At 37.8% G+C, this 72,089-nt stretch overlaps 1 protein-coding gene across 1 annotated transcript; it reads left to right on the top strand.

The window, feature by feature from the left end:
• Nucleotides 1-34,524: 34,524 nt before the first annotated feature.
• MACC1 (MET transcriptional regulator MACC1) lies at nt 34,525-68,193 on the top strand. Its single transcript, XM_063152832.1, has 5 exons — nt 34,525-34,660; nt 54,285-54,399; nt 56,479-58,517; nt 61,011-61,199; nt 67,443-68,193. Exons 1-5 carry the CDS (start codon nt 34,658-34,660, stop codon nt 67,653-67,655), a joined length of 2,559 nt encoding a protein of 852 aa, XP_063008902.1. The 5' UTR covers nt 34,525-34,657; the 3' UTR covers nt 67,656-68,193.
• The last annotated feature ends 3,896 nt before the right edge of the window (nt 68,194-72,089 follow it).

Raw genomic sequence — 72,089 nt, 5'->3', positions numbered from 1 at the left:
GTATGTTGGCACATTTTAATCTTTCTTCTTATATATCTGTCAAGTAAAATCTACGTGTCTATATATAAGGGTGCACATAAAGGATTTTATGTTAATGAGTATATCTGTGTTTAGTGTGAAATGTCAATGTTATTACTAATGTTCATCACTTTGAACCATGCTGTCAACTTAATGTGGAATAAGAACATTTCCTGGAAGAAATCTGTGATAAAGCCAACCAAGAAGTGTTGGAGTGTTAAGGAGCCTAAAGGCTCCTTTTGGCTAATTGACACAAATTTACATTTGTCTGATTCATATTCTAGCATCTCAGTTGTTTTCAATTCCTTATGGATACTCCACAGGAAGATTTTTCTGATTGTTAATATTATCCCCAGTTAGCTGGGTCCTATCCTAGCAGCCAGTAACATGCTCTTAATTCCATAGAGCCATCAAGGTTATCTGTAATTTTTTTCCTCTTTTGAAACCAGAATATTTTCTGGTAGTACACGGGTTTGGATAGTTCATTCTGGGTAAAAGTTCTCCAACCCAAGGTGGAAAAGCTAATGTAGTAATTAAGGTGTATTGTGGATTAACAATTGCAAATTCTGGAACATTGCCCTAACTTCTAGCTTATGACTTTGGTAAGTAGGAATGTCAACCTGTCTCTTACACAAATGGTATAGTATGTTGTGCCCTTATTCTGGCTTCATAAAATTCTTTTTACTCTTGTAAGGTAAAATTTATGTATGCAAAAGATAAGTGAAATTGACTTCTACAGTTTTTAAAACACTTTGGTTATTTTCCCATTATCTTCCAAATGCAAAGCACACTTCTCTAGCCTTTCTTTAACACTTATATAGGAACATGTTTCTGGAAAGGACCTGTTCTAATATGACCTTTCACTGTGTCCTTCACGAGGACAGCGTAGTGTTTAGAGTGAGATGAGACTATACAAAATATATGCAGTCCCAAAGACATAAATAGTAATCTGGTTTATTTTGCTCAATTCTCCAGCTGTTTAGCTCTTATCCTATGTAGCCTCATACATCCTCAAGTATGACACAGATGCCAGCATAATACACTTATAAGCCACACTGCTATTATGTGATCAAAAGCATGTACAGTATTCCCAGGGGCTTCCTATGATAGCTCCACACATTTAGAAACAGGTTGTGGATTTGGAGAGAAGAACTTATTTATCCATGACTCTTTGCTATTAGGTGGGGAGTCTCCAAATATTACTTTGTTGGGAAAAGGCCTTTAGCCTTTTAATAACATCTCATTGAAGTATCTATCCTCCAGCTTTTACTATAATTTATTGAAATGAATCTGATGTTTTTTTCTCACATTTCACTGTTTTATTCCTTGCTTAATTCTCCTATCTTCATGTGACATAAGAACATCTTTCAGTACTTCACTGTCTTGTTTTTAAATTTATATTTCACTGAGGGGAGGAATGCCCATGGCTTTCACTGTGGCATGGTACACAGATGTTACACCACAGGATATACTTATCGGCTTGGATTTAGGACAAAAAAGCACTAATACTGCCCAAACCCAATTAATGATTTGTTCTCAGTACCTTCAATTCTGGTGAATATGCTCCTATTTCTTTCTGCAAGTGTTCATATAATTTTCCAACAGATGTACTGAATTGCAAATATGAGCGGACTGTGATATACTGAACCAAGATTTTCAAATATGGCCAGGATTCAAAGCATCCTGGAACTGACCAGCATAATTTTGGATATCCAGCTTACAGGGGAGCTAATTTTTTTTTCTAGTTCTTACTGAAACCAAGTGGATTGCCATCTGAAATCTGAAGATGGTTGGACACACCATTTTTCTTACAGAAAGCCAGACCTAGTTCCAAACAAAGCTGCCACCCTTTTCTGTGTTCCTTTCTTTACCCAGCTGAACTAGGAAAAGTAGGCTCGTGTTATTAACAACCAATTGTTACAGATACTGCAACTTTTTTTTTCCCCGCTGTGGAATAAGAATTTATTTCTTTCAACATTTTTATTAAAAATTATTGATACCATCTTTCTTTGCTATGTAGCTATTTCTCAGTTATTTTTGTATGATTCAAGCCAATTGTTCTGAATGATATTCAGGAACCACTTCCATGATTGCATGTCCTGTTCACTTAGGCCACATAGGTTTTTAGAGCTGTCTTCATTGGCTGATGGCAGGGCACCTATCCTGTAAATGAACATGGTTTTTTCCAGCTGAGAAGAGATGATGCTGTCTCTACAGAGCTTCTATCTATTACTCCCAATTCAATCACTGACACTTCATTTCTCTTTTATTGTCTGTAGCCTGTGACTAAAATGCAGCAGTGACTCACTATTATATAAAACAGGTCCATATTTTTCTTTTTAACTTTATGCTTCTTTTCAAAGTATGGGCGTGCCAGCTCTAATGTGCCCGTGGCATCATTGGGAAAGAATTTGGAGGCAGGATAAATGTATTCCTTCCTTTCACGAGAAATTCCACCTATTTAAAGATTTTAAAGCAGGCAGATGGGAAATGCCTAAAAAAAGCACAAACCCAGGGGAAGCAGAAAAAGAGCAGGTTGGAATGCACCATCTGTGAAAACTTTCTGACTATCACATGTAAGGCTTGAATTGCTGGCATAGAGAATGAAAGCATCATTATCTCCAGATGATGCAGATGTTGGGTCTGCCTCAAAATATTGCAAAATTGTTCAATCTGTGCAGCAGTAATTTTCCAAGCTGTATGAATGGCATAATCTAAGCTGGATTCAATAGGCTGACACCACCTGCCCAATCAAGCCAAATCAAGCAAAACAGGGGTCCTTTCTTTTATGCCAGTTTACACACAGCATTTTCTGTCTTGTTATTTTGTGCGTTGCAGGAAAGGTAACTTTGGTCAGACAAATTTGGCAATTCCAAGAGAATTCCTAAAGTTATTTGACTGAAAACCAAGCTGGATCATTTTACAACTAGACTTAAGAGACCTACTGCTCTATGAAAAGTCATGATACCCACAATATGTAATTAGGGATATTTCTTTTTAGTTTTCTTTCCTTTGATTTTTTAAAATTAATTTCATTTTCCAGCAGGTTCTGATGAAAATATCCTCTTAAAAAAACAAAACAAACCAAAACCCAAACTCTTCAAGAGTGCATGCATTTGAATAAATGAAGAAATATTGCTAAAGAAAATTAACTATTTTTAAAAAACTTATTTTAGCACTATTATCTTGCAGCAATAAGTGGTTTTCAGCTATAACATCTTTCCTGAGTTGAAAGAGTGGACAGTGACAAGTATGAACAGGAAGTGGTACTGGCTAGAGTTTAAAGAGATCCTCTAAAATGAACTTTATTATTTTGAAAGTAATTTTAAAGTCATCTTGCCCTGTTCTTTTCCCCTGTCTCCTCATGGGATTTTTCTTTATTAGGGGTTTCTGTAAGTGCAGATCCCAGCTTCTGAGTAAAAATTTGGAATGTGTGTGTGTGTATATAACAACATAATTAGTGAATACAGTGAGCCATTGAAATTGGAACAAAAAATTCCCTACCAGATTTTATAACAGCTGCTGAAGTCATGTGGATAAGCCTGCTCCCAGTCTGGACATCATGGGAAAGAGATCAAAGGATTGTTCAGAGCTAATCATGCCTAGAGTATGGTAAAAGAAACAATGGCAAAATTATGTTTAATTTTTAGGTTTTTTAAATTACTTGTGTTCATAATTATTTTGTAGACAACTGTAACCTTGTTTCAAAACTTTCAGGCTCAATTTGAAAGTATTCACCCAGATTCTCCATAGGAACAAACATGTTGCTATGGAAATGGACCAGAGCAAAGACAAAATATAGATGCACAAAGATTCCCCAGAGGAATGTAATTTGAGGCATTAGTACAATGCATTAACAGTATAAACAGTGTCCTGGTATGCCTTGTTTTCTTCATCAAAAGTACAATAAAATATTCCTAATCCTAAATGATCTGTTGTTTTCGGACAACTTTTAAATCTTTTAACTTTTAAAAGATTAGCCATATTTCTAAAAATTTGTTCACTTATTTTTTTAATAAAAGACAATAATTGATATTGCTTAAGTACTCTTAAAAGAAAAGTGTAAATCAGCAATAAATTGGACACAACTTCACAGAAAAAACAGTGGTGAAAGCTTTGCTGATGCAGAGAGGTCTTGCTTGCTGTGAGTTTAGTATTCTAATAAATGTGTAAAAATGGCTTCCTTTTTCTTCATTGGTGCAAAATATGCTGAGCCCATCTGGAACTTCTGAGGGAAAAGATGAGTGCTTCTGCTCTGAAACCCATGCATCTCCCACTTGGCATAAGCAAAAATCTTTGTTAAATGTTTGGATCAAAGGACCTCTTCACAGTAATTCACTGAATGGAAATTTCCTTGCCAGGTCAGTACTGCATTTATAAAAGTGCAACAGCTCCTGTAATTTTTTCTTATAAGCATCAGTTTCATAGGTCTCTCATTCTGAGAAAGTAGCTTGTGGAATTCAGGATACATGGCCTTTTACAGCACTGCACTGCTGTGTAGTACCACCACAAGAGACCACTGAGAAGGGACCTCTACAAGCATCCAGAGGGAGGGTGCCAAGAGGATGGAGCCAGGCTGTTCTCAGGGGTGCCCAGCAATTGGACAGGAGGTCCTGGGCAGAAACTGCTGCACAAGAAATTCCACCTGAACATGAGGAAGACCTTCTTTACTGTGCAGGTGATCAAGCACTGGATCAGATAAACCAGAGACGTTGTGGAGTTTCCCTCACTCGAGATATTCAAGAACCACCTGGACTCAATCCTGCACCATGTGCTCCAGGAAGTCCCTGCTTGCTCAGGGAGGTTGGACCAGATGACTCACTGTGGTCTCTTCCAACCTCATCCATTCTGTGACCTGTGAACACAAAGAAGAAAATATTCCAAATATAAATTACATAGATCAGCTTCATGGATACCCCGTTCTTAATATTACATCTGGAAGCTATTAAGGAAAATGGATTTCTCTTCAGGGATGTTTTATTGACATTAATTTGCACAGATTTAAAAATATTTCCCTACAGCTGTTAGCACCAGACAAGCTTTTGTGTGAAAATAACTGGGTTTTTAAAATATAGATGTGTATTTGTGCGAAGGATTAATCTTGTTGGAGAACAAAAATACTCAGAAACGCTTCCAAATAAGTGCTCAATCAAATGGGAAGTAGGTACCAGATTACCTCCTTCAGAGTGCTTCTATATATGGATGAATGCCTCTTCTTTAATGAGTTTAAGTTCCTTGAAAACTTCATGCTTGAATCTGAGTTCTCTGTTTCTCTTATGTTTTCATTTCTAAAAAATATTTTTGGAGCACATTTGTAGGGGGATAGAATATAAGAAAATAAAGGTGGTATAGAAAGTAATCTTACCCCTAAGGAGTTGCAGCTGAGCCAATTATTAGAGATTAGGCCTGACTTTAACAGGCTGCAGCTGTAGCCAATGAGGAGAAGAGTGCTATAAAAGAGTGGATTGGTTGGTTGAGAGGGGGATTGGAGTTAGCTGGCTGCAGTGAGGAGCAGGAAGAGTTAGTGCTTAGAGGAGATGCCCATGGGAAACCTCAAGGAGGTATGAAACGCTTGCAATAAGGAGACAGCAGTATGGAATCTTTGTGATATAATGACAATATACTCCCCCTCTGCCCCCAAAAAGCTGGTCAGTAATATTTGGTTAAGAGATACTGTCACCTCCTCATTTAGTTCTGGAAGTAGATTGTTAAAGTAATGTCCTTAGAAGTTCAGAAGTATTGTTTGAACCTATTCTTTACTTAACCCTAGCTGGGCTCTTGGGGGCTTATTCTGAATAATTCTCTCACTAGTAATGTCAAATTTAAAAGGAATTTATGTATGCCCATGAAAGTTCTTTAGAGGGAAGCCTAATTTCCAAGATACACAAATGTTCCCAGTGCTGTCTGAACCAGGCTAATTTATGTGTGGGACAGAAATGGTTTGGATCTTGAAAATGGAGGAAGAATTGTCAGAAGTCTTGGTGAAATTTCAGGGCTATCCAAGTATCTGTAACTAAGGTGAAACTAAAAGTTTAAACAGGAAGGCAAAATGCTAATGAGTTGAGCTTATAATGAAAAGACTGAAAAAGGTAAGTGATACGACTTTTCTTTAAGACTGAGCTTTTGTTGCAGTGAAGTGATAAAAATAACATAGGATCCTTCAATTAAATAAAAAAGGGTTAGTTTGAAAGTTTTGGTTTTTATTGAAGAAGACGTGTATCTGCCACCAACAGGCAGGAAAAACAAGGATCAAAAAGCTATATGGTGAAATGTAACCTTTGGGAACTAATACGAGTCACAGCTATATTAAAACCCCATCAAGTGAGGAAAGCGTGCTCCACACCACACAGACAACAAATCAGAGGCTGGTGGCAAGGCAGCAGCAATGCATTCTTCAGGCAGAGGCAGTGCATTAAAATGATTACACTTGGATAAACTGAGCATCTGCATTCAGGGCAAATGCACTTCCAGTGTCAGCAAGCAAGACACAAACCCAGATGATTGTTTCTAAATAAGCTGTGGCACCACTGTGTATGCTGGCACATGCCAGTTTTTTTGTTGGGGTTGAGCATGGCATGAAAGTGAGTTATTTGGGTATTGACAACAAAGAACAAGATACCTGCCCGTTGCTGATTCCTGGAATTCCAGTTAAGAGGCAATGCTGTTCAACTGGTGAAAAGCAGGACATGAGAACTGTAGGCATGGCTGCCCTTCTGCTCTTGCAAATTCATTTGCTGCTTCCTCTAAAAAGCTTCAGCAGAATATGTAGTTTGGTACACATGAAACATAAAACAAGTTTCCCAGAAATCTAGATGTGAATAGTCTCTTTACATATTCTCAACAGGGAGAAAATTTTTAGTATTTTAGTTTTAAAAAGTACATTAAGGTAGCACGAATGAAAGTTTTGGTGTTACTTGGAGTATGTGAAAACCGAGCACTTTATAAAAACAAACCCACAAGAAGGCTTTACCTGCCCCCACACAGAGTTATGCACAATGACCAGAAAAGCTCCCCAAAACTGAAACGTAGAGCACAAAGGTTTACACACGACATAGGTGACAAGCAAATCTGTGACAGGAGACAAAGTCGTATCTGGAGATGAAAGCTAAACTACTGAAATATGAATGTCTTACCAAATGGAAAACAATTATGTAGAATCTTTGCAAAGGAAATGATGGTTTAGTGACATCTAGTGATGTTAATGCTTGTCTAGATATTTCCATCAAAATAGGACATCAAATATTGGTTTGAGGTAATCCATATTGTACTCTAAAGGAAAATATGGTTTGTGCAGATGTTCAGATTTTTGCTGGGGAAATCCAAATGATGTATATAATTTTGGGGTTTAATAGTTTAAAAGTCACTTAAAAGTGAACTACAAGCAAATTTGGTTCATCTTGGAATAATGGAATTGTATAAAAATCAGCAAAGAAAAAGTAAGCAAATAAAAAGATGAAAAATGTAACTGGACCATGATTTTACCATGAAAATAAATCCCACAGGGGACCTTCTACTCTTCATGTTGTTGAAATTTGATTAGTTTAGATGTTCAAATATTATATAAAGGCAAATACACATGCTCTGTATTGTCTAGACGTAAGCACTGAAGCTCTGAAGTGACTATGGCACATTTTTATGTTATCTGAAGAATCATGAAATCAATGTATTTTTATTCTCTGTCAGCAGAGCCCCAAGGAGTTGAGCTTATAATGAAAACACTGAATAAGTTAAGTAATATGAATTTTCTTTAAGACTAAACTTTTGCTGGAGTGATAAAAACAACACAGGATCCTTTAATCAAATAAAAAAATATTACAGATTATTTTCTGCACTTTTTACTTGCATGAGAACATTAATTTAAAAAAAAAGCGCCCCACTGTAAAATATTTGAGGCCATACAATTAAGTATTATTTTAAGGCAGGGGCCCGGTGTTAGAATTCTTATATTTCCCCAGAAGTCTCTCCCATTTTTGCACTCAGCTTTTCTGTTCTGTATCTACCTCATTTATAATCCTTCCATCTTGTATCTCTTAGATTTTAAGTTTGATATGTTATGGTTTCTTTATCAACCAGGTTCAATACCATCCCAGAACTTTGACATCTTTTTTTTTTTTTTTTTTTTTTTTTTTTTTTGCTAAATTAAGCAGAAAACCACAGTTCTTTAATATGAGACCATAACTTCTCTGTTCCAAGAACAAGGTCATTACTGTTAAGGAACAAACGTACTGTAACCACACAAGAAAATCGAACATCTCTTTTCTAGTTCTTAAGCTGCTGTTTTATTTGGCAGAGGGGAGGAGGGTATTGTTGGCCTTTATTTGTCTTTCATTTCATACCCTGCAAAGCTGCCCTCAAGCACCACTGGGTATGACATCCGTTGCTGTGATATACAGCATGAACTGTTGATGTCCTGCCCTAAGAATGTCTTGGGAAGAGCAAGATGTCAGTGTGGTTACTGAATGCCTGCTTCCCAACATCATGACAAGGAAAAATTTGTATTAGCACAAAACCCAGAGCGTCTCCTGCAGAATTCAGAAGGGTTCATGTATGCTACAATAAAATAGGCTTCCAGACTGCCTAGGTAAATGCAGATTTGGCATTGAGCAGAGGCTGATGTACGACCTGTGAAGCTGGAAGCAGAAGACAGGATAAAATTATGTGTTTTGTGTGTACAGGCCCACTGTGCAGAAATGATAATAAGGTGAGAATGACAGCTGGATATTTTCTGGTGTGCAGTTTTTCTGTCAAAGAAAACTAACCTGCTGAAAATAGAAATATCCTGGGGAATGTTGATCTCTGTAGACACTTGTTTGGCTTTTTCACAAAGCGGGTTTTAGACTTTGGCTGCTGATCTAGCCATGAGGATCCCAGAGTTTTCATCAACTGGCCCTTCAGATGCTTGCTGCTTCCTGACTACCAAGATTTCTGTCCTTCCAGGACAGTGCAATTCAGCATGTGAAAGCTTAGAGTCCCTGGGAACTCACTGCCAGACAACATAGCTGTCTTTGAAACCATGAGCTAAGCTCTTGAAATGTTTTGCTTTTTAAGAAATTATAGCACCTAGATTCCCATTTTAAGCAGAAATCAACTTTCAAAATTTCATTTTGATTTGTGATGTTTAAAACATTATAAATGATATCTTAAAAATTACTAGAAAATAATGATGGAAAAACAAGCTGAAAGAAAAAAGGGGAAAGTTCAGTGGAGATGGATGAGCTGAAAATAATACTAATAATACTACTACTACTATTAATAATAATAATAATAATTCATGAGCGGGAGGTTAAATGCAAGAAAATGTGTCAATGTACTGTGTCAATGGGACCCTTCTAGAATATTCATATTCTCAGGTAAAACGAGAATCTTCATATTTGTGTTTTCTTTGGTCTTTTTCCTTTGCATTATCATCTGTTGTATTCAGACTGGAGCTACATATCCCCATAGCATTTATTAGCACAACAGCAAGAGCAAGAATACTCAAAAAAAAAAATTGATGTCCTAGACTGCATCTCAAGATTATCAACATTTTGGAACAAAACCCAGGGGTGAAATTCTGGCTTGATTTATATCCCTGACTATTATTTTTAATGAGACTTTTATTGCATACGATTTTCTTTTCTCAGGTGCTATACAGGTACATTAACTTAAGTATATTATTCTAGTGTTGGAGCCAGCAGATCTCATTCGTCACTTTCAAGTTGACTATAATTTCTTTCAGTACTTTCCTGTGATTTCTTTAACCTTTTTTAATTTGGGGTTTTTTTGGCCATTATGCAAACTTTCATTTCACATAGCTGTTCTGTGAAAGGAGTTCCCTAGACCGTGATTAGAATTTCTCTGCATATCTGCCCTTTTATGCTGAAGTCTCCCAAGAAATCTCATTTTCATTCTGTGCAATACTTGTTCTTTTGCCCTCCTTGCTAGCCACCAATCTGACATGTACTGTGACTTGCTTAATCATCATCTAGTTCAATGATTAACTTGACATTGCAGATTATTTAGCATATTCCTGTTGTGGCAATTTTGCAATTTATTGTTCTATTCATATTGACCACTAACACTTAAACTAATATTGCAATTCACAATCATTGCTTGTCAGCTGAAGTATTTCAATTCTTGTGTGATCTTGCTACATGAGCAGAGGTATTTGAATGCTTGTATAATCCTTACATAATGAAATTTTACTGTGTTCTTTTTGCTTTTCTCATCATAACATCTAATTCTTCTTCTGCCAATAAATTTTTAAAGCATTTGTCTTCTCATGCAGATTACTTAGAGTATAAATATTTTTTCACATATTTGCTTTCACAGTACAATATAATCTTAGACTCACACAAAATTCTGATGGAAAGAAACCCTTGGAATCATCTAGTTCAACTTCCTGCTCACATTAGCTATAATGGCAGACCAGGCTTTTCTGGGCATTACTGTGAAAACAAAGGATGGATGCAGCACACTTTCCTCGTAACCAGGCAATCTGTTTCAGCTGATAAAAGCTTTTCCTTCTATCTAGTCTGGAATTTTCCTTTTTCGTTTTATGACCATTGTCTCTCATCCCAACACCACCATATTGTTATGAACAGCCTGGCTCACCCAATTACACTCTATCATTTTGTAGGTAGTTCCTTTGAAATCCTCTCAGCAGGATAGTCTCCTTGTTTTTATTTGGCCACAGAACCAAAATCTTTTTGATGTTTGATCATTGACCATCATCTTAAACACCTAAACTAATGCTAGCATGTGTGATTTTGCTCTTGCTTTACCCTATGCTGCAGACACATTTGCTGCTGTGTCCTGTGCTTCAGACAGAAGTTGATTAATTAACTCCGCTCAGCTCTCCAAGGAGTACTTTGCCACATTTTAGACCATTTTCTCTTGTCAGGAGGCAGTCAAATTGTGAAATGGTGGCACTGTTAATTTAATTAAGTGATAACCTCCCCATTTCCAACGTGGATTTTTTGGCAAGTCAGTCCCTGACTGACTTTTTCTGGGCAGTCTGCTTTCTGATTCTGAAGTCAGGGCACTCACTGCAGACCTTGCTGGGCTTCACTGGCCTATTGAGATCTATCATCAGGTATGGACCGTCTGGGATTTTACCACACTTTTAATTCAGTTCCATCTGCAGTTTTCCATTTTTTTTTTTCAGTATTAGTGTTTTTTGGCATTTTGGTTTGGCTTTTACCCCCAAATATCAGCAGATAACAGTTGAGGTTTCATGTGTAATGTGAGCTTCATTAACTAATCAAGCAAAATATTGTTTGGAAATCTTAGTTATTCTTAGGTAGAGGTTGTGCTGTACCTGATGTCTCATAGCTGCCCATATCTGGTTATAGACTGCCACATTTTGTACCTTAACCTTAGTTCAGAGTGCCTCCCATAAAAGGGAAAATAACAGAAATTCATCTTCCGTACACCACTTGCAACACTTTCTAGGCATCAAATTATTTCTTAAACTTCCTTAGGCCAGCTTTCTGAGGTATATTTAAGAGACTAAATAGAAAGAAAAACTTAAAGCAATTTATAAAATTAGTCTTTTATACTGTGCCCGGACAAGGCAGAATTCTGCCTTTTTTAGTCTGTGCTGTAAGTCTCCCCACTTTTAAGAATCTTGGAGTCAGGATGAGCAAGTGGTTTGTGTACACAAAACACACTGCTCAGAAGATTTTGATCCATCTCATTCATTGATTGTTCACTGTTATACTGAGTGAACTGTGGAAAATTCCTTCAAGATCTCTAGGAGGACGCAGAATATTTTGTTATTGACTTTGATATACATAGCTATAACACCTCATCAAGAGCCGATGAACATTTCTTTTTCCTTTATTTAAAAAGACAATGGTATCACACCTTGGAGCCAAACCCTAAAATTTATGACAGAGTAAGCAGGCAGGTAGGGTCTGTACGCTGCCTTTTTGAAAAGCTTGATTACACCTAAAGGAGGGCAAGCCCTACAGATTTTTGACCAGCATGCAAGAAGAGGATTACTAAAAGCAACAGCAAGCTGGCCATGAAACTGTAGGGGAGCTGCTTAAGACCAGTTTGTCCTTCTCACTGACTCTGGTTAGTCAATTCTTTAATTTTAGGCCCTTGCTGAGTTTTTGCTCATATAAATTCCTGTTACAATTACCTTGATCTTAAACCCATGACTCAGTTTCAGAAGGTCACCCAGCAGGTGGCACTCCCCATCTGATTTAAAACTGATCCAGAAGAGAAAGGTCTTGGCACTTACACGGCAGGGCAGACCTGCCAAGCCACATCCTGGGTGGTAGACAAGTGCCTTCATCTCCATCCCTACTTTCCCACATGGGGGCATCTTTTCTGCTGACCCACTGGCAGAGGAACACATCTTCTCCAGCATCTTTATGTTGTGGTTCCTTCCTTATTTCATAGCCTAGAAAGAGGCTGAAAAGTCCAGCTGGTGCAAAGGAAGCTGCAAGTAGCAATGACCAGAAAATAGCTGTAGAACTGAGGTGAAGGGTGACGTGGAAGTCTGTAAAGTGCATGCCTGAAGGAGGCTAAAATAAGCTTGGCATTGGAGTGAATGCAAAAAGATTGACATGCGTATGCATTTGTCTCAAGACATATAATTTACATCTCCCTCTTCTATAGGTTTTTTGACCTTTTCAATATTTCAAGTTTCTCATAATTAACATATTTCTTCTGGTTAGAGAGGCTGAAAGGTTAGAAAGGTTGAAATCAGAAATAAATGGATGTCTCCTTTGAGTCAACAGATGAAAAAGGCACAGTCTGACACAAACTAAAATTTTAATTAATGGAAAATATGAGACAGTAAGAAAGAATCAAATACGAAACAAGATGTCAAGGATCTAGACAAGTTGAGTATGAGGGAGCTTCTCCCTAGCCCCTAAATTTCTCTGTATTTTGATAGCTTTCATCCTCCCTCTTATTTTTCTCATTGAGAAACACCTGAAATATCTTTTACGTTCTTCCTCTCACTACAGGTTCTGTTTTCTCTGCATCTTCTATAGCTTTAGTATTCCTGTGTTCCCAAAGAAATCATCATAATGTCTTTTTTTGATTAATTTTGCTGCCCTACATCCTTCTGCTTTGTACCTTTCCATAGTAGTTTGCATCCCTGGAAAAATCTTTCAGGAGTGCTAAATTAAATAAAGATTTTTTGATATCTATTTTCTATATCCAAACACATTAGAGAAAGTTCATTTGTTACATTGGAAGAAATACTCCTTACAGTCCAAATATAAATACTGTTTTGTTTTCCTAATTGGAGCTATCATAAATAAGTATATATTTTATTTCTAATGATTAATCATGAAGCTGATATAATCTAAATTTTCATATCTTAATAGGTCATTTTACTACTGGTTTTATTCAGTTGATTGTTCTGGATGTTCTTATTTCTCACCTGTGTCGGTTCAAAAAATTCGTGCCTGTCATTACAGGTTGCAGTTTATGAAACCAGACTTATGAAATGTATAAATCCTGTTTGTTAAAAAATCAGAGTTTGCTGTATCAGAGACTTAAAACCACTACCCACAATTAAAGGGCTGACAATCTGAGAGGTACAGCAGAATTTTATTTTCTTGTATGATGCTGGTGAGATGCTGAAATGCTTTGTTAATATGTAAGAGAATGCATGTTGTTCTAGAATCAGAAATCCTGATTTTTACCTTTCAGGGATTCCTTATTTTATCATTCGGCGTGGGGTTTTAGGGCAGTAAATAATCTGCATTATGGATTGCATCTGTGAAATTTGGGATCAATTGCAGCCCATCTTCCACTTGCTAAATATTAACATACGTATGTCATATGTTTGTGCATGTTATGGCCCTGTTCTTTCCCTATGTAGGCTCTAAACGCATTCTAAATGTTTTGCTATATAAAAATAAGAAAAGGCTGCCACAAACTGTGAATTCCATAATTATTTTGTCCTAGGCAATATTCCAAGACACAGAGAACTACTGATGTTATTTCTATTACAGAGTCATTAGAGTCAAATGCAAACCCTCAAAATAATAAGCCATACCTCATTTTCCCAGAACTGTGAAATTACATCATTTTAATTCTCCTGTCACTTTTAAATCTTGTTTTTAGGAGTTTTTTCCTTAGCTATTCTCAATCTGTATCAAGTGGATACACATACCTACGTGTACTTTTCTATCTTCACGTGTAAGTATGTGAAAGTCTGTGCATAGTTTTTACTTTTCCATATATGTAGTAATTCCAGAGGAAAATCAGTTCCAGTTGCATACATGTGAAATGTCTGTTTTTCATAGCCTGTCTGGCAGAAAATACTTTGTTCTATTGGGATGATGATAACAGGGAGCTGTATGAACTCTTTTCTGTCTGCATGCATAGTCTCAAATCGTCCATTTACAATGACCTGTATTGCATTTAAAATATCTCAAAATTTTCTGATTAAAGAGGCTTGTCATGACAATTGAAAGTAGTTTTTTTAGTGATTATCATATATTAAATTATAAGTATTTTAATTTACTGGCAGTGTCTTGCTTTCAAAGACAGAGACTGTCAAGTCTGTAATTACAGTTTGTATAATTTCACCATTTTCCCCAGCAAGAACAAATATGCAGACATCTATAATGCTTCATTAACACCCTTATTTAAAAAGCTCTTCAATATCTGACTAAATTAATTTTAAAATTTTTTTTGTTATGATCTGTAATGTGGAACAGCCTTTTTCAGCTCTACTTTATGTGCCAAAAAACAGTACTGAAGATAGAGAAGAAAGAATAAGGTTTGGCATTCAAAAAGTTTTAGTTTCTTAAAAGAGAAAAAAATTAAAAAGAATCTGACTTCAAGGTCATATTGGAAATCTAGGGCAAAAGAAGGTTTCAGGTTCCAGGCTAGTGCCCTCCACACAGTGAATAATGTGCTAGGCAATATACTGCTAGAAGAAATTGCTGAAATACTTTTAGGGAAAAGAAAAAAAAAAAAAAGAAAAGGATTGATATCCTTTTGAAAGAAAGATATTAGATGTATAAAGGCTTTAACCTTCATTCATTTTCCACTACTTCTGTTGAGAATTGAAAGTACATAGTATGTTGCAGGACTGTTCACCTACATACGGTCCTTAGAAATGTATGAGTGCTTTTTGTTCTGCCAAATAAATGCATGCTGTAGGGTACAATCACTGTTCAAGCATTCTTTATTGCAGGTTGTCACTCATGTATTTGAATTGTACATTTTTCTCCATATGAACTGAGAAATCTTTACCCAGTTTTTTCCTGCCCCTTAATGAGATTTGGACATGTCACTTGATAAAAATCAATTTTTCAAAACATCCCCATCCCAAAGCTTCCTTGGGTCTATATACACTGTTTTTCATTGTATGGGTTTGACTCTGTTCTGACAAAAAAACCTGAATGCATGTTTTCTTTCTTAAATTCAAATTAAACATAGGAAACGGTAAACACAAATGCTAAATTCAAGGTTTTGCAAATGCAAAAGCCTAGACATGAAACTAGGAGAATTTTTACAGTAATCTTATGAACTCTTCAGAAAGTCAGTCAATTTTTTGTATGAAGTGCTGATATACTGATCATATGTCAAAGCAAGAAGCTTACTATGCAGAGAATCTGCAGCCTCTTGGTTTTTACTGTTTCTAGGGTTAAAAATTACACAAGAAACGATGTGCACTGCGGTGTAAGAATGACTGAGACCACTTTCACTTTCATTTTTATCTGGTCTCTGTTCTGGAGGGACAGACTGTGAATTGTACACTGCATTGACAGACACCATGACTGCAAAGTAGCACTAATATGTATTCTCTTGACTGTAATGCATTTTCTTCTTGCCCAGTGTTGCAGACGGAGCAGCCAGACACGTGACTGGGAACAGCTGCTCATCTCAGGCTGGTGAGCCTGAGAAGCAAAAACTTCTCTCCGAGGTGAAGCCACTCTGCATTGTTTTGCAATCCAATGGCAAAAGTAACCTGGAATTTAATTTGTTTTTGAAAACCCCTTTTGTATTTTACTTCATTAGATGAGGACTAGAAAAAAAGTACGAGTCTTAGTCAAAGTGGGTTTAAGGCAACATTACTTTTATCCATGGTCTGATTCTAAACAATAAAGAGAGCAATGCAGAAGCAAAACAGTAATATACTTCAGTGAGAGATCTGACTTCAAAACCTTTAGCAGATCCAGCTAGCAACTGAAACTATTTTGGCACTGAGACCTCTGGAAAAAAGGAGATAGCAGGATGAAAAATTGCAGAAGACTAGAAGTGGAAAAATTTTTCTGTAAGTGGATAAATTTCCAAGGGTTATTCGTACTAAAACCAGAACATTTTAATTCTATATCTAACTTGCTGCCATCAGCTCCCAAGACCAATAATTCCTGTTTCGGATTTAAAAATTGACCCCACAAACCACAATGGAACATTTATTTTTAAATTTAAAAAACTTTCTTTTTTTGTTTAAATGCAATTAATGATAAAAGACACTTCAAAGCATTGCTGTTCTCTATAATTTCACAAATATTTAAACACACAGATCCCAAAAAAGTGGCTGTGGCCACCAGTGACCAACATCCATCCCTAGTGATGGCTGAAATACATGTCAAAATTAACCTCAGAGATGCTATGAAAGCCGGGGAAAAAATCAAGGAGGAGGACACAACTTTGATGGGAAGATATGAGAGATAGGCTATGGATACTGGAAAAAACAAACAACCAAAAAAAAACTTGACCAAAAAGGCCATCAAAAAGCGTGGCATGCCATCAAGTGCAGGGACTTACATCAAAGCTTACCGAAGTGATCCCCATACAGATGCCAACAAATTTCCTTTAGGACAGGGAAATGAAATCTTGTGATTTCAATGGGGATCAATTTGGGTAAGCTTTAGTGCATGTCCCTGCACTTGATGGCATGCCACGCCTTTTGATGGCTTTCATATCACCTAAGATTTTTTCTTTCCTTTTTTTTTTTTTTTTTTTTAAGTATCCATACCATGTCCCTCATATCTTCCCCTCCAAGTTTTGTCTTCCGCCTTGATGCACCTGATGTAATCCCGGTCCATTTTCTTGTAGTCACTAAATTTCCCCAAAATTTTTTTTTTTCCTGCAATTGCTTTTCCTTTGATGGTATCTCCATTCCTGAGTATTTTTATGTCCTTCTTTTCTGTTTCGCTAGATCCTACATTGTTGTTGCCAAAGCAGTGGGAAACATCAAGGCGGAAACCAGAACTTTGGGGTGAAGTGACATGGCATGGGTACTGAAAAAATCTTCACCAACATGAAAGCCATCAAAGGGAATGGGATACCATGAAGTGTAGGAGCATGGACCAAAACTTATCTAAATTGCCCCATTGAAATTTTGGAAACAGAAAAGGAGGACTTTCAAACACTCTGGTATGGGGATATAATGAGATGATATGTAGTTGAAGAGAAAATAAAGAAAATTGAGAATTTTAGTGACTCTAGGAAAATGGACCCGTACTGAGTTTCCATGTGTGCCTTGAGAAATGATAGCAGTCACTTGTCCTGCACTACTCTAGAAAGCTCTATTCAACCCAGATTGATCAAGATAGACAAAATATCCGTGAACTAAACATGCATAAAAGCCACCTTAACTATTTTCCTGAGCATTTACTTGTACTCTGAAATTGATAATTTCTTCTCAAGGGTCCTTAGTACAAGGAAATGGTGCTACAATTCACATCGCACTTGTGGGATGGCACATAACATAGTAAAATTCTCTTTCATCTCCCTAATTATGACCATGGAGAGGTGGTTCTTGTGCTCTCTGCTGTGCCATTCTCTGCTTCATTCGAAATTTGTGTTCCAAAATCAAGGGCTCAGAATTTAGGAGACATGTGGCTAAGTTGGGTTTGGTTTACAGTTACATGATTCCAAAGAATTTCTGCCTCTGTTCCAGGAGGCACTTTCTTTTCCAGTCTTAATGACCCTTGGGATTAATAGGTCTCAAATTCCCTTAGGATCTGTTACACGTCCTCCAGTGAGGAACATTTCAGGAAACCCCAAAAGTGTCCTCATTCTCTTCCTCTTCTCTGTGGTTTCTTCTGTAGTATAATTATTATTACACAAGACAGCAGATGCAGAACTGAAACAGGTAACCAACCCCCAAGTATTTGTAGGCTTTCTGAAACAACACTTGCAGCTTTTTGTAGTGTACCTGGCAGTGATCAAGTGTGAACCCTTGAGTTTTATCTTCAGTCAGTATTATGAAAAGAAAATGCAGAAAAGCTGCCCTGGAACAAGAAGAAAGGTGTTCTTTTTCCATTAAGACAACATGTGTAGTCTGAACATCAAAGACAATGAGTGGAAAAGAAGCAAAAGGATGCATAAACTCTGCTAACTTAAAGGCATCCTACAACATCTCACTTGGATAATTGGGTGACATCATTAACAAAACCCACGCATCATCTTCATTTCTTGGGAAGAGGGTATCAAGGCAATGGAGCCTCAGCCCTTGTCATCCTTGGCTCCTGAAGCTGGTGAGGTTACTTCAGCCACAAGCCTCTGGACCACACTTCTTTGTCCATGGCAATATCATGACTTGCATGAAAAACCTTCCTATGTGCCTGCTATGTGTTCACCCTGTTTGGTAAGGAATGATATGTATGGGATGTAGTGATAAATTATGTTCAGCACAGTACTGGTGCAAAAAAATCAGCCCCAATGGGATTTAAAATGGGTTCTCAGGTCTTTTTTAAATAGGACAAAAAAATATTAAAGGCTGCATTATTATTAATCATTGCATGAAAAATTAAATTGTGTTATCAAGAGGAGTCTCTGTAACATGTCTTTTCTTGATGCATCTCACTCAGTTATCACATGCCCCTAAGAAGCCTTTTTACATCTTTCTTTCCTTTAAAAATTCTTTCACCCCATTCTCTCAAACAGCTGTGTTAGCACAGCGCTACAAACCATCCCTGGCCTGCTCTCTGTTGCTGTAGTATATTAAACTGGTCTTGGCTCTATAAATTTTCTTCATAGACTTGGGCATATTTTTGTCTCAAATACTTTTCTGAAGTTTATGGGATCCTTAATTTTTCATGGATCGTAAAGTCAGAATGAACTGTTGAGGTATCTGTTTTGCCCTCCCAGATAAACCATTCCACGTAATTTCTCTGAAACAGGTTACACTTGGATGGACCTGCCCCAGGCCTATCTTACAGCCCTGTGGAGGCTCCTGCAGAAATGCCGGGCAAATATTTTGATACAATACTTTCCTCACTTCTCTGGACTTTTTCTTGCCCGTTGGTGCTATTTCTGATAGAATCTCAGTAGTACAGACCTGTGTAGCAAATTTTAGGGTTTATCAGAGGTGGCAGGGTGCTAGGACTGCTGGGTGCTCTGGAGGTCATCATCTGCAAGCAATTGTAGCATGCAGCATCTCTCTGCTGCACTCTAAAAAGATCCTGGAGCAAACTCTGGAAGGCACAAACATGCCTGATTTACATCTGCTTGTTTAATCTTGTGTCTACAAATACCTTGGAATATGTCAGCCAGAGATAGATTGATTAGGTTTTTACTTTACAAAAAAACCAAAATAAAACAAAATCAAAGCTTTATAAGGTTTTGAAAATTCCAAGTTTGTTAGAATATTCTTTATAAACTTCCTTTTTGCTTCTGTTTTCTTCTTTAGGAGTATGTATTTTACATATAATGACAAGCATAAAATTTTTATTTAAAATATGAACTCACTGACTGAAATATCAATAAAAGAAAAATGTACTTTTATTTCTAATTGCATTATCATGTTACAAGGAGGCTCTGTGAAAATGTACATGCTTTTCTGGTGATTGAGTACACGGTGTTTCCAGCCTTGTATTTCGTGGGGAAAGCTCTGTTGTTTCCATAGGAAAAAAAAAAGAGGGAAGTTGGCAAAAGAACATGTTCTGGAATAGAATTATTCCACTATCAAACTAATGTGAGTTTCCAAGCATTTCTGTGTGTGCGTGTGGAATGGAGCCATGCTACAGCAGCTTTTTTTTTTGCAAAGCTTTAAAAGTATGACTCATGGGTGTTTTGTCAGTGGAATTGTTTGCAAAAGATGTTAGAGTACTATTTGTTTTCAAATTCTCTGTTCACTCTGGTTTCAAATGTTTTTATACATATCACATTCAGAAATCTCTTGATTCAAATCATCTGAACATGATATGGTGTAGATAAAAACCACTTCATCACATTTTTTCTTCACCTTTCCATGTGATATCTGTTATAGAAGAGAGTCCATTTTTCAAAATACTGTATGTTACTGTACAAGTTGAATTTAAAACATTTTTTTTCTTAAATGTGACATCAGAAAAGCATGTATGCGCACACATCAATAAATGAAAACTTTACAAGTTATATATATAACTTCAAATCTTTATCCTTAAAGGGTAAATTAATAATAAGACTCTCAGTACCACTGATGATTAATTGGAATAAAGTCTTAATAAAAAAAGTAACAACAAAAAATTCTTAATATTATGAATGCTATAATGTATACTTAAAGTCATTATGAATGTTGAAGTGAGAATTTTATCTATTACTGAACATGACAGTAACATCCAAATATTCAAAATCTAAATTTCTATTAACTTCAGAACTCATAGAACAGAGCAAAGACTATTTTTTATAGGTGGGCTACTGCTGGTCTTTGTGATAATGACTGAAGGAAGGACACAAAAAAATCAGAAGGGGAAGGAAAGGGACATGGAGAAAAATACACCTTTCATACTTTATGGATGTAACCAGATTTTCTACTTCAATCTGGCTTTTTTACTTTACAGAACCACTGGGTTCCTGGTGATGGAATGAAGAAAGGATAGTTAATTTCTGTTTATTTAATGGAAATATTTTTCTTATTTCTCTAGTAAATTAACTAGTGTTTATGTCTAACAAAGTTCTAAACAAAGAAAAAATCTTTGGAAATTATGATTTGACAGCATATTTTTATGTCATTTCTATCTCTCTGATTTATTAATGTTTCACCGATGTTTAGAGCTACAAAGATATTTCACTTATGGTAATATTGCTGCTTGTCATGAAAATGAAGCTGAAACATATGGCAGGATATGTCCAAAAGGAAATAAACAGTAAGGGGCTTTGTTTTGGTGGGGTTTTTTTCCCGTGGGGTTTTTTTTGTTTGTTTTTAAATAAGACATAACTTTTTTCATGTTTTTCTACTTTTCAAAAATCCACCATAAAGTAAAGTGGCATTTACAGCCAGGCTGGTACTTATTGAAAGTTTGGCTGATGTCATTTGGAAACTTTGTATGAGGCATTCCTTAAGAGTGGATCTTGTGGTGAGGTTAGGCTATGAAAAACCTGCATCACTTTCCCAAAGTGTTGTGATTTTAGTATGATTCTTAATTAGAAGAAGAGATCAAAATTTTTAGTCAAAATATCTGCTTAATTACTTTATTTGTCTTGGAAATATTTTTAAATAGAAGAATTTTCTTATGAAGTTCAGAGAATTTTTTTTTAAGAAAAAAGGTTTACTGTAAATGTATTTAACTGTTTTAGTATTTTTTTCCCTCAAGTACAAGCCTAACATTCTGACTTTCCCTTCAATATTCTGCTGAATTTCAGATTACTCTGTAAACAACAGTCAACAAACAAATCCAAGTTCAGCTAGACAGTTTCATTTATCAGGAGGTCTATATATTTTTAGAAGTGTAATAAATAGAAATGAACAAAATAATGAGAAAATATAATGTTTTCCTGAAGATAAAATGAAATATATTTAAAATTGAATGTATTTTAAATAGTTTAATTAAAAAAAGGAATTCTATTTCTAACCAAATGTAAACCTTTTTTTCTTGGTGCAGTAATTGCCTGTACTTATCAGCACCTGAAAAAAATAAAAATAGTACTTGATCCCAGGAAGAGAGTTGAAACATTTAATCAGAGATCACTAAAGCCTTTCCTTCCATGCAGCTCAGGGAAATGAAATCCTTGCTCTGCTCACTGTAATTTCAGTATCTTCAAGGTTTTTATTTCAAAGTCTGTGACAATGTGTGCCATCTCTGTGGTCATGTAGCTTTTAGTTGAGAATAGCTTCTGATGAAATACATTTACTTGACAAGGGTTCCATAACCAGAAAAAAAGTTTGAGGCACCAAAGCTCTTAATTTTTGAACAATACCAGAGACTTGATAAGTTTTCAGTATTCAGTGGAGAAAGAATGAAAAAGGAAAATTGTTGCAAAATTCTAAGTGGTGGTAATCTTGTAAGACAAAGATTTTCAAAACAAGGTGACTGTATTGAATAATCTGAAGACATGCCCATCTCTCAGAGGCTGAGTACAACTTGTTTCAACTGCTTTTTGCAAGCAGATGTGATCTTGGTACTTTACAACAAATGGGAGAGGGTAAAATCAAATGCACAGTTCCCGTTACTCAAAATTAGACAACAGAAATCATGGATCTTAAGATCTTGCAATGGTTTCTTGTAAATGATATCCAGTTATGGTTGATGACAGAGCAAACTTTCCCAAGGAAAGCAGCTGACTTCATTGGAGCACAAATGGATAGTGACAAGTTCATATGGAGTCTTCACGATTACTCAGTGTAGAGAAGTTGTAGCGATAAAGTTCCAGTACTAGTGATAAAGTTTCAGCCCCGAGACTCAACATTTTTCATGGAAACCTCTGTAAGGAGTCCAATACTACTGAGGCCTTGGTCACATGGGAAGCAAAATGGAGATGGCAAAGACTCTGTTTGCTCCTTTTAATGTCCATGCTTGGAATTTGGCATAGCTTCAGACAGTAATGACACTATTATTTTATGTGACACCCCTGTGGAGGTTTAGAAAACGATAAAGTTTAATTCAAATTACACAAAGAAGATGTTATTTTGCAGGCCAAAAAAAAAAAAAAGTCATGTTGATGATATAAGGAATTTGACCAAAAGGATAGCATATGTGTGAAGAAGAAATGGTTTTAATTTCTGAGCTGACTAGAACGAGTTGCAATAGGAAAACTTGAACACATGCAAAGAAAGAATTTAAAGTGATTGTTTGAACTGATTGCAAAGTGTTGTGAGCTTTAAAAATCACCTTCTTTCATACTTAGTTATATGGAAAAATTCCTAAGACTAAGATGGTAGATCTTTCCAATGCAGGTGGCAGCAAAAGAAGACAAATCTTATTTGTCTCCACTCCTGAAATCTAAAAGTAAGATGTCAAGCAAAGCTTAGCACCTTGTAATTCAAATGGCTGAATGAGCCTGCAGTAAGAGGTTTTTCAAAGTACAATTTCAGATTATGTATGCAATGAGGAGCACTCACTTGATGCATTATACTACAAGAGCTCCAGCTACAGGATCTTTGGCAAAGAAGCAAGGATAAAAATCTGTGAAGGGTGTAATTTCTGAACTGCCACAGACATTTTGGCAGGAATGATTTGTCAAGGGCAAATCCACTAAAAAGTTGTCAAGTTAGGAATTTTTGCAAGTGCCTGAGATTCCAAGGAAGAAGAAAGTTGCAAGGAAAGTGTGTCTGACAAAACTAGACACTCAAATTCATCAAAGTACTTCATGACATTTTTCCTTGGCTCATAACTGCTTTTCCCAAGGTCCAGCAGTCTGAGCAGTTTGAGCAAAAGAGGCGCCAATTATGGAAGATCTGGTCATTCATATGAACTTAATAGAAACATGCATGCAGATGTGCTTTGGATGAATGGCTTTAAATGCAGCTTTGATTGTCAGATTTTATAACTTTCTTAGCATGTTTTCTGTCACGATTTGTCTGATTCAGTGAGTGAGGAAGGTTCTGGATAATGGAAAGGGGGAAGTGAGATTGAGGCCTGAATTGAAGGGGCTGGTATCATGCAGCATTCTTTTGACCAGAGAAATGAATCCTGGAAGAAGTTGTGTCGCAAGGGGCAGTCCAGCATGCTCTGCTATTCTGCAATTAAATGCTCAATGTGCAGCTGGTCAGCAAATAAACATTGGTAGAGGAACCAGAGTGAAGGCAATGCATGGCCAGTGCAGGAGATGTGCCCAGGCTGCCAAGGAACAGGAGCCTGGATTCACGCACAAGCCTCGACCTCTCCAGGTGTGAGGCTTCACAGGTCATACCTGTTGCAAGGCAGTGTGAGCTCACAGCCAGATTGTTAATGTCAGATCAGAAATATGTATATTTCTTCAACCAAACAGCTACAGTGTCTGTATTCAAAAGCAGTAAAGGCAGTAACAACGGGCCTGGTGGCACTGGTAATGAACGCTCTTTGTGGGAGTATTTAAATACTCTCTTCATCATAACGAACTGTGTCTTTGATCCACAATTTAACAGTCATGACTGAACTTGCATGTGATTTTACATGTTTATGAGGGGAAAAAAATTATCATTTACAGCTTGCAGATGTTGTTGAAGAATCCATTTCAAGACACTCATCAGGAAGACTATTCTCTGAACCTTTTTTCAGTTTTGTTATTTGTTCTTTTCCCTCGTATTTAAAAGATTAATATTTGAACAGTATTTTGCTATGATTAAATTTGTCCACTATTAATAAAGTGAGATAATGATCCCCTATTCCAAAAAAGTATTTTCATATTTAGAAATTAGGTCCAAAATGCCAGTAAACTAACCAAGTAAAATGAGAAGTTAGTAATACAAAAGCAAAACTTTAAGGTTTTACATGGTCAAGTATTTATGAGCATTTCTTACATGTTTTTGCATCTGTATTACTGTAGTGTGTTAGTTTTTCTGAAGCATGGCAGCATCACTGTCCAATTTATGTACGCCTTTGAAGTTCGCCTTCAGCAAGAAATGCATGCAAAGGGAATCATCATAGATCCTCAGTGTTACAGTGTCTCCAAACCATCTTAGACTGATTAACTTTGGTGCATGCATTTACTGAAATGCAACTGTTATTTTTTCTTACCTTTTTGAGGTAGTTTTACAGCCCTTTTTATTCCCTGTTCCTACCTGAGCTTCCAGCCACAAAGCAGCACTGCTGCTGATCGAAACTCAAAAGTTGTCTAAGTCCTCAAAGTTGCAGCTGATAACACCACAATCAGTGGAACTGCAGTTTCATTTCCTCTGCATAATCATGGCTTCCTCACTGTATTGGATTTAAAAACCAAAAAGAACTCTGTGTGACACTGGAAGATGCCAGGTTAAGCATTGGTTGTATTATTTTGATGGAAAATGTTTACTGAAACCACCCCTGTCATTTAAAGAAGTTTAAAGCAGTTCATTATTTGATCTTATCTGCTCCTGTAGGTGTCAACAAAGATAAATCATTGCATTCAAAATGAAGGCAAGAGGAACGAACCTTGCAAGATTTTTATGTGAGCACTCCCTCGAGCTAGTCAGTGCTCAAAATATTCAGTGATTTGCAGAGACCTGCCTTCCAGAACGGGTCCCATAAAGATCTCTAAATCAAATATGCTTCTATTTCCACATTTTTCAGTTAATAGGCACCCAGTGTACTGAAGTGATGTTCTGTGTTTATTAGCTTCAGTAGGGATCAGACCCTCAGAAAAAGCAAACTGGAATTATTCCCTTCACTTCAGCAGAGTTGCCCTAATTGTTAGCAGATCTGGCATTACTAGTTGTTTTTTTTTTTAATTCTCAGCATATGCTGTACTTAAATCCTACTGTTTATTGCACCTTGCAGGCTTTCTCTAAGCTGGAAAATCATTTTTAGTCAGAAATTGAGAGCCTGAGAAGAGAAACAAGGGGAAATACGATGTTACTGGAAGATGAATACTAGAATATTGTCTTCTTGCATTGCCATTACTCCCATATTAGCAGTCTCAGTGCAAAAAGTGTCAGTACAGGTAGGGAGTGCTCAGCGGCCATCGCCTCATGGGCTGCAGGAAATGGCTGTGGGTGGAGGGCTGCTGGACCAGCACACACTGTTCTGGTGGAGGAGGCACTAATTACACTCATTATGGTAATCAGAGGCAACTGGAGGTATTACTGAATAAGAGGTTCTCTTTTAAGTACCATGGGCACACAGGTAACAGCAGCTCTTCCCAGAGCTGGCCAGGTCTCAGAGATGTTTTTCTGAAATACTGAAATACTCTTGGGTTCCTGCCCTATTAGTCCTAAGGAAGCCAGAAATGATCTTCCCTTTTGGTAGGCAATATTAAAGACCATCTCTGGGCCTTTACATGAGATCCAGATTGGCCTTGTGAGGTAATTTTGGAATTAAAGCCAGGTCCTGCTTTTAAGTTACAAAGATGGCAAAGCCAGGCCTTTTCTGAAAGGAATGGGGTCACTGAGTTAGGAATAACTGTGATATACTCATAGTGCATGAGAAATTCCTTGTCAAAGGAGAAAAGTTCCAGTTGCACAAGAAGTCTTTTCAGGTCAGGTGGGTGTTTGTAGAGCTTTTTGAAAATTGCATTTCAGTTATTAAAGGTGACAGAATCATCAGGATGGTGTAGCACTGGTTGCTTTGAGAAGCTGAGAGCCTCATACTCCAGAGGTCAGATTCTGGCTCATAAAAAAGCATTCATATGCAATGTAAGTATGATAATACTGTTCCTAAAGAACAAAACTCCAAAATACATGGTTAACTATGCATCATCAACAGCAACAAGATTAGATTATGTTTTGCTGACTCAAAAACATGATTGAACACCCAAGTGAATACATAGCTCAACAGTTTCTTTATCAGCAGTGGGTTTTTTTTCCTTGGCATTGTTATAAAAAGTTTTGCTTTGCTTAATGTACCTGATGGTGAGAAACAGAGTGTTTTTTTCCAGGAAATGAATGCACAAAACATAAGAGCTCAGATGCACAATCCTGTATCAAAAAACATGTGACAAAGGCCAAGCAGAACTTCACTGGTTAGAGACACTATAAAAGTAAATAGAATCAAATTATCTAAGGAGAGTACAACCAAACCCAGTACCTTTTTAATCTTCAAAAATGACGTGTAAGTAATTGATGAATAAAACGTGATCAGTCCAGATATCTCATACAATGTTATGGGAGTTGTAAAGATAATTTTTTTTTTATACTACGAACAATATTGAAAGCTTAACTCCTATTTCTAGTTGTACACAACATTGGAAAGGTAACCTTTGCACTACCTTATCACCATACCACACAGTAAACATGACTAATGGATACTTAAGGTATTAGACATAAAAGTACCGGATATGAGAGGTCAAAAATGTTGTAATCTTAGAGTATTGTTTCAGTCATTGCAGATATAGGCCGTCATCTGGCATATTCTAACAGATCACGTTTCAAGGATATGTCACAGCGAGCAGCACCATGCTGTTGAATTAAGGAGGCCAGGTAATTGTGAGAAGGGATGAGAAATCAGCTTTTAGCTTCACTCACAACTTCTCGGCTGACTTCTTATTCATCTGCTCTTTAAGCCACATTTCACAGAAACAACTGCATTTGGGTTTATTATTAATACAGGCTAAAGCATCCTTAAACTAAGGAGAAACATTTTCTACTGAACTGATGAAAGGTTCTGAGATGGAGGAATAAAACCCAAAACCAAACTCACTTTACAATGAAGAAAACAATGAATTTGTGTTTTTTTTTTTGTTTTCAGGGCTTATTAGCTCCTATATATGTGGAGATAAAAATCTGTTTTAAATGGATGAATAGTTGATTTTCAGGTACAATTATAATTATGATGCATTTGATAGATATTTAGCAAATAATTGGCAAGACCAATAAGTTGGTAAGAAGGTATAACCCAAAAAATTCAATGCCTTTGAGCCTTTCCAAAATCGCATTTTTATTAAGCTGAAACAAAAAGGAAAAACCCAAACACGTAAGTACTTAATTTCAGCTTTAAATAGCATAAAGAATATGAAACTCTTATTATTTACATCCATTTTCAACCCCTATCTAACATGAAGAAAATCAGTTTTAAGCTTTTAATGGCGCTACAATGCATATTTCAGGTCTTACCCTGGTGTCTTAAATCTGATTTTCAGAAGCGGCTGCTTTCCATACAGGCACCTGAACAAAGGCTTGTCTTTCAAGGGCGTCTGGTATCTCCTGACTCCCAGAGTGAGGCACCCATGGCCAGATTTTCAAGTTCTTAACATAGTCATTGCTGAAAAACAGGTCCATGTTGACAATGCACACGGTCAAAGTGAGCCACCTACTACTTAATTCAGCAGAGCTGCTTGGGATCTGCAATGAGATCAGATTCTGGCTCTTTATGTCTCTGTGTTCCTATGAGGAAGAGCAGCTTTAGGATTCAAATTTCTTTGGAATTTCTGTTTTGATCTGTTTTATTCCTGTTAAAAAAGGAAACCTTCTCTGGATTTTGTGATTTGACTTCAGTCCCTTTTTCATTTTGTAATTTTGTGAGAGTCTCTGAGACTCTGTGAGTCTCTGAGGTCTAATAATAGAAGAACCTTTCCTCCACAGATATCCTCAGCTTTCTTTTTCATGGAACCTAGTGTTCTATTCAGTCTGAGATTTCTGGGCCTGCATTAGGCTGAACTGGCTCATGAATTCACAAACTACTGGTGAGGATCAATTAGAGCCTTATATAGAAATGGCATGATCATGTAGACTCTGTTTCCTGAGGAAATCAGGCTAAAACTTACAAGAAAAATCTTATTTTCTCCTTCTCTAGTAATGAGCTATATTCTACTCAAGTGTAGCTCAGTACAGTGTGCTCCTATTTTCTAGAAATATAATACAAGAAAATCTGAGATAGAACACTATTTTAATTCCTCACTGCTCATTGCTGTTTAAGACATTACATTTTTGGCCCTGACCCTTTCTTTTGCCTGCAGACTTTTATTTACTGTCACATGGAATATTTTCCTTGGTGACGTGTAATATAAGTGAAGTGGGATTTAATGATGAACTAGGACTGAAATTGGGTTTTCCCAACCTGAAAGATGTTATTATTCTGCCCAGTCTGATGCTACAGGAGGAAGCGCTGTGTGGCCCTGCTCGCTGCTGGCTGCTTCTGCTTTGGATCTGGAGGCATCACTTCAAGGATTTCAGGACTGGTCTCTGCAAAATACTGCTTGGGCCATGAGGGTCTTCACCTTTGTTTTACTGACTGAAGTGGGAGGATTGTAAGCTCAAGCTGAGCTTGTTTGCCTTCTTTTGAGGTCTCTTTGTACCTTTTCTCTGTAAGAATGGACTAAGTGAACCTTCCCTGCAGATTTGGCTGTGGGAGAGAGGTTTGCTAGTGACAGAATGGAAGTGGTATAAACAAAAAAATACTTTGTTTAATGAACACACTTTGCATAAAGTAATCTAGCAACCAGCCAAACTAAACAGCTTTAGCTACAGAGAGGAAACAAATGTTTTCATGGTACAAAAGATATCTTGTGAATCTTTCCCTGGGGCACAAGTTCCAACCCACTTGTTATTTCAAGAGAGAAAGAGATCTTTCTCTACCACTTTCAGAGCTCTTCCTCCAAGTCCCTTTTGGCAACTATATGCTCACCATTCAGGAATGTTCCTGCTGTGATATTCTTCAGTCCAGTTTGCCAGCTTATTTATCATTGATTGAATGATCCTCTTTAAGGTTTTTGTTATAAAAAAATATGTTCTCCTTTTAATATAATTTCATGTTCCACCAGCATTAAGACATGGTATACTCATTCCTTCATTAAGATAAATACTAGAAGAAAACAATGGTTTTCCTTGAGCTGTTGGTATAAGTATATATATATATATATACATATATATATATATGTATGTATAAGTAGTTATATATACTTATAACTTATATATATATACTTATATACTTATTTATATATATAAGTAGTTTCCGTGATATGTTTCCTTGATATATTGAAAACCAGACCAATTCTGTTTTCTGTAGAGCTGAGAGCTCTATTTTAGAAAAAAAACAACCAAATTTAACAAACAAAATCTCCCCTCCAAAAAAAACCCACCAAACCCAAACACCAACAAACAAAACCCAAATCCCCCACAAAAAACAAACCATATTTCAGTTTTTGGTCCAGATTTCTCTGGACAAATGATTAACCTTTTTTTTTTTTTCCCCAGAATGCAAGCAGATCTAGTAAGCACAGATATAGCTTTTGCTGCTCAATATAGCAACTTCCTTACAAATTTTGTTGTTGGACAGTGTTATTTCAGTTTGGTCTGCTGCTGCCTTCAGCAGTTTCAGTACACACTTCTGCTTTAGCTGTAGCTTTCCATACTATGGTACTCTTACCAGAAGTTCTGTGTATTCATTAAAGTGTGATGTCAAAGATTTTTATAAATCAAATATTCACCTTGACTAAAGCCTGAGATACAGCCTGCTGGGGATGCAACATACTTTAAGAGCTGTTTTTCTGATGTTCAACATTGCCCAGAACTGTATCCCACCCTTCAGAAATCAGGTAAAATCTTTCTGGTTCCTTTGGTTCACTATTTATCAGGAAAAGTGGGTTTGCCTGCCTGGGTGGAGTATTCATTAGAGTTTGTAAAGCTTGCTTTGTTTTAGATATGTGTCTTAGTGTAAGTCATATCTCTTAAGAATGTGAGTTTTGGCAGTGTTTGATAGTGGCAAGAGCCCTAATGTGATACAGAGCTGGCAGGAGTGCTTTTGCTGGTATGGAATATACTCAGAGCCCTGGAATCACTAAAAACAGCCTGAATTGCTTTCGCCAGCGTTACTGTATTATTAAACATTTTCTAGCACAGTCCTGTCAGAGGAGCAGTTTTCACCCCCACGCTTCTCTTGGTTATTAATTGTTATTTTACTGGGAGGAGTGTCCAAGCTGATCCTGATGTGTAGATATCGTTGGCCTGAATATTTTCTGCCAGGGAAGTTTTTTCTACCATTTGTGGGAAGGGGCGGGGGAAGAATGATATATTTGACCATGTCTGAGTGGATTCTTTATACCCAGAATGTCCTGGCATTGAACCTTTTTCTCCTCTCCCAGATGCAACTGTAAATCATAGTGTAGTGACCACAGCTAATTTGTGTTGGAAATAATTATAGAGGTAACTGTCACGTAGCCTACGGTTAATGGTGCCCCTCTTCTAATGTCTTGATGGGCAAGGAGTTTGTATGGAGTTTGTGTTTGTTTTCTCATGAGCTTTAGGAACAACTGTAATGAATGGGATGAGAATGAAACAGGGTAAAGTGAGGCCTTGGTGTTTCCCATGCTTTGGATGAGAGCTGCAGCAAACAGATGCAGGTCCAAGAGCATATGCCAAGTTCTGCCTCAGCTGTTCCATCTGCTGTAAGCAAATAAAATATGTTTACACACAGAACCTAAGTGTGCCCTTTGACCCTACAGTCATTGCAAGGTTCAGCCATCAAAACATGTAGTAATTTAAATACTAAATCAGTGAAAGAGAAAGCACATACTGTAATCAGACAAGAAGCAAAGACATGGCTGCCATTTCCCATGCATGTTATGCTACTTCAAGCCATCATGTGATTTTTTTATGCTCCCAAACACTTCAGCATCCTGCCACCATTACCAGTAAGATTGCAAAAGCTAAAGGATGTGGCTTGGTGGCATTCACCCACCTCCAAAGCGAGGTATCCTGTGGTGCTGCTTTTGCCCTGGAGTTGGCAGCTGCTGGAGACCAGCTCTATTGCTACTGCTGTGCTTCTTCTGGGCTCAGATGGACTGACCCACCATGTCTGGATTTCATCCAGGGCTTGCCAAATACATGTCCTCCCATCTTCCAGACTTTCCATCTTGGAATTATCCTCATTTGTCTCTCTTCTGTTCCAGGAGATTTCTCCCTAAATTCCATTGATTTCAATGACAGAAATATATCTGAGAAGTGGGTAAACCTTAGCAAACAAAAAAAGGAAAAATAAAATTGCCAGGTGAGTCTGTCAGCATCTGTTGTTGGTTTTGTCTGTGTGTACAGCATGCATGTACAACCAGTGCAGTTAATTAAACCCGTGAAAGCACTTATTAACTGTCCACATATTATTTGGCATTCCTAAGGCCTAGGAATCTAAATCTCTTTCTGGAAGACTTTGCTCTGAAAACAAGCCAAACTGCAGAAAACTGCAGTGTCTCATCAAATGATGTTCAAAAAACTGCTGTTGCAGTGCCTGGGTTTCTGAGGAGTCTGGAAATGAAAAGCTGGCTGGTCAGAACTGTTTCTGGAGTGGTAGCAGACTATGCAGTGCTCTTTTAAATATCTGGTTTAGATGCCTTCAAGGTAAGCTTTATTATGCAACAAGACATAAGTGGCAGACTTTAATAAATATGTGGGAACTAATAGATGGTCACCATTGCAGGGAAAACCCAGATAGACTAGGTTATTAATACTTGGGCCCTTTTGTAGTTAGGAGTTTTCCAGTGCCTAAAGGGATGCTACAAGAAAGATGAAGAGAGACTTTTTAGAGGCATGTAGGGATAGGATAAGAGAAAAAGGCTTTAGATTGAAAGAGAATAAGTTTAGATTTGATATTAGGAAGAAATTCCACACTGAGAGGGTGGTGAGGCACTGGAACAAGTTACCCAGAGAAGCTGTGGATGCCCCATCCCTGGAAGTGTTCAAGGACAGGTTGGATGGGACTTTGAGGAACCTGATCTAGTGCAAGTTGTCCAGCCCAAATAATTTTATGATTCTATAGCTTTATGAGACCCAGAGATCAACTCAAGTCTTGTAGATGTTTTATGTAAGTCACCAGGGTCCCAACTACAGCTTTATGGGTTCTAAACTCATTTTCTACCTGAGGAACAGCTGGAGGGACACTATTTTAATTGAATTTTGATTAATCCCTACAAACAGGGATATTAAAAGTCCTCAGCCTAAACTTAAAGTCTTTCCGTTTAAGATAAAATACCATTAATTATTTTTTAAATTATTCTTTATTCAGAAGAATGATAAAAACATCTGGCTCTGAAAATACTTCTACTTTTAACCAACATTACTTTTCTGAGGTAATGTTCCATTCAGAGAGATGAAGCCTAGGAAAGGTACCTTACCTAAACAGAAATTTTAAAGAGTAGTCTGACATAATAGAAAAGGGATTGAAATTTAGAATTTAGATCACCAAAATCTTAATTTATTATTAGATTATATTGGTATGACCCTGAGTTTCAACAGGTTTGGGTTGTCATTGTCATTAGTATTAGACACACATGAAAGACATTATCTGCCTCAAGAAAGCTCAAAACCCCCATAAAATTAAACATGTAATGCTAATTAAATGCTTGCTTTCATAACAGCTCTGGGCAAGCCACTAAATGTCACTGGAAATTTTTCCCTTCTCTTCCTGGTATCTGACAGGGCTTATCTGTCCTACATTTTCTATTTTCAGATCTTAATTGTCCCAACTATGCCTTTAGAGAAGCAGTGGTAGTAGAAACCACCCAATTTTTCTGTAACTGGTCGTTTTAACACCATAGAGTGAATAACTATGCTGTATTACTCTAACATCCTGCTTCTGATAGCGGGATAAAGCTCTCTCAAAAATCTATCTGTTGCTTAAATCGTTTGGATATGGGGCATCTCTTTCTTCATCTTTGTCATGTATGGTGAGGTGGGAGAGGCTATTTGCTGGATTGGGTGGGAGAAAAAGTGTTCGGTCCTCTGAATGGTGCTGTAATGGACTGAACATTTCATTGAAATAGTTGGCCAAAAATTTCATTTTTTTCAGGATGAAACTGTTTGCTGAGTTTCACTCCACTTTGCTGTCACATCAAACATTACCATTTATTTTGGCGGATTGCTTATTTGTTGGAAATTTCCCACCAATTAACACTATTCATAAATATCCAGGATTCTGTCTTTCTCCATTTTTTAATCCTGTCTGACTTACACTTCAACGTTTTGAATGCATGTTTAGGAAGCCTGTGAAACCTCTTTCCATGAAATCTCTTTCTTCTGTGAGTCCTTAGAGTCATAAGCCCACAGGTAGCAAATTAAAACAGGATAGGCAAATCATCCCTTCTCAAGTCCCTGTTACCTTCCTGGCACGTTTTTCTTATCTGTCTGTTCCTGTAACCTTTCTCCTTCTAAACTTTATTCTATGAAATTCTTAAGTCACTGAAAAAAACCGCCTGCAATATAACATGTGGGAAAATTTACTATTTCTTAAAGGATATGGGGCTAAAAAGGAACGTTTTTCTCCTCACCCTGCCAAATGTTTCTGTATTCCCTCCTCTGTAGATATGTTAGGCCACTGCCACCCCTCCTTCACTTGCTTCCTTATATCCAGTTGTCTGATTCTCTCACATACACAGAGATGCCTAAACCGGTCATACAGGTTCAAGCAATTTCAGTCACAGTATTCACTGCCAGTAAATCTAATTATTTCTAACTTGACCTTAATCAGAAGGCCACTCTTTGAACCCCTCCCAGCAATTCAGTATATCTGCAGCATGGCATGTGAGAACAGAAAATCCTCAGTCTGTTCAGTGGCACACAAGGAGCACATGCTTCCTCCTTCTCCCCTGCTTATCTCTCTCCCCCCTAAGGTGAAACTTGCACACCACCTCCCCTGGTTTCAGGTGTAATCATAAACCAGCTCAAGGCAATTATGGGTAATGTAGTCCCGTGGTTCACGCCTGTCTGTTGGAACCAGCGGTGCCAGGTTCCTGCTAGACTGCACATTCCAGCAGGCATTGCTCAGCACTCCCAAGAGGGAGGCTGGCCAGGTGTGCTCCGGCACCACCTGGACTCTGAGCACGCCAGAGTGTTTCAAAGCCAGAGCAGCATCAATTGCTCCTTCAACAGTACTGATGTCTTGAACAAAAACATAATTTGGATCTAGGGAAAAGCTCTGTTTCCAGAATGGTGAGTTTGGTTTTGTTTTTCTTTCAAGTATCTTTTGCTGGTTACATTTAAAATGCATTGGAGGATCTTCAATATCAGAGTAGTTTTTTGCCTGGCACTATTGCATCAGTCCAGTACTATCTTTTGGCCATTGCTAGTTCCAGGTGCTACTGAAGAAGGTGCAGAACTTATGGACATTTTGAATTGCATGATATCGTACCCCAGGGTGATTTGGGATGTGTGGAGAAAGGCACCTGCTAAGTGCTGGTGATTACCTTTGTTGAGAACATAAGTAATTGTGACCCTCCTAAATTTTTTAATCAATTTTAAGCTCTCCTTCTCTGTTCTTTCTATTTCTGTGAAATGAGCTGCTGTAGATCGGGGAGGGTGTGTGCGCATGCAACTCTGTGGGCTTTGTGGGTTTTTTTGCTGGTTGATTGGTTGGTTTGGTTTTATTGAAGCACTAAATGAACTAAAACAGTCCATGCTTGCAGCTGTTGGGTTGGCCTCCAGCTTTTGAGGTCAGAATGGTGAACACCCCCTAACAATCCTCCCTGAGAACAAGGCAGCCATTAGAATTCAGAGAAAGAGACTTTAAAGAGCACATAAACTTCTGGACACTAAATTTTTCATTCTCTATTAAAAGAATCCTTGAAAGGTAATACCTTCAGCCTAAGTGGAGGCAAGACCTATCATGCTGACATACCTTGAACCACCTCCCTCTATGGCTAAAAAATAACAAGGAGAGTTGGCTGCTTGTAGAAATAGAAAGATTTAAGTGAAAGACAAAAAAAGAAACAGCTCTTTTTCTTTTCCTACCTATTACTACCACTCAGCTAATACCATTTTTTTCATATGGAGGTATTTTTTTTTTAAGAAGAAAGATCAAAATGTTAACAGCTTGAAAATAGTTTTTGACTGGCATTATTATAAAAGGGAAATAGGTGTCCTCCTGAGTAACTGATACAGGGAGAGGAGAAGTGAAGGAATTATTGCTACTGGGTAGATCTTGGGAGGCTAAAATTGCCGCACTGGCAGCACTTTCCCTGGCCCAAAATCATGTATTTGACAGTAGTTAATAGAAAAGGCCCTGACACTGAATTTACACTCTGAAAGCAGCTGCAGAGTGTCTGTGTTGGGTGGGACATACACAACGGGATTAACAGCACAAGTTCAAGCTGGTTCTTGACGTGTTAGAATCCAATTTGGTGTTTGCCTTGGGTACATTAACAGCCAGGACTACCTACATTTGTATTCACTACTACAACAACAATATCCTGTGGGAGTATGTTCAACAGGCTAATTATATAGAGTCATAGAGTCAAAGAATTGCTTAGGTGGAAAAGACCCCTAAGAACATAAAGTCCAACCATTACACCAGCACTGCCACGTCTGCCACTAAACCATGTCCCTGAGAGCCACACCTATGCCTCTTTTAAATACCTTCAGGGATGGTGACTCCACCACATCTCTGAACAGCTTGTTCCAAAGCTTGACAACCCTTTTGGTGAAGAATTTTTTTGTAATATCCAGCCTAAGTGTTACCTGGCACAACTTGAGGCCATTTCCTTCTGCCTTATTGTTTGCTAGCTGGGAAAAGAGGCTGACCCCCACTTCACTCTACAGCCTCCTTTAGAGGTAGCTGTATAGAGTAGTAATGTCCCCCTTGAGCCTCCTTTTTCCCAGCCTAAACAACCCCAGCTCCCTCAGCTGTTCCCCAAAATACTTGCGTCCCCTTTCATCAACTTTTTTTGCCCTTCTTTGGACTTGCCATAGTATGTTGTAATAGAAGGTTTATTTAGCATTTAAATATTTGGTGTAAGTTCTTGTGCTGTCTTGCTTCCTTGTCTTTCTCCTCTTGTTATGAGAATGGCTAACTGGGTTCAATTGCACACTTCTTTGTTATTTAATGTTTTTGTAACTCTTTATCATAGTGATTTCCCCCTTTGGCCCAGCAATATTTGTGTTTGGTGGACTATCTGTGAGAGATTTCTATGGATGGTATCCAAGGGAAAAAATATCTTTGATGCTCACTATCTCTGAATTTGGATGCCATTCCTCTCTATTATTCAAAATAGATAAGCTCAAGATCCTTGAGAAACTACGTGTGTTCATGCCACTGTAAACTTTGGCACAAGTCTCTGCAGGGAAGTCCACCCTTGAAATATGTATACAAATATGTGGAACAAACACCAAAAACTGGCACAGTGCAGAAGTATAAATCACACTGCTGTAAAAGGCAAAAGACTGGCTTTTTTTGGACAGAACAGCCAAATATTCAGCCTAATCTGATGATCTCTAGAGGATGTCCTCCTGTCTGAAAAGCTGAGCTCTGAAGTAGTGGCAGCTGTAGTTCATCATGACATAGTGCATTTCACCACAGACATGGTGCATACTTGTAACAAAATCTGTAAAACAATAAGCGTAGTTCTGTCTGGAACTATAGGCTCTTCTATCACTTCTATTGCATATAATTGTAATTTATCTCACAGATGGAAAATAAACCATGATAAATAAATAAAATAAATAAATAAATAAATAAATAAAATTTCCCACAATGGAAAATAAAACATGATTTGGAAAGATAAAAAAAGCCACTTGAATATCATCCCTCTCCTTATGTCCCATATACTGCTGCTATCCCCAAACGTTTAGTCAAGTTTTACCTTAGATCTTTTTAACTTCTATGGAGGCCTTATCTTCTCATCTCTTGCCATCTTTCTGGAATTATTTTCAGTTCATCTCCTCCAAGTCTGCAATTTCAGGAGAAAATAGGTAGGTTTTTTCAGAAACTGAATTTCAGAGTAAAATGATATCATATACTAATGGAAAACATGTAACTTCAATTACCCCTGCAATATTTTACCATCTTTTCATCAGTACAGATGAGTATCCCATTTGCATTTCTGCATATCCTTTTTAAACTGCTGAAGGTCATGCTTAAGCTTTTCCTAAGAAATTTCAACTAGATTAGAAATCAATGTTTATGAGTAATTTTAAATTGTTCCTTTGAGACCACATTTTCTTATCTACAGCAAACTTAATCTCACTCTGGTTTTAGGCTTTCCTGTAGTTCTTCATAGTCTGCTCTAGTGTTAATAATCTCAGTAATTTTGGTTCGTGAGCAAACACAGTCAAAGCATTCTCCACTGACTTTCCCTTTCCAGCCTCCAGAATTTCCTCAAAGAGCCTATTGTGTACTTCAATATGTGGGGTCACTGCAGTACATCCCTACCAAGGAGCAGTGGTGAAGCTGAATCAGGGCTTTGAAACACTGAAAGCACCAGAAAACTGAAACAATTGTGTAGCTTGTGGCAAAGGAGGTTTTGGGCTCTGCTTTGGTGTCCTTTTGGTGATGAGCAAAAGTTTTTAGGTTTGGAGGTACATGAAATTTTATAGAAGGCATATACTGATTATTTGCTGTAAGAGTAGGAGTCCTTTTCTTGTGCAGTTGAACTTCATCTTGTAAACCAGCCTAATCAAGGAGAAGATGGCTATTTAGCTGAAAACTATATTATATGCTGCCTCTCCCTTGCTGTGTGAGTGACACTGCAGGCAGAAATGCTCTGAAATCCCAAAGCCCAGAAGAGAATAATTGAGGCCTTATATCTGGGATATGTACTTACAAAAGAATTTAGATGACAATTATTTGAGTCCAAAATGTAAAGAGTGGACTATGTGGCCATTTTCTTCAGCTCTCTCAATAGGGAAAGGACCTTTTTGAATTTTTAGAGAAAGCCTGCTTTCACTGGAGACTCAAAGTACTTACAAATCTTTGTATTCTTCTCTGCTGCACACCTGTGAGATGGAAAGCTGCCACCTTGCTTTGGGTAACTCCTTGAACACCGTTTAAGCTCAGTAGTGGCTGGGTGCTGCAGAATGGGCTAGTCCCCTTTCTCATGCCCAGCCATTGCTCCCTGCAGGCCAGCACAGGAGGACACTGAGTCATTGTGCCTGGACCAGCTCCGGGTGGGACCAGATAAGTACCAGTGTTGATGCAAAGGAGACACAGGACTGCTGTTTTCTGGAGCAGCCAGACAGACAGCCACCAGTCAGATGGCATCCCCAAGACCAGGCTTAGCCTCAAGCACAGTGCCACATGATCTCATTTATTTTCTAACACTTTGAAGACTTGGGAGACTTGACCCTTCTTCTGTTCCAGGCTTGCTCTGAACTAATTCTTTAATCCCTCTCTCTCTCTCTCCATGGAGGCATATAATATTTCCCTGCGTTAAATAGGGGCTCACAAGTATTTAAACTGATTAAAATTATTCTAGATCATATTGGTTTATACTTTAATCTGCACTGACCTCTAGTTAGATATAATGATATTATTTCAGGTTTCGTCTGTACCTACTAATAACTGCCAACAGCCTTGCTGGTCCATTGTGCCAGTCATCCTGTGACCATGCCAAAGGGAGCAGCTCCTTTCCCCTGGCTGAATAAGCTGCATCGCAAAACATTCGTGTAACAACTTGACAAGGAGTTGTTCAAGCTCTTACCTGAGCCTACGTCTGTAAAAAAATCCAGAAGTTTCACAAGTCAATGCAAAGCTTGTGACCCATCTGTAGAAAATCCTAAAGCCTCATTTCTGTCCTATTATCCTAATGGGACCAAAGTTTGGATATGTATTTACATTTAGAATAAACTATTTTTTAACATGCACTAAGCTGTGTAATTAAAAAGAAATGACATTGTCTGAAATAAGTTGGGGGAGGGACAACTGACGAAGCTTTGAAGTGGTTGGTTTATATTCATACATGATCTCACACAAGACCTCTGAGCCCTGGAGAAAAGGCTGTGATGTGATGATAACCTTCTTGGGTTCATTCTGATCCACAAGCTTTAGCAGGATCTCTGTAAAGGTGGGAGGGGTGGTGCACAGCAGGGAGACAAGAAATATCAATTTATTCATAGCACTGCTCTTCCTGTAACACTAATTGTTACCTGTTGCTCTGTGTGAAATTATAGTGTCTCAAACATGAGTAATGACAGATTGTTCTGCTCAGGGATTCTTTTTCTTTCTTTTCTTTTCTTTTCTTTTCTTTTCTTTTCTTTTCTTTTCTTTTCTTTTCTTTTCTTTTCTTTTCTTTTCTTTTCTTTTCTTTTCTTTTCTTTTCTTTTCTTTTCTTTTCTTTTCTTTTCTTTTCTTTTCTTTTCTTTTCTTTTCTTTTCTTTTCTTTTCTTTTCTTTTCTTTTCTTTTCTTTTCTTTTCGTCTTCTATTCCTCTTTTCTGGCTTGCATTGAGCAGTGGACACTAATATGGCAGAGCAGAAAAGTGCTACTAATCAGGAAAATATGTAGGAGAGCCCTTTGCACCTTGGAATTCCCTGATGTATTTTAACCAGTAATGATTGTACTGCAGTCACAAAACACACAGCAAAAGGTATTGTGTTCACTACTCACGTGCTCCCCAGATAAGTAAGAACTTCCCTAGACTTTTCCTCATCTCATGCAATAAATAGTAGCAGAAACAGAAGGACAATATCTTGAAAGTCTGAACTTGATGGGAGTTGTATTTTCCACCACTGCAAATATTTTTCAATTATAAATTGTATGAGACTTCTAAGTTTGGCTACTAGTATATTGTTTTACAAATGACAATGAAGACAAATGAAGACGTGGGAGAGAGAAACACTGTAAGGTGTGTGTGTCTATATCTGTATTTTCCTGCTATGTGTTATACATAGCTACACTTGTATCTGATTTCTGTTCACAGCTGGAAAGGGAAGACAAACAGTGTCAAAGGCTGCCAGGAGGTGTTATGAATACCTGCCTTGCACCAGTTAATTGCCTTTTCAAGGTGTAGGCACTTGAGAGAAGGACTCTTGTGATATTTATGCAATTATTTTCATCCCTTTGGTCTTAGTGACAGTTCTCTTCCCGTGGCACTTTCAAGTCCTGTTCCCATTCACAGATTTTCTGAGTGGTCTGGACAAGCTGTTTGGAGATGGATTTTTAAGGAGTTAGCACTTGTTTACACAATTCTTACAGTAGGGGTGGAAGACATTGGAATATGGTTATCAGTTTCTTTGTAGTTTAGTCTTCCCATCTTGGTTTGGAGTTTGGACTACTTAACCTTCGAAGGTAGCCTTCCAACCCAAACGATTCTATGATTTTATGATATGTAAACTTGTTTATCTGCATTTCCTTATCTTGTGCATTAAACAATCTGTTGGTATGAGGCTCTGTTTTTATGTATTTATACAAAGCTTAGCAGAAGGGTGCTATTAACGCTAGTTCTATAAGAATGCCAATGAAAAAGTAAAAGAAAGCCCTGATTTGAGCCCAAACACAATATAAACACAAGCTCTCACGCTCAGAATTGGATTTTTTAAACAATTTTCAGTTCAATAAAAAGTTTTACAATCACACAATTTGTCCACAATAGCATCTAGGTAAAATTCTATGGCCCCGATTCTTAACATGAGGAGGAAAGAGGATTGTCTTACTGTTTTTTTTTTTTGCTTTGAAACCTATGAATTAATCAAATGTAGTGATTCTTAAATTATCATAACCATAGGATTTTCCAGATTTCTATGCCTGTGGTGCCAAAAGCTGTGTCTTGTCACAGACAGGTCTATGAGGCTAATAGAAAAACCTAATTGTTTCCTAGGTGGCACATCATGCCTCTCCTAATATGGAGAAAGTGCAGCAAAAGCTCCCTCAGTTTCCCTGTAGGCAGGAGGTTTACTTATGGATTATGAGTTAAGCCTCGGTTTTTTAAAATGCTGATCTCTAAAGAACTCTAAAATGAAGTTACTTGTGTGGATGCTAGTGATTCAACATACTGAATGATGATGATAGACAGTGACTTACCATTTTAAATATTGCTAAAATCAGCAATTTGAGATTAATCTGCGCTGTAAAATAAAATGATCTGATCCAGTTTTCACAGCAGAGCAAACTGTTTAGTTACATTTATCAAGACTGTTGGGGTGTGACATCATTTCTTCCTGTGTGGAGTAAAATCTCCTGAAGTTCTAAAGATTAGAACTTGCACCATCTTAGACAAATATCTTCTTATGTTCTCATTCATGACCTTCTCTGTGATACTTTTCACTTCTGGTGGATGTGAGATTGCTGTATAATAGTAAACAAAAAACCATTACATTATAGAAGGTGTTTAGATAATAATGATTCAAGTTTTGAGCAAAGTTGTGAGCAAAATTCCTAATATTTACAGATGAAGGAACCGATACAAAGACAACCCTGGGTGGTGATCTGTCAGGAGCTGACCTGAACTAACTTCATGCTGGGCCAACATTTGGACCATGCACGTCCAAGAATATTTGAAAAATTAAAGTTTAGATGAAGCTTTGGAAGCAGAATATATTTAATTTGAGTATCGATTGACATGCTTCATGCTTTTCTTTCCCTTTCTGTATTAGACAACTCTTTGTTGGAGAATCTTGTGTTCTGCAAATACCTGCTTGTCATCATCAGCGACCTGAAATACAGATGAATAATTGCCATAAAAGGGAGGCTGAAAAACACGTTCAATAAATTGCACAATCAGGATTACATGTGTCTGTAGGATAGAGATAAAACAAATAATAGGAGTCTCCTGTCTCATTACAGCAAAGGAAAAATGCCTTAAGCAAGGTTACTTGGTGTCATGCATCAAAGTGCACATCAAGGTGTGTGCTTGACTTGCTATTTGTAAGCTAAATGTTAAAAGGATGTTTATGATATTTAGGACATCATGGCACTTGTATACCTTAATCAAGGAACCACTGGCAGTGATGGCAAGGATATATGTGCAGTGGTAGGAGTGAGCTGATTGACCTGAGCAGTCTTTCAACTGCACTGTAAATGTATTGTGTATGCTGATCTCTATAGAAAAACAAATCCAACACAAAATAACAAATTTGTTTAGGAAAAACTGAATGGTGGAATTTTGCATATAAGGTTCTGCAGTATTTCACATAACAAAACACACATTTTGAACCTTATTATCTTGAGGTGTAGGAGCTAGTTAAAGGTGTAAAACTCAACACTTGATGCCAAGGAGGTGAGATGGGTAAGGGAATGCTTTGATCATCAAAGTCAGTGACCTTATGGAAGGGCTGCGAATTCTTCCTCCCACGTTGTGGTACAAATGGAGCAAGGGCAGTAAATTTATGAAGGTGACACCAGAAAAAGTTTTTCTTTAGGGCTGGCATTTGGAAGGTGTTCCTGAATAGGCTGAATTCTCTGACCTGACACATGGCAGGTGCCTTCAGGTTCCTAACGAGGAAAATCAAAGCACTAAAAAGCTACTGTAAGTGAGGTCTGGATTTTAGTTTATTTGACTTGTAATCTTGTATCTGATCCATTTCTGTCCAAAGCAAAGGCTGCTCTGCTGTTACTGATCAGTCTGAAGCAGACCAGCTAGAAAAACAACTCTAGCTGCCTAGAAACATAGATCCCAAAAAGAAAGGGCCTGTGCAGGGACTTTGTGCCCTGGGCTGTTTAGTGGTATTTGAGATGGATGTCTGCTCTTTTCATTGCTGTAGCCAATGTATGGGACACTGTTGGTAGTTTCCTCCAGCAGGGAGGGATTATCCTCCCTTCCTGCAAGCCAGGCTGTCAGAAAAACAACTCTAGACATCACATGAAGATTTTATTTCCAAATAGTAGTTGTGAAATTAATGTGGTTTTGCAGGATGTTTGAATATCCTAGTGGTCACAAATCAATTTTCTGTAATTTCTGTAGTCTGACAATAGCCTATAGAGCAGTTTCACTTTGTATACCAGGTGTTTTTTCTTTCTTGTGAGTGGAGCATCACATGGCTACCAAGGTGGGTTTAGATGACAAATGCCACCCAGGATTGGTTTTTTTGTTTGGTTGGTTTTTTGTGGGTTTTTTTTTTTTGTTTGTTTGTTTGTTTTTTAGGAAGCCAGTGAAATCATGGAGCTTCAGCTTTTTCAAAGACTTAATAGTATAACATATTGAACATGCTTAGCCTTTAGAAAACTGAAAGGCAAGCATGCTCAGTATCTGTGAATGGTGATGCAAAACAAAGAATTGAAACTAGGACTGTCACAAGGTTTAGGAGTTGTCACTTTTCTTGGTGAAAATTATTTTGTGCTTGTAAAAGTTCTTGGAAAAAGGCAAGAATGGTTGGAGTTGTGGATTTGTTTTTGTTTTGGTTTGGGGTTTTGTTTGTTTTGTTTTGGGGTTTTTGGTTTGGTTTTTTGTTTGGTTCTTTTTGGGTTTTTGTTGTTTTGTTTTGCTTGTTTTTTATTTATTGGAAGGGAGGAAGGAGATAGGGGCAGACCAAGGGAGAAGCTGGACATAATATATGGTATAAATGCTGTGATTCTATCTAAGAGTTACTGATCTACAGCCTTTCACTTCCACTGGAAAGGCAATAACTTCAGTTGTGGTGAAAAATGGTAAAGCTTGCTGAGACAGAAAAATTGAAATAAAAGTCTGGGCAGATATTTTGAACTGATGGAGTATAACCAGCTGCATTTCTGAATCATTGTCCTGGAGATTTTCTGCAGGGGTATCTAAGAGACTCTCTGGGAATTTAATAAGTTTGCTTTCAGTCCAACTTTCTAAGCAATTTGTAACTACATCTCTTCAGCCACTGCTTTTATTTCAGGATGCCAGTCCTGGCATATTTTTTAGGACAAATGAAAATTTTTCTGCAACTAAACTGATATTTTTTTTTGTATGTAAAAGGATAAAATTTATGATAATTTATGGGTTGATTTGGTTTTTTTGTTTTTTTTTTCCCTTTGGCCTGTGACTGAAGTGGAGAGTCTTTTCTATTATAGAGCTTGGGCCACTGACATCCTCATTTTCTGTCCTATACTCATTCCCTCAAAATCTCTAACACAATGTCATAGCCAGTGAACCTGTGTGGAGATAGGGAAGGAAATAAGAAAGAAGAAAGCAACTGCTTTCTGCCTTTTTCTTTGCACCACTGCCATATTAAATGCAGAGAAGGAATAACTTTAAGTTATTATTAACATTAGTTTTCTTCATGGCAAATGGTATGGGAAAATGTTCTAGAGCTGTGTGGGATAGATTTCTTGCATCATTAGGCGCCCATCAGTGTATAGTGCCAGGTCAGACTATTCCTGAGCAATTACAGCTCTCTCAGCTGCTTCATCAAATTTTGCCCTCAGTGATGTTGGCTCAAAAGGAAGAGCAGGAACCAGTGGGAAAGTAGGGTGCCTGTCTGCTGATGGGCAGGGATGTCAGGAAAAGCAAGCTGGAGCTCTGCTGCTGCTTTTGGGGGGAATAGAGTCAATGTGAGATAAAAGTCAGCACAGGAATGCCTGGGCTAACGTGGTATCCAATTTGTTGTACAAACATTTCACTGTTTAATTTTGGATATCAGCCAACTGGCTGGTGAGAACCTCGGGAATAACTTCTGTGTCTGAGTTGTTCAGGGAGAGTACACAGCCTTAAGATGCTTCCAGGGGGTAATACTATCAATTGCAATATAATAGTGTGGTTTTCCTGGATGGGAAAACTGGCTTTCCACTGAGGTAATTCATCTAGGCTAATGGTGTGCACCACCAGAAGGAGAACTGCTGCTGAAAACACAGTTGGATTCTGTGGTGCAGTGAAGAGATTGAAGGTGGTAAAGAATATAGGGATGGGAGGAAGAAGAGACCTGGAACAATTATCTCTTACACTTCTTGCTCTCACTTCTGTAAAGAAGAAATTGTTGAAGGGTGACCATAACTTCTGCATAAAAGTGGATGAGATTGAACATGTTATTCTGCCTATTGTACTAAACATTAATGACCAAAATATAGATGCCCTCCTCTAAACAGGTAGGAATAGATAGTTCAATGAATGAGCCTGTAAAGCAGCTAGATTTAAAAACTAAATTTGCACACAAAAGGGCATGCAATTTTTTGGAAACTTGTTGCCTCAAATCTTCCCAAACTTGATTGCTCCTTCAGAAGAAGATCCCCAGTGACAATGACCACTCTATTTAATGTTTGGGTTTTTGGGTTTATTTTTATTGGGTTTGTTTTGGTTAGGTTTGGTTTTGGTTTTGGTTTTGTTTGTTGGGTGTTTTTTGTTTTGGTTTTGTTTTGTTTTGTTTTGTTTTTTTAATGGAATTGCTTTTTTGTTTTGTTTTGTTTTTTTTTAATGGAGTCATTTTGGTTTTAAAACTTCCAGCAGTACTGGAAGTAGCAGTTCTTAATTTTCTTAGTTAGGACTTCTTTCTTTTTCCCCTGATATGTGCAGTCTTCTGTAATTAGAGATGGATCATGAAGTTGGACCTGATATTGCATGACAGTTTGTCTTTGTCTGACTTCCTTTGCTGGATCTTTATCATTTTACAGTTGATCTGGCAGTCATATTATTTCAGTGAAAGTATTCAGTTCAGAGGTTCAAATGTCCTTCATTAGTACAGAAACTATCCATTTAAACATGTATCCTATTTGATAGAAATAATTGGGCCTTTTCTTGTCAAGAGCACGTGTGATTGTTATGTAAAGGGAGAGTCTGCAGTATAATGAGAGGTGCTGTTTTTGGCTTTTAGAGAACAAAATGCATTTTTATGAACTTCCCTCCCTTCTTCCCTTCAAAATTGCGTTGTCAAAAATAACTTTAAAATATTGGCAGCTGTAACTTAATGGACAGCTCAGACTATTATTAACAATGCAGGCACAAATGGTTTAAATGCAATGATGTCTCACTTCTGGAGAAAAGATCCAACCAAACTTGGGGAACTGTAATTGCCATAAAAAGCAACAAAGGAAAAGTGCACTTTCTGCAGTTTATCTTGGAAGTTGTCTCTGTGATTAAGACTCCCTTTCTGATGCTCTTTTTGCCATGTTTTTCCTAAAGTGTCAAGGATTATTAAACAAGTTCTTCAGTCAAAACAGATCAATACACACAAAAAAGGTTACAGTCTTTCCTTGTGAATATTACTGTGATCTATCAAACATACTATTAGTGCTGGTACATGGTCCCTGTGCCTGTTATGTGGCCAGTCAAGTAGAGCAAAATGTAGTTTATGGATGCATTGAAGAATGATTATGCTTGCAGTTATTAACTCTCTGAACTAACCTCTAATTATAACCAGAGGAATCCTTGTCAAATGGATTTACTTTCTTCTACTATATTTAATATAATTATTTTTCCCAAAGAGGTTACCTGTTTTATTAATTTTTTCCATGTTGAGCTGATCACGTCACACATTTTCCATTGTTTGTGCCATCTCAGTATTTATCTTCCTTTATATTTCCCAAGAGAAATGGAACAACTGATTGACATGTATCCCCCCTCTTCACCATGCCATTTTTTCCCTACACAACTGGGGTAGTTTTTTGCTAGTTTATACATTTTGAAAGCTTGCCTGAGACAGAGTAAACCTTGCAAAGAAAATTCTTCATGTGTGTTACTCTGTTAATTCGTTTTTTGGTTGGTGTGTGTGTTGGGGTTTTTCTGTCCTCACTCCAAGCTAACCAATATCAAACCAAAGTGGTTCCATGTGAAAAGGTTCAACTGACAGTACAGACTTTCTGACATGTTTTTCCTTTATGTTGAGGCAGAATTCTGTCATGCTCATGGAAATAAGCACCTTTTCTAGCACCTTATCTCATCAAAAGCACAGCACGTTGTAATGTCCACATTGTAGTGTCCCCCTGTATCCTTCTTTGTGCACTCACCTCAGTTTGCTGAAACAAGGACTCCAGAAGCCTAAAGGCACCTTTTATATGCCTGGATATCAGGTTCAATTTCCTGCAAGGCTCTTATTGCATATTTTGCTCATGCATCTTTAATCTACACCTGTCCAAAATAAAGTGTCACTATCCAGGCAGCACACTGACAGGCAATTTAGTTCCACAGTTGGATGTTCAAGACTGGATCCTGACACAGTGTCACCCACATCACTTTGTCATAACATTCCTAGACTGAAGTTGCAGAAAAACCATCCTACGCATTTGCAACATATCCAGATTATTTGGGTGCTCAAAGTCTGCTGTTAATATTAATTGCAGTAATAATTTCAAGAGCTTTAAGAGCTATGAGCAACTAAAACACTGGTCTTTCTCTGTGGGTGGTTTCCTTAATGCATTCTGCTTTACCCTGATGCTGTGAAGAGAGCACAGCTTTTGCAGGATTTTTTTATCACATCACATCACTGGGTCAGATGAGATGTTCAAATTTTGAAAGTCAGGAGGGATTTCTTCCCTGCCTGTGCTCAGTCCTTAAATTTAAAAGTAATTATTTCTATGAAACATGTAACTCAGAAGTGCCTGATTGACAATTTCTATGGAAGAACTGAAGAACTACTTCACGACTTGACCTGGGTTTGATTGTCTGGAAAGTGGATCCTTTGCTTGCTTTCTGGCTGGATAGTAGATGTGCTATTTTCTATACATAACTGGAAAAATCTGGAAGAGTGTTGCCAGAATCAAGTATTTGGGACAGAGGAAGGATGCTTTTTATTCCTTTTTGGTCATGCCCCAGTGACTCTGAGGCATGAAAAAAAGGATTTCATCTTATGCTACCACTACTTCTGTCCCCCACCACTGCTTCCTGCCCTCAAAGACCTCAGCCCAAAGCTGACTTGTGGCACCAGCAGACAGGCTCAGACACGAGCCTTTCCCAGGGCAGGACATAATGAGCACTGTGCAGGGCTGGGAGCGCTCTCTAAGCCCTGCTAGTGGGCAGATGTCTCCCCTTGCCACTGACAGGCAAGCTGCTCAGTCAGAGACCCAGCGAGATTCCTGCAAGCAGCCTGGATGTGAGAAAAAGTCTGGCTGAGTGGAAAGAGAAGAAGAAATCAGGGTAATGAAATATAGAGTACTTTGGAGGTATCATGTACTTAAAAACCTGTGATCACAGCTATAGTTCACAGGGATCTAAATAGCTAACAGAGATTTTAAGAATCCTGGTAGCTCCCACTTCTCTAGGTTGATTAAAAATTTTGATAGCTGAGGTTTCTGTGTCATCCTAGCAACATTAAAAGTACTTAAGGAAAAGCAGCAGGGCTCTGGTTCACAGGCATAATGTGGTAGATAGACTTTGCCTTGCTCTGCTATGTTTAATGCATGAGTTATGGTGTCACTGAAACATTTGTGGCACCTAGAAATGGAAATTTTATTTTGTAATGAAACTTCTAAATTATAGGTGTTCCTTACAGAGTACTTTCAATACCCACTTTGAAGGAACAGCTGTTGGCTTCAGTCAGTAGTACAACATTACAATACTTGTAGTATTGTAATCTCTGTGAACCAAAAGTTGTTTCACAGAACCTCCAAAAGTGAAGAAACTCACTGTGCTTCCAAAGCATGTACAAGTATACACACTAAGTGAGAATTCAGTGTGATTTTTCACTATTGTTTTCATAGGTGTAAGGACTATTGTTTTTATACGTGTAAGGACATCCATAGAAGAATTAGGCTAATAAACTTGCAATGTTTTCTCTCTTCATGAAAAAGAAAAAATATTGCAGTTTCATAGTGCAAAGGTAATTTCTTAGTGATATCTTTATTTTCCCTTCCCTGTTCTTGAAGAAGTTATTAAGAAGTAAGTAGAAGGCAACAAGTTTCTTTTTTCCTGAGGCCTGAGTGAAACAGTGGAGTATTTGAGAGTGGTAACTAAAATCTAAAAGATAACATCAAAACTTGACTACACATTCCTGAGGCTTTTGCAAAGCAATATTCCCAAATCTGTGGTTTATAACTGAAAATAAACACTCTACCACTTATGCTTATAACAAGCAGTTTTAGAAGTGTAGATGTGTGGAAGGGAAGGATACTTGCCTTGTGGAGGGTGTGTGTAGAATATAGCTATTTTTGTTTGCATAGTGTTCCCCAAACAGGCTGAAAAGCAGTCAGTTCTGGGTTGTGCAGACTTGAGCAGAGCCTATAAAAACCCACCTGCAAAATAGTGGAAATGTACTGAGAGGATGACCCACTTCAATTCCCATTTTTGTTGTGCTGAGAGTACCACCCTTTAGCTCCAGCTCAGGTGAAGCATTAGAAGAGAGATTTTGTCAGTTCCAAGCAGCCATGTAGACAAATGTTGGGTCTGCAGAAAGTCTAAGCCCTGGCTTCAGTGTGAATGGCTCTCCTGTTCCCACAGGTTGATAAATTTTCAGAACATCAAAAAAAGTATGTACCAAACTTGGCAGCTGTTTAACAACAGAGTAAACTAGTAGATATATCTATTGAAAATTCCTTTCTATAATTACAGCCAAAATGGCAAGATATTGGGTCATACTAAATTAATGTTTCTGTTGAACATTAAAAGCCAATTTTATCTCTGCTATAAGTGAGATACAGACACATTTCCTTGATTGCCTCACATGCAGCAGGCTAAAATAAGTCAAAGGCTCCCTCACTTCAGCTGAATGTTCCATTTGCTATGCTGTACTGCCACTGCCTACAGTACAGCTCTGTCATCAAAGATTTGTAACTTGGGTCCAAGAGCCTTTCATTAAACTCTGAGCTGCACAAAGCTGTTCTAGGCCTCAAGAGCCAAGGGACAGTTAAAATATGGCTTATTACTGTAGCTAATGTTTACTCAAAAATATATTAGTCTGCTGAGAAAGGGCAGTGGTTTACATTTGTTGGTGATGTCCTTCTGTTGGCAGTCCTTCTGAAACACTCCCTCTTCTGTGTATTGCTGTCTCTTTAGAATTCATTTTCTTCTCTCTGTATGATAGAATTTAAATAATTCAGTATAGTTAGTATTTGGTTAGATGAGGACCATTTTATTTTACATTATGATGCATTTACATTTCTCCTTTTTCAGAAAGAAACTTGAAAGTGTAACAACCCAACCCACATAAGTAGGAAGTAATTTTCCCCCATTTAACCCAAAAGTGAGCCTTAGGAATGAAACACGTCACCAACACCTGTGTCTGTTTCGTGCTCTGTCACTGCTAATGCATGAACTTCATCCTTGACACAAAGGCCATGGATCTTTTTGAATAAGGGTAGCATTGTCTGTGTGGGGAACATGTAGAAATCCATGGGGAGACACAGCCACAGAAGAGCTCTGTTCTTAACAAAACCTGCTTTTGAAGAAGGATTAAGGTAGAATGGAATATAAATTGTTAGTGTTTTGGTCTGGGATGTTGATACTTAAAAAACACAATGGAATGTGTTCTTTCTTATTTTTGAAGGCAAAGGCAGTGGGAAGGTCTTTGCCTTTGGGCTTTTCTTATTTTCTTCATTACCACTGTTTTAGACACAGCAGGATATATTTTTTTTTTGGTAATGAGACTGGGAAAAAAAAAGATGCACTTGAATTTTGTAAAACCCGGATGAAATTTCTGGAGGCATTTTATGCAGCAAGAAATGCCGTCTGCAGCAAATCTGTCTCCTGACTTCTGTGAAACTGAACTTTCTACCCAAGACTTTCTTCTTCCTCTAGGGCATTTTTCTTCCTCTGTAACAGTGCTGCCAGCAGTGCTCTGAGTCTTGAGTTACATGCTCTTATGGGTCAAGCAATCCTCAGCAGAAGGCACCTGGCAAACTGTTGCATGCCCTCATACAAGTGCCACATCTCTCAGCAGTCACTCAGGTTCACTCACCGGTCACCTCCACAGCTGATCTCTTTCCAACCTCTTCACTTCTTCACTCCCTCCTGACTTCCCACTGTGAATTGATGTGCCATCAGTCAAATAATTCCTTGCACCATTAAGCACTTGTCAGTTTACATCTTTTTTATTCAGTTGCTACAGCAAATGAAAAGCTTGGTCTCTGGTTCTCCCTATACACAGTTCCCTCTGTTTGCAGAGAAAGCTTTTCATACCTTTCCCTTTCAGTGTTGATCAGTATGCCTGTTTATCCCATATGCATCCACCTCACTTCTCTTGTGAGTGATTGTTCAGAATTTGTTCGGGTAAGGCCCTAGTTAATAGGTTTCTGCTATCAAAAGTTTAATTTGGGTTGCTATTTTATCACAGAATGTATCCATGGAGAAGGGTAAGCCTTTGCTTTTCTTATTTTCTCAGTCTCATAGAAAGAAACTGGGGCTTTAGTCATTCCCAGCACTCAGGCTGGAACAGAGAAGAGGTGGGACCCAACCCTGGTGTCAGCTGATGTAACCCAGCGCAGGAGGCACATTGCCCAGTACCCAGGGGTGTGTGTACAGCTTGTCCCCAGCGTTTCCCACATCCCTTGACATGCTGGCCAGATGTGGTCATCTTTTGCCCAGGAATGTTTATATATCCCCCCTTCTCTCATCCTCTGCTTGGCTGGCCTGAAGACGTGCCTCAATCACAAGGGATCCCTCATCATCCTGTCATACCAAGAAATGCTTTCATGAGGGTGGAGGATTATTTTTGAAAGTGTATTTCCTTTTCAGTATCTGCCTTTTCTATCTCTATGCCAGGCTAGTGATGAACATTTTGAAAAATTCCCAGAGGGAACTTTAAGGAAATGGTTTATTCTATTTGCAGAAGTCCTTATTATGTTTAAAAAACTTCCACATGCAGTCTTGTTGTCATGTCTCATTTCAATATAATCCCCTTGTGTAAAGAGATTGTTTTTCTTTCCCTCTTACTCTCTTCTCCCTTCTCCATGAGTTTCCTATTTTAGCCCCTATTAATTTGTACTCTTATGCCCTCTTGTCATCCTTATTTTCTCCCTCCCACTTTATGCAGCTTCTGAAGTAATTGTAGGTGTTTTAACTATTTAAAGAACCATTCTTAAATTCACTTGTGAATTATCAGCAAATTGTCTGTCAGAGATTAGTGCTGGCAACAAGTACACTGGTACTGTAAAATAAAGGCTTACTTTTTGTACATTTTTTGAGATTTTAGACTATGGATACCTTATGCTTGAATTATTAAACCTCCATAGTGTGTATGTAGAAGCCAGAGATAATTATCTTGCATGTTTATAAAATGTGTTCAGTTTTTCAGCATTTTGAGATGCAGCAGCAAAGCAAAATTGATTTCCTTTGAAGGAGTCTCTATATGTTATCAAATATTTTCACTTATCAGAGACAGAAGAAACAGTGATATCTCTATACAGATGTGAAATACCAGATCTTGAAATTAATGGTGTTGGGACTAAGGAGGCATTTCAGTTTCCAGTTTTGTTCTGTTGGGGTAGTAGTAGCAGAAGCCAGAATATATTGGCATTGGAGGCTAGCTTTACCTACTTGCTAAAATCAGGACTCCAAAGGCCAAATAAAAGAGGTTTCTGGTAACAAAGGAACCTGAAAATCTATACAGCCCTCAAGGTGCTGGGTGATTGTTGAGCTTTGCCTGACCTCAGCCTTGCATGCTGCTTGTGTACAAAATGACACCTGAACAGACTGCCATTAGCTGAAGGTATCTCTTGTGGTAAGAGCAAAAAGTATCAATTTACACTTGCAAGGGAAAAAATCGCAAACCATGGCATTGGGCAATGAAAACAAATAGCTGGCTTCAGTTTTCTGCAGTAATGCTTGGATATAAAGCATGCTTCCTTTTCCCATACTGGAACCGGAACTGAAAATTCCTTTTTCTTACAGCTGCAGCAAATATAGGCTCAATCCTTTTTTTCTTTATTTTAAAAGTGATAAAAAGAGATCTACTTAGACTGCAATGTTTGCTGCAGTAGTAACAAGGCTGCAATATTTCAGGGTCCCAAACAAAGCTATTGTATCCCATGTACAGACCCCAGAAAATTCTGGATTTTTTCCTTCTGTCTTCCTTCCCCTTCCTTGTTTCTTTGTTCGTCTCATTTTCCCCCCAGATATCTTAATGTATCTGTTTATATGATGTAGCTGTTTGTATTTATATCTCACTACATGTAGGATGTGTGAAAGGATCCGGGAAAGTCGCTAGATGATGTCTTGCTTTTTAGCACTAGCTTGAAGAACTTTTCTGCACAAAAGATCTCTCATTTTTTATTTCCTCAAACTTCTGTTTCTGGGATACAGTAATTTCAGCATGTAGGATTCTAAATGCTCACTTGAAATTTCTGTAACTCCTCTTTCTATAGGAGACACAACAATTCCTGCTTTCTCCAGCATTAGGGAATGTACCTTGAGAGGCTCATCCTTCTGTTGCCTACTTCAAAGGGACTGCACCAAAATGAAACAGAACTTCTTGTAGCCAGAACAAGGAAGAAAAGAGACCTGAATATCCTCTCTTAGGCTGTTGCTATGATGGTGTGGTCTCTAAGGAATGGTACTTTAAGTAATTCTTGAGCTGAGTAGAAGGAAATCTGACCTGATCTTCTTTCTGAGAGGAATATAAGAAGAAAAATAAAGCAGAAATGGTTGAAAATACTTTCTATTAATTTGCATGGAAAGTAACAGATATAGATCCATCCCCTTAATGATTCTACTCAAACTTACCTGAAAATGGGAGGTAGGATGTCTATTTTATTTTTTAAAAAATATTTTATTCAAGACCTGAGTGGAAGCTATTGCATAATTGGCTCAGTTCCAATTGCAAGACACTTAAATGTGTGAGTTATTGGATTACACTATGGGCTGGGATGTCATGTTGTACTGCAGCTGTAGCATCTGCTGGGTTTGATGTACATACAGTCATAAGACTCGTGATTGTGACGCTCTTGGGCAAAGTTCATAAATTTACTCATCATCTAACCTTCAATTTTTTTTCATGTCATTCTACAGGAGCAAGCTCAATTTTTCTTCAACAATTTCCCCTTTTCCAAATTGCATACTTGCTGATGTTTTATATGCTTGACTGTCTTCTAGGAGGAAAATTCTTCCAGTAGTGGAACTGACTCCCTAAGCAGTGGAGAGATTCCACGAAGTCGATCAGAGGGGACTTTGATTGATGTGGATGACCGGGCACCCTCAGACAGCTACAGTATGGCTCTTCTGCTATTTTCTGTACTAAGGCTCTCCAGCTAAAGTCTTTATTTCTGCAAAACTCTGGGTCAGGCAGGCTGGGAGGAAGAGTTGAAATCCTTAATGTAACATTAACAAATACTACTTAGAGTAAGTTTACTGGGGGTCAAGGTGGGGAAGAGAGGAGGAAGTTCTTAGCCAAACTAGATTAATTTAGGGTTTTAAGACCATGAAGGCAGGTTAATTTTGAGGTTAGCTCAATTTAAAAACCGGAGTCTTGGAAAAGTTGATTTAATCTCTGTGCTATTTTAACCCCAAAGCTGAGAAAACTTTGCCCTCTACAAGATAGGCATTTTCTTAGCTTCTTGTCCAGTAGCAGATATAACAGCTAGCCTGACACTTGCTGTGTAAGTTGTGGAGCAGGAATTATTTCTTTGCTGGCATGCTGCACCCTAGTAATTGTGCTGTTGTGCTTTCTCATGCTCTTGGCATGAGAAAGCGTCTGTCCTAGTGACTCAGGCTCTGACAGAGTTTTCTGCTTATATTTTTCCTGTAGAAACATGCCCTTTAGGATGGGGAAAAAAACCCAAACAAAACCTTTATGCTTATTTTGGGCTTAATTAATCTATATTTTTAATATGCCATACTGATCTGACTGTAATAATATCACAGCACAAGGAAAGATTTTGGCCTATGGGCAGAGACAAAAGAACTTTTCAGTGGTGCTTGAGCAGCATGTGCCCCTCTGGTGACCCTGGTTAAGACAAAGTGCTCGAGGAAAAGGAGCTGCCCCTGGGCTCAATCCCCCTGGCAGCTCACCTGGAAGGCTCTTGTCAAGCAGTGTTAGAGCTTTGTAGATAGGCACCTGGCAAACAAGTAAATTCCACCTTGGTTCTTCCAAACTGGGAATTTTCCAGAACCATGGAAAGACGTCACGGTTTTGGCTTTTTATTACATTTTGAAAAAGGAAACAAAAAGAGAAGTATGAACATTTAATTCTTTTTTTTTCTTTTTGTGGCTGTATGCACTGTCATGCTTGCATTTGAGCAGTATAGAATAATCTTGGAAATGGAAAGTACTATGGAAGGTGTGATAATGTAAGCTATAGATATGGTGAAAAAAAATAGACATAATGCCTTTTCCCTCTAAAATTTAAACTCTTTGCAAGAATATATAAAGAAGGGATAGTATAGCCTCTATATATAGGAAAAAAATGGCAAAATGAAGTAATAGAAACCCTTAGCATAAAAAGTTGCAGATATTCCATTGCAAGAAGGGTGAGTCACAATCAACTGTAAACCAGCTTCTCTGAACAATTCTTCATACAAAATATAAGGATGTCTCTTCTTCAGAAAAAATAATTATTTCTACTAATAATGAGATTTTTATTAGAAAACATATATAAATATAATTTATGCACCTGGATTTGTCTATTTAAATGCAATCTCAGAAAATTAGTAGTCACACAAACAATTTTCTCAACCTTCAAGTTGTACAAGGTCTCATAATTTATATCAATGATTGTTTTCTGATGCAAAGCTAGTATAACAAATTCCACACACATGGAGACAAACTGTAAGAGTGCTGCTATCAATTAAATGCACATGTACTAGCATGAAAAGGAATCTTAAATAATGCATTTATTTGTACCATCTGCAGTGTTTGAAAAATGAAACTAGTTGTTTAATCTTTGCAAAGAGACAGACACAAAGGAAAGAAGTCCACAGCATTTTGTAAGAGGCCAAAGATTAATGGAATATAATGGTTTGAATCTTATGGAAATTTATCATACTCAATGCTAATTAATAATCATATGAGTTGATAAAGATCAACACCACAAAGAAGTGTCTTTACATCCTTCAACACCAATTTGCTATTCAGCACTAATTTGTTAGCAGTCTTTCTATTAAGTAAGATTCTTAATTAAATCAACTTTGATACTGTTTAAAAACCTGAAGGAGAAATACTGAAATTATCTATGTGTATTTGAGGAGGAAAATTTAGTCACTTCTTAGTTTAACAAACTATCAGTTGGCCATGAATGCAACATCTCAAGTATCGGTGCTTCAGAAAATGCTTCTTTTTTTCTTTTCAACAGATGCCAATGAAAGTAAACTCGATTTGGATATTGACTGGCCTGGTGTATTCAAACATGCACAATCTGTTTCCAAGACTAATCCTTTCTGGAACGAACTGTCAGGATCCAACCCGTTTGTACATGACATAGCTGCTTCCAATAGAAATGAAAATAATAAGCATCTTTCTATCTTAAAGGAAAAACCTTATTTGTTCTCTAAAATTTCAAGCAATAGGGACTCTTTGGATTCCTCAGGTGATGAGCTAGATATTGACTGTCTCCTAAGAAAGACCTCAACAAGAAGATCTGGACGATCCAAGAGTGTCTCTGACTTCCTGGATATAGTTGATAACCAAAGATTTAATCCTCACAGCACAGCACCTCAAAAAACTACAGTTTCTGATATGACATGGCTTCAGAATGACCGTGAAGCCTACAAGATGGCTTGGCTGAGCCACCGACAGCTCACCCGGTCCTGCCTGGATTTGGAAGCCATGAGCCACAGCCCTGGGTGGGCACAAACACAAGCTACAGACATTCATGTAGTTTGTAAACTGAATCACGAAGGGGGCTCGGTACAGCTACCTGACTCAGATATCAACATTCATGTCCCTGTGGGTCATGTATTACCAGGAGAATTCCAAGAAGTAGGTTTAAAGGCTATCCTTAACCCTCCATTGTCATGCAACAATGAGCTGTCCAGCACAGTAAGTCCTCTGATAGAACTTACACTCAGCAACCTCAACACAAGTGAAGCCATTTTCCTAGAAGTGAAAGTTGCAGCTAAAGTGAAGAGCGATCCATTCAGCCAAGTTATGAGTGATATTGTGTGTTTTTTTAGTCTCAACAAAGAAGGACCTTTTAAGAAGCTAGAGAATTGCTATATTTATCAAGATACAATACAAGTAAAGCTAACGGACCTGAGTCATGTGATGTATGCAGTGATTGCCGTACAAGCAAGCAGAATCCAGCCTCCAGCAACTAACGTGTGGGACTATGTCCATAGAACAGTCTCAGTTGGAATTTATGGTCCCAAATACATTCATCCATCTTTTACAGCAGTTTTTACAGTCTTTGGTCACAACTACATTCCAGGAAAACTCACGATTTGTGATATAAAAAAGGGGGGGAAAAGTATGCCTCCTGTGGTGTTTCAGCTGTGGGGAAAGCATACATTTCTGCTTGAAAAACCACAAGACCTAAACATTTCTTTGATATCCTGTGATCCAGACTTTCAAGTAAAAATGGAAGATCAAAGCAAAAATATTAAAAAGGAGGAGTTGAAAACTGGTGAAATGGTCCGCCAACAATTCCTGTTTTCCATGCTTGGATGCAGGGAGATGCATTTCTTTGTTTTCCTTGTTCAGATTAAAATCTTGAAAAGTAGCCAAGTAACACAGTTCCATGTTACGACTCCTGATCCAGCTCCAAAATTAAGTGGAATTATTAATAGGCCAAAGCGCCTACAAAACCGCAAGGCAATCAAGTCTGCACCATGGCTTTTGATACCAACAATAAAATATCCAAAGTTTCAAGACAAAACTTTGAGTGTCAACACGTATGGAGTGGCCTTGAAAACTGTGTTACGTCAGAATAAGATTGACTATTTGCTGGAATATTTTAAAGGAGACACAATAGCCCTGCTTGGTGAAGACAAAGTTAAAGCCATTGGACAAACTAAAACGAAAGAGTGGTACGTGGGAGTTCTCAGAAGAAAGATTGGTCTTGTACATTGCAAAAACATTAAAGTGATTCCTAAAGAACAAGCTATGGACACTGCTGATAGTGAGTTAACAACCAGGAATCTTGTTGAACAAATTGCATTGCCATTCAAAAAACTGACTTATATCTACTCGATAGTTCTGTCTACAGTATCAGAGAGTGTTTATGACTGGAGAGCTTTAGCTGAGGTGTTGGGATACTCACATATGTCTTTGGATGACTTTAATGAGGCACATATTGATAAAGAATCAGAAAGAGTTGCACATGTTGTGAAAAAGATGAAGCAAGACTGCCATGCTAACAAAAAAAAAAGACTATTTCTTTATGAACTCATTGTTGTAAGTATTGCATGAGCTAAATGACTTGTTGGAAATGTATTGACAAGAAATTACTGTTAGTAATGTAGGAACAAGAAAACATGATTCTGTATCCTTGCAGGATCTTTATAAACCTGAATATATTACTAAAAATTGTAGACACCAATAGGTGGAAAATACATTCAAACTCTCATGAAGAATAATACTCTGATCAATACATTCTGAACAGTCTTCTATTAATGCTGCATGAACTGTGTTCATTTAGTAGGTTGACTAAGATGACTTTTCTGGTTTTTAAATAGCCATGATTGAAAATGTTTTGTCATTTGTCTTGGTAAATTGCTTTCCTGAGAAATTCACATTTCTGTTGTGAAATATTAAGTAACATTACTATACTGTGGAAATTCCACTATACATACATAGATATAGATAGATGTCATCTATCTGTCTATATATCTATCTATATTTATGTCTATATTTATATGTCTACATCTGTATATATATATACATAGATATTTGTCTGTGGTAAGTTGCATGTCTAGCTTAGCTTCATATAATTAAAAGGGACATCTCAATCCAAATGTCGAGGGCAAGATTTTTCTATCCACACCTTACAACTTCATAGTCAATGCTGTAGTGGCCTAAGAAGGATTTTGCAAGTATTTCAGTATGCCTTTTCATGGACCTCATTTGTAAGCCATTGGACAACTTCTCTGTGACTAAATACTACCAAATGGGAATCAAAAGCTTATTCTAATTATTTCCAGGTAATAAGTGGCACTATTAACAATCCTAATTTACTTACTGATCTGTGTGCAAATTAGTTTGAAATTCATGGTCACTTAATACTCTCCTTGGCTCTGACAGAAAATTTGATCAACATATTAAGGGACAGAAGATAATTAAATTTCTGATATGCAAATAAAGTATTACAAAAATGGGTGTTTAAAAACTCACATTGTAGCTATTCATCTAATGCCGTTTGACTATCCTGAACTGTAAACCTCCACTGAGTTTACTTCTCAAAACTAGTCTACCCCTTTGTAGTGTTGACAGAAATTTCAGCAGGATTCATAAAATTTTGGTAGCTGTGGCCACTTAGAATTCTTAAGAGCACATCAAACTTTGTGGAATAAAACTGAGCCAATATGAAGTATAGCAAAGCCTGTCACATCTCTTTAAAAAAAGGAGAGTGGGACCTAAATGTGAAAATTGTCCACACTTTTAACTGAATACAGTTAAACAGAGTTCATTACAAAACAGGCAAAAAGTGGGGCATAATTAGGTTAAGCTTATAGAAACATAGAATGGCTTGGGTTGGAAGGGACCTTAAAGATCATCTCATTCCAACCACCCTGTCAGGGGCAGGACACCTTTCACTAGACCAGGATGCTCAATGTCCTGTTTTGTGAGATTTATGTATTTTTGCTAGGAAGGGCCAATACAGGTCCTTGTCGAGTTAGATATAAATCTAGATGTCATCCATGTAATTTTTGGGTGGAATTTTCAGTTACTTCTTTTAAAAAATATCTCCATTTTTTTTGTCTTTTATATGGTTCTTGCTTATCAGAGCAAACACAAACTGAACAACTTTGTCTCCAGTTTAGGGGAATTTTGTACAATACACTGTAGTCAGTTTCTCGCTACTCTGTCTACCAAAGTTCTATTTTTTGCTGTGAGGACTTCATTGGTTAATACTTTAAAATTAAATCACATGTGTGTCTGATTTCTGCAGAAATCCTTGATATGTCAGTAAAAATCAGTATCTAAAAAACAAGGAAAATTTCTGTGTTTTGATCTTGATCTTCCCCTGAAAACCTCAACAGTTTCAGTGGAGTATTTTGGTGTGAATTGAGGAGAAGGAAAAAACCCAGCATTTTTTTTTCCACTAGCTCTTATCCAAACAAATAAAGAAAGAAGAATGCAATGTATCTACATATCAAGGTTATACTCCTTCAACCATTTTAATTTGAGTGTCTTTAAATGCTCTTTTGGCAAGGAGGAGGGAATGGTTTCATGTTTGCATTTCTCCTTAATGGTCAAAAAAATTATTAGTTCTGTGGGAGGAGTAAATCAAAAGATGCTGGCCAATGTGTAATTTTCCAAATAAAGCCCTAGATTAAGGACCACACCTTAGTATAATAGTGCTCTAACTAAATGTTGAAGTCTCATGTCATACTTCTAAGAAACTAATTTTTTTTTGCCAAATATTTTTGTTGGAGAAGTATGATTTCTTTCAGGATCTTGAAGCTTGGCAGGACCCACTTGACACTGGAATGCTGAAGCAGCTGAATGCCAGCTTGATTTTTTTTTTCTTAAGCTCATGGGCATTTTTCCTCTGAAAGTGTTGGCAACACCATTTTGTAGGAAAAAACCCCACATATTTGTAAGAACACAAAAGTAAAAAAAGTCTTCCTGTTTACGAAGAAACGCAGAATAGTGCTATAAAATTGAATTAAAATGTTCTGTTTGTAATTACTGGTGAAGGATCACTAATGAAAATCATTGTTGCAGGCACTTTTGAAGATAGATTGCCAGGGATTAGTGGCACGTCTTACCCAGGACACCATCATCTTGACTTCAGCTGTCAAGCTTGGCAGGAGCTGGCGGGAGCTTGCGGAGAAGCTAGCCCGCCTCACAAAGCAGCAAATAGAGGCTTACGAAGTGCCCCACCACGGGAAAAATGGAGCAGTAGCCATGGAGGTAAGGGGCTGGTGTAACAGGGCATACACATTTCCTCCTGGGCACAAACACAGCCAGGGACCTTCCTTCTTCCTGGTTTTGCAGGCTTCTTTCCTTTTGCACTGTCCAGTGAAGGTCTCAGCTCCTGTCTTGAGCTTCGGGGCTGGGTTCAATCCTTTTTTATTGTCCTGTCCACTTGTCCTCACTCACACCTCTGCTGTCATTTCAGACACAGTGAGGAGGACCAGCTGGTCCTTGCAGGAGCCACTTCTAATCACACTCTGCACAGCTTTTGCTATGTCCACAAAAAGGAAGCTGACTTCTATCACTAATACTTTTCTGTGCCAGTGTAACACTTTTTATCATTTATCTTAAGTAGCATGAGAAGAGGTTGGAAGCCCTGACACCAATTTTACTTCTGATGTATGAATGTGGCAAATCTATGCTTTAAGTTTTAGTTTGTCAGGTACATCATAATTTTTTTTTTTCCTTTGTAAAGTATCTTCTTGTACAGAAGTTTGAGCTTTGTATAAAAGCCAATTTATCCTCTCAGATGTATTTTAGTGCATACAGAACTAAGGAGAAATTTAGGTGCATAATGAAATCTCTAGTGCCATTTGAGGTGACCAGAGGTACTCGTGGCATCCTTGCAATGTCAGATGCGCCACAAGACTTGGGGTGGAGCCTTGTCCACTTTTCTGAGCTGAGGGTCAGCTTCTGCTCCTGGCACACCTCTGCCTGGACAACCAGGTTACTTCCTGCCCTCTATCCCCTAACACCAAAGCATGCAGTAGCTCCATTCTTTCCCACAGAGTTATGTGCCAATGACTTCTAGGTTCCAGACTGGTTTTAACTCTGAAAATCCCTTTTTTGTGAGCATTGCTGAATGATCGTTCTGACTTGAGAGCTTACATTCAGGCTTGACTCTGCCTCTGCCTAGACCACCATCTCCTGATTATTGCAGGTTTTGTACATGATCCAGACTGCATTCCCTCTCCCTCATCTCTTGGTTCCAAAGGAATTGCCATTTCCCATTCACAGGTTCACAACTACTCAAGATAATTTCTTCTTCCTTTTTCTATTTCCCCATAGCTGGTTCTACTTATTCCCTGCCAAACCTTTCCTTTCCACTCCTTTCCACTGTCTGAATCCAGTGCATCTGTCATCTTGTTTTTATTTGCATGGTGATAACTATCAAGATATTTCTGCTCTAATCATGAACTACTACCACTTATTCCTTTTGAATGCTCTACCCTCCTTCCCCAATCAATATTTGATCAAAATTCTACATGTTTGCTCATGTGCTTCTGCACTTTTCAACAAAATTATCTCCATAATTGTTGTTTGCAATCACAGCTTCCTTCTGAGATCCAGTTTTTCTCTTTGATCTATTTTGTGTAGTTTGTTTTCTTTTCTGGGTACTTCAGTCTGGATGCACCTTCCTCCAATTTTTTCTCATAAAATTATCAGCCTTTCCAATCCCATGTCTACTCTCTTGGCTTTCTCTTTTTTACTGTTAGGCAGTGGCTTGTCTGATTTCCTTCACTTTTGTTCTAGTTATTAAGCTTTCTCTGTTTGGCTAACAAACCCCCAGCTTTCTACAAGAAGGAATTATTGACATGAGCAATATACAACTCTGCTGGTCTCCATGTTATTTGGGAATGTTTCCCCTTTGCTGACAGATGGTATAAATAAAACAATCTTATAACTGTTTTTCCAGCATCATGCCTATTTATTTTTAGATTAAGAAACATTTTATATAAACACTTACTTTGCTTTGAATGGGTTTTGATTTTCCATGAAGCCTATCTTCTACCTCATACACTCTACTCATTTGTTTTCGAGAGATTTTTATGGCAAACCATACAGAAAATTCTCTGCCTTTCAGTGACAATATCTGCTGGCAAAACAGTGTGTTCAAATTCATCATAATTAAAACCTTACAATACAGTACTCTCTATTTTTTTCAGAGAACATTCAACATCAAAGATCAGAATTTTGCTGTATTTCTGTGTCTTTTTCTCAAAGATTATATTGGGCCTATAGAGGATTTATTGGTTTTGGGTGAGCTTTTTAATTATGCTTGTCCACATGGGTGTGAATTCAAAGCACAAGGTTTCTAGCACTGGTGTCTCATGTGATCACTCAGTACCCTCAATGTTCTCTGAATCTAACCTAAATTTCAGTACTTTCTAGTGGATATCAGTGCTTTCTTCTGACATCTAACTTTTCAATTGATAGTAGTTTTTGGCTTTAAAACCTGAAACCCAGCAAAGCTGGGGGAGGTTAGTAAGTTTTGACTAGTTATTGAGGATGATATGAAAATATTAACTAGTGCATTCCCCACCAAAGATTGTTCCATCATCAGGAGGATTAATTGGTTAATAAAGACTTCTGCTTTTAAACTTCATATTTTTCTTGGTAGGAGAAATTTTCTTGCAGATGATGACAGAGGCAACTTGAGGTGCCTACAATTGGTGCATAGATTATGAAGCATTTTTCATCAGTAAATTCCAAATCACTTTACAGAGGACATAGGTGTCATTATTGCATACTCAGCAAAGAGAGGGGGAAAGAAGGAAAACTCATGCACACAGCTGAGATGAGACTTGAACCAGGATGCTGCAGTGATTTAATGTTTTGCCTGAGATTTTGCTTTGACGCAATTTAGGAATTTTGAATGCAATTCAGTTCACCCATTGCATTAGAGTATGTGCATGGGGAGAAGAATCTGCCTTAGAACCACTGCTGTGTTTGCAGTACTAGTTTAATGTGATGAGTGTGTAGATTACTGCTGAGTTAATTATGCATCAGTGGTGACCAGTTTGTAAAGCTTTTGATCCCTGCATTCTCCTTTTTCTTCTTTCTTTCTTTTATTTTGTCTTAGATTAAAAAAAACCAACCAAACAAACAAACAAATCAGTTGTGCATGATTAGAGGAAACCAAGGTTTTTATTAAAGGATATTTCAGCCAATTATTTTATTACAAAGTCAGACTGATCTTCAGCATAGGTCAAAGCATAACATCTTTTCCTATTCGTTGTTTTGTCACATTCTAGTGAAGACAGAAAAGTGTACCCTCATTCTTTAAATACCCCGGTTTAACAGGAATATAAGAAAATGAAGAAAGAGACCCAGAAAGAGCATAGCCAGTAACAGAATTTCAGGAGATACCAGCTTCTCTTGTTGGGAATACCAGCTTCTCTTGTTCGTTACTTTGGCTATCAAGCTAAAAATAAGAATACAGAAACTTTCTGGTCCCAACATAAATGCAACAGTAGTGATCTGCTTTTGTTCATTAAAATATGTTATAATATATAATATTTACAGTAGTACATTAAAAAAAAACCCTATTTTCAACTTAGCCTTTCCAAAAAAGCCCCAAAAGAATTCATCAATCTCTTTCTTCCCACCTGCCACCAATGTACTTTTCTCCTTCTGTAACCTTATGGTTATGACTTAAGATAGACTTGCTTAAAATAAATATTATGCACCATTCATTTGGGAAAATGATGATACCTTTCTCCCCTGTAGACCTAAAATGAGAAAATTCACTGAGACATCAGGCACTTTTTTATTACTTAAACTCAAGGTAGAAACTAGACTAATCAGACTGTGAGACAGTAAGTTTAGACTAGACTAGACTAATTAGACTTTGGGGCTGTAAGTCTAAGGGTTTTTTTCCATTTGGGTATGACAGCAGAATTTGAGGGAAATGTTTACAGAAATAATGACAAAATCAGTATTGGGTAGGCTGAAAGATAGCCCAAAAATATGGAGAAGAGTTCAGAACTCTGAGCAAAGAAATTCTCCTCCTACTCAGTTCCTCCAGGCATCAAGTAAATGAAGCTTAAATTAAAGAAGTAAAGCTTGATGTTGTGTACTCTTTGTAAATTAATAAGATAATATTGAGGAAATAACCAATTTCCTTCAGAATTATCCTTCACAACCATAAAAACTGGGGTTTTTTATAAAAGAGGAAAAGATGCTAAAAAACCCTCAACTTCCTGATCACTTTTGTGTGTGTGTATATATATAAATAAAAATGTGGAGTCATCAGTCCAGATACATTTATTGCTATGCACAAGTATGTTCCTGTTAGAGCTGTGAATGACAGAACCCTTCAGGAGAATCATGGGTTTCTTTGTGGATTTGTGCATCATCCCTGCAACTGTTAACTCAATTACTGTTTGCAAAACATTTATTGCCAATAAGCAGAGGGAAAACAGAATTTTGATTGCCCAAGTAACATTTGGAAAAGCAGTAGCTGGAAAAATAATTATTTTGTTTGTTAGCTGAACAAATTCACTCAGCACTTTGAAACATAAAAGTCCAGCTTGGTATCTTAATCATGCTGCTATAACTTAATTAATGTTGTTAGACCAGTGACAAATTACACCTGCTATAGATCTGCTCCATTTGTTTGGCATAAACCAAATAAACTGTAGTTTGAAAAACAGAAAAGCACTGATAATCTTTTAATTTCTTTTGTTTCTTGCAGGAAAAAAATTAAATTTTATATCTTGATTAAAATTTATAAAAGCTTTTGGCTTGCCTCTTTTAGAATGTTTGGGTGCTTTCCCACCCTTTTTAAAAATAGAGTTTACAGATAAATCATGTTAGAATCACAGAATCATTGCGGTTGAAAAAGACCTCTAAGATCAGCTAGTCAGATGATCTAGCACTGTCAAGCCCACCACTAAACAATGTCCCTATTACCTATGTGTGATTTAAAAATGCCCAGGGATGGTGACTCAACCACTTTCCTGAGCAGCCTATTCCAAGGCCTGACCTACCTTTCACTGAATTATTTTTTCCTAATATCCAATCTAAATTAATTAAAGGGACTTCATTTTGCTCCCCATCCTTGTTTTCCAGCTCAGCAGAATGGATACCAGAAAGCAGCTGATCTGGGTATTTAAACCTGAGGCAAGGAAGGCATTAAGTACCTCAACCTTTCCCTCATCCTTTGCCACAGTGTTGCCCCTGTATCCAAAATAAAGGTTGGAGATTCTCCTTAGCCTAAAGATGCTGACATACTTTTAGAAGCATCTTTTATTGTCTTTTATGGCAGTAGCCAGATAAGGTTTCTGCTGCTGTTGTCAGAAAACATTTCTGAAAGGTAAAAAGCGTGTTTAAAATTTCCAGGCTGAGTAGAGGGACAATAGGATGTTGATTAATGGGTAGTAACCATCAAAAGCAAAACCAAATAGGGAAACTGTTGCTGGGTTGTCTTGGTTTGAAAAGACAGCTGTCTGCTAAGGAAGGCAGGAGCCTTCCTTGAAATGGAAAACATAAATCCCCTCCCTCAAAATTATTATCATTTTGAAATTAAGAGGCTCTCAGGCAAAGATATGGAAATAGGAAGAACAGTTCTTTACTAGGAAAATTAAAAATACTAATGCAATAGTATAAAAAAGAAAAAAAACACTGACAGAGTCAGATTAAGACCTGACACTCTGTTGGTCAGGGTGTTGGTAGCAGTCCTATTAAATGGAGGCTGCAGTCCTCCTGGAGTGGTAAATGTGGTTCTGTTGGAGCAGTGATCCTGTAGAAGGGTGTAGTTTTCCTCTGAGGGTCCTGTGGTGGTGTAAATGGGCCTGGTCCTCCTCTGGGAATCCAGTGGAGAAGAAAGCTGTTCTTCTTAGAATCCAGTGGGGAAAAAGCTGTTTCTGGTGCTCCAAATCTCAGACTATATCCGGGTAGGAATGCTTGGCTCCTCCCCTTGGGCGGAGCTTCTCACAATGGGATGATGTAATTTTATCAGTCAGGCAGTGAAACTCAATGGCCCACTAATAGAAGCCATCTCCAGGGAGGGAGGATTTGTTGTGGAAGAGATAAAGAAAACTGCCCAATCAACAGACAATAACTGCCTCACCTCTAACAGATGGCAAATAGAATACACACCCCCAGCCTAAGACATGGGCATATGCATTGCAAAAGATGAAAAGTATTTTCCTTCCATTCTTGTTGTTTGACTTATAGTTTCAGATAAGGATATATTTTGACTTGGTAATAATCATCTGAATGAAGAATTTATCTATTATTTACCTCTCTGAGAATTTGAGAGTTTCATAGAAATAATGTGATTAAGATTACTGGAGATTTAATAGCAACGCGCCTCTTTTTATAAAGAATTTCAGCATGCCCAGTGATTAAACACTTATTTTCTCTTTTCTTTTCTATGACTTTTCAATTATTTAGCTACTTTTTTTTCCTGAATAATTAAATTTATGACACTTTTTTTTTTCCGTTTATTTTCAGATGATGTGGAAACCTGCATATGACTTTCTCTACACTTGGGCTGCCCATTATGGAGATGGTTACAGGGACGTCTTACAAGACCTGCAATCAGCCTTGGATAAAATGAAAAACCCAGTGACAAAAGAGTGGCGAGAGTTAACTGGAGCTCTGATTCTTGTGAATTGCATGGAGGTTTTAAGAGCAAGTGCCTTTTCCAAAATAGAGGAAGAGTAATGGACAAAATATTTTTTTGGAAACTATACCTCTGTGTAGAGATATAGTTTGTGTATTTATGTTTCAGAGATACTTATAGAGCATAACAGAATGAAGTTTATTTTCACTGAGCTGATGTCGGGTCTAGCCCTATGGTTCTCAACTACAGATTTCCAGAGCATGCTAGTGGCTTCTGTGTAAATAAGAAAAGAATGGGGAATTAAACTAATGAGGTCAACAAAAATGACTTGTACTCTATGGGGTATTTTCTAAAAGGAGCTATTTCTGATTGCACTGACTTCTAGGCAGAGATCAGTTTTAAAAATTCACGGATGAGTTCCGGACGTGGAGCCTCGTTTACATTGTTTTCAGTGAAGTGTTAAAATCTAAATATTTAATCTTTTAATATTTGGTGCTCAAACCCCTCAGCTCTAATTTATTGGGTGCAGGTTAGCCTACAAAAAAACCTTTAAGATTCTTTTATCCTCATCTGGGACAAAACTAATCTAATTGTCTCACCAAACAGGAATTCAACAGTTCCTGGAAAAATAGGTGTGTGCTGCACTTTTCCAAAAGAGCTTCTGCTATCTGTTTTAAAGACTCAAGGGAGACAGAAGTTAAAATCTCAAAAGTGTTTGGTTTTGATTTATTTATTGATGTAACTCAACAGGGTTTTGTCTCTTTTTGTATTTTTGTTAGTTTATATTTCTGCAATTTTTTTCTACATTCTGCTGAATGCAAATTCCAGAAAATTCCAGAAGCCTACTTGATGCACACTGATCCATCTGATCATTTGTGTAGTCCTTCCCTGTTGCTTTTAGGTAAGTACATAGGGGAAGAAGACTTTGTAGGTACAAGGACTGGAAACAATTCATACTCACATCTGTTGATTGTTTTCTTCTACCTCACTGGGTATGGAAGATGGCTATTATTTTCTCAAAAAAAGTTAACAGTGCTTTTATAGTGGAGTGCTTTTAAGATTAACTTATTTATGGCACAATTAATTATAACTAGTCATATGTTCTAAAAAGAACCCTGCTTAGATGCTATCATTAAAAATCTTCCAATAACTGAGTAGCTTATTATAAGTACAGAAAATACAGGCTGAATAATAGTTACAGGCTGACCAAATTTTTTGATATAAATTTTTAATGTATTAAATATATTTTTAGTTAAGTGGTAGATTTACAAGGTTAAATCCATTTTGAGCTCCTTTGATCAACATTCATTCAGAAACATCAGCAAATACTCAAGACAACCAGTTGAAAAGAGAATTGGCATTCTGCCATCACTTGTAGTTGACAAGACAAAGCCAAATTCTTTCAGGAGTAGCACAAAACAGTACTTCAGTCCAGAAACTGCACTTCCTCTGTTGTCTTAGTTCATTTCTGCTAAGGGAGGTTTTGCCATTCTAAAATAAAACTACATTTAGACATTTTTCTTCCCCTCTTCTTTCCTCTAACCTTTTTCTTTTCTACCTTCATTAATCTTTTCCAATGTACCCATATCTCAGGAAGGAGGCTGAAGAAGGAGTACTTTTCTGGATATTAGGTAAATTCATTCACCAGAAGGTCCTCTATTATCTGGGCATTTTCTGAATTAGCATGCGGGCAAGTTATCTGCCTTCAGACGACTTGCCCTTGATTTGCCAGACAGTGAGGAATTCAGTCCACAGAGCACAATTTGCTGTTGCTGATCAAGGAAAGGTGAAGAAAAAGGAGTCAGATTATCAAAGCTCCCTGTTGTTTCAGGTACCAGCACCAATTTTATATGTTTCCCCACACAGTTTTAAGAAGAGGTGCAGAGAACACATAAATTTCTCTCATGATCTGCACTTCAGTGCAGAGCCAGCTTGTCCTTCCTCCTGCAGGTAGTGAAGCTCTGAAAGATGAGAAAGTAGGTTGTCTTACTCTTGTGTGCTGCTAGGTAAGGAAAAGGTATAAAATATATTAATAGACATCTTTAAAGGTAAAAAAACACATGCAAATATTAGAATATAAAATATTAAGAACTAATACAAACTCGCTGAGAATTTTTTTAGGTCTCCTAGACTGCTTCTGCTTCTACCTTAGACCCTGCTCTTAGCTGACTGTGAAACCTGAACAGGATTTTGTAGTGGTGCAAGAGGCCACACACCAGATCGACTTAAAACTCAGGGAAATACTTTGTTTTGCTCCCTCAGAGCTGAAACACCAGAGGAGTTCACAAAGCAAATCTTTCAGCTTCACTAGATTGTCTTACTATCTGCTTTTCATGCATCCCAGCAGGCCATGCTCCCTTGCTTAAAGCCCTGTTAAGTCATATTTTAAAACTCTTTTCCTTTCACTTTTTCCCCTCTTTTGTTAACCTGGCTGCAACAGTTAAGCAACTCAGCTTGCATCTGTTTCTGAAGATGAGTCTGTGCTTCCATCCTTTTCTTCCACATCTTAATTTCTTATGTTTAGTAAATGTGTGTTTACTTTCTTTTTCAAAAGGACATGTATTAATTTCTTTGTTCAGTCCTGTATTTTTCTGTTATGAATACTAGTCAAAAGAGTGGGAAAAGCTACCAGAAGCACCAATTCCTAATGGCAAAGTCTACCGAATATCAAATATAAAGGACATGTTGTCTAAAGCCATTGAAGCTGAAGGAAAATCCATCCCAAGAAGGCAGTCAGTGGTCATGGTCTCAGGAAGAGAAGGGCCCAGGGACCTGAGGCTGTTGCCTGTAACTCTCATGGCCAGGCCCTTTCTTTGCTCTGAAAGCTTTTTCTGTCATGAACAAGAGTTGAATTTGGCCCAGCAAATTTAGCAAATATTGACTCAGTGAGTCAGTGTTCTCCTTAGCTTGCAGAATTATGCAACATGTCCTCCAAGTATATTTCTTTAAAAGGAAATTTATATCTGCCTGTAGTTGTGCTGTATTCCAGGCCTTTGACTGCTGGTTGCTAATTGCACTCCCATTTTTGCTTTAAGCTTCTGCTCATATGAATGAAATGTGCACTCGTGCAATATGCTGTTTACTTTAGCAGCCCACACTGGATATATTTAAAAAAAAAAGGTATTAAAACCCCATATTTTATTTAGTGGTCTAGTATTCAAAACCACAAAATGCCAGCTCAGAGTGAAAGCAGCTGCACTCAACAGCAACACACAGCTTGGAGCACATGGCTTAGGTAAACATGCTCTGTTCTTGACCTTTTTTCTTTTCCTCCCACCCTGTCAAGAGAGAACAGCTTTCCCATGAGCCTGCACACATACTTGCTTGGGTTTCTTCAAAGTGAGATGAGATTAACAGCTCCTTGGGAGGAGACGAGGAAAAATACCAGCCGCTGGTCCTTGCCTTAAATGACCCTCTGTTTCCAGGTTTCCTAATTTCTTTGTGTAGGAAACAGCTGTGTCAGCCAGTTCCATTTTACTTTGAAGTTGTAGGCAGAAAACCTCCCCTCACCTTCCTTCATCCTTCTATCCTCTGAATAGGTGTTTCTTAAGCAAATGAGCAAATGAAATTTGTGAGTGCATCTGTTGCTTTACGATTCCACCTACCCATGAAAACTGGAACAATGGTTCCCGTGGTTGAGGGCGCCTGAGTGGGGCAGACACCTTCCACGGTGGGCAGTGGCAAGGAAAACCTGTCACTCATGCTAAAAATACTGGTTTTTTTCAGTGAAGTTGGAAGCCATTCATCTTGTAGTGCAGAGGCTTCATGCCATTTAATGACACAGTGCAGTGACACATTTCTGAATTAATAACAGTCCAGATTGGAGAGAAAAGGCATATTATTCCCCCCCGGAAGTTCCAGCCCTCCGGTTGGGTTTGGGGAAGGGTTCAGTTTCTTAGGTTTCACTTGCTTTTTTTGGAAAGCAGTGGTTTAGGGAAGGAAAAGGAAGTTTTTTTTTAAATGTGAGTAAAGTGCTACTCCCCAAGCCAGGCTCCAGGCAGCAGGCTGGATGCCAAGACCAAGCTACATGTTATGGGGTGTTCTTTGTGGAATTTTCTAGGGGAGAAAATGGGAGGAGGCAACAGCCATCTTTCTTCCTACTGAGAACAGAAAAATGTGGAGGAGTGGACAAGCGATTATTAGGTAATTTTTTCATGAAAAACTGTTTTTCACAAATTCTTTCTGTAAACCCAAACTGTGGGGAAAACAAACACTAAGCAGTTCCAAAGGAGCAACTCAATTTTGTTGTGTTGAGCTGACTCTAAAAACCTGCTCCTAAAGTATATCTGGGCTCAGTAAGGGATCCAGCTGATAATGACCTAGGAGATAACAAAGCTACAAATTATGAAGAACTGCAGATGGCAATGCTGTATTCCCATCTAATTCAGGGATCCTGCTTTTCATCATCCAACAGCTTGTTCAGCTATGGTCAGCTGTACCAAACAAGGATATAAAGCTATGCTGTTTTGTTGTGTTTGTGTCATAGATATGAAGTTTTCCTGTGAAAAGATGGGAATAAAATAGAGACCAAAGGA

This window comes from Melospiza melodia, chromosome 1 (assembly GCF_035770615.1).
Source record: "Melospiza melodia melodia isolate bMelMel2 chromosome 1, bMelMel2.pri, whole genome shotgun sequence".
NCBI classification, from domain to species: domain Eukaryota; kingdom Metazoa; phylum Chordata; class Aves; order Passeriformes; family Passerellidae; genus Melospiza; species Melospiza melodia.
Note: the sequence above shows the minus strand (reverse complement) of the source record. Positions and strands in the feature narration are given on the sequence as shown.

What these genes read in the sequence shown, in the direction of transcription:
- MACC1 (XM_063152832.1), top strand. An exon ending in TTCTTTATGAACTCATTGTT is followed by an intron (nt 58,518 to 61,010) that starts GTAAGTATTGCA and finishes TCATTGTTGCAG; the next exon opens with GCACTTTTGAAGATAGATTG. An exon ending in ATGGAGCAGTAGCCATGGAG is followed by an intron (nt 61,200 to 67,442) that starts GTAAGGGGCTGG and finishes GTTTATTTTCAG; the next exon opens with ATGATGTGGAAACCTGCATA.